The 60948-nt window shown below is 40.8% G+C and overlaps 1 protein-coding gene across 2 annotated transcripts; it reads right to left on the reverse strand.

The window, feature by feature from the left end:
* Positions 1-7383: 7383 nt before the first annotated feature.
* rock1 (Rho-associated, coiled-coil containing protein kinase 1) lies at positions 7384-59506 on the reverse strand. Of its 2 annotated transcripts, none has more exons than XM_079569123.1 (33): positions 58678-59506; positions 36738-36819; positions 33818-33918; positions 33595-33732; positions 33313-33488; positions 32238-32322; positions 32013-32157; positions 30302-30440; positions 30032-30123; positions 28620-28779; positions 27071-27143; positions 26904-26992; positions 25824-25872; positions 25604-25739; positions 24638-24729; positions 23439-23685; positions 22490-22596; positions 22240-22390; positions 20694-20854; positions 20362-20546; positions 19148-19217; positions 18969-19072; positions 17765-17930; positions 17593-17686; positions 17362-17450; positions 17090-17281; positions 15448-15613; positions 13204-13274; positions 13028-13116; positions 12868-12946; positions 12189-12453; positions 10452-10656; positions 7384-8326 (listed from the first exon to the last, which is right to left on the reverse strand). In XM_079569123.1, the coding sequence occupies exons 1-33, from the start codon at positions 58768-58770 to the stop codon at positions 8323-8325; spliced, it is 4095 nt and encodes a 1364-aa protein (XP_079425249.1). In that variant the 5' UTR covers positions 58771-59506; the 3' UTR covers positions 7384-8322. The 2 variants fall into 2 exon arrangements, with proteins under 2 accessions (XP_079425249.1, XP_079425248.1); XM_079569122.1 differs by lacking the exon at positions 7384-8326 and adding an exon at positions 10113-10237.
* Between the last annotated feature and the right edge of the window lie 1442 nt (positions 59507-60948).

Below are 60948 nucleotides of genomic sequence, written 5' to 3' on the forward strand. Positions count from 1 at the left end.
CAGCTGTTTACTTTCACATTGCACAGTTTCATAATATCAATATCGTAAAAAATATTGCCTGCAAAATGGCACTTGCATATCTCGGCCTAAAAATAAAAGGTATTTTAAAAGTTCACCACATTTCTCCAGGGAGAAATGACTGGCATAACAGCAGGTGTTTGTCCCGAACATTGTAGAAGATGAAACGTGAGCTTTGGATGTTTCTGGAGCAGGTTTGGTTTCTGTGGACGTCCATCGATGACAGCAGGTGATCCTCCTCAAGGCTTGGATTAGTCTAAAACAAATGTAGTGAATTCAAATCAATTTGTTGCACAGCCAAGTTTAAACGACACATCCAGAACACATTCAGGAGACATTTGCAAAGCTGATAATATATACATTTCCTTGTGAAGAAATACAGACAAAAGTCCTGTTTATGTTGTTATGTACCTGTTTATGGATGGACGCATGGTTTCATTAAGGACTTTCTGTAGATTTTTCATCTGATGACCTCATCTTTAAGACCAATTCTTATGCCTCTGACGGAACAGAGTTGCTTTATCTGTCATAGAAGTGTTCCTGAAAGCACAACAAACATTTTTGTAGCACCAAGATTAAAAAATGGATAGAAATGATTTAAGTGACTTGAATGAACTTGCTTTTGGATGGTGATCTTTAAATGAAGGGACCGTTGCTCCAAGAGCATACACCTCTGCAAATAATTAATAACTAATCAACTAATGCACATGTAACAACATGTTCTTACCCTTTTCATACATGACATAACACTTACCATAATGTGAGTGGTTGAAGCTCCAGGAGTCATGTTTCTTAATCACACTGTTATTCCCAGAGTTGATTGTAAGAATCCTTTCCACGTTCTAAATGAAAAAACAAAACATCTATAAAAGCACATTAAGACAAACTGAAGCGTTAGTGACATTATACTTACATAGTGACACAGGTTTGGGCCATAATCAACCAGGTGAAGGTGGACAGGTTCACTTGTGTCAGTGGAAGCACTCAAATAAAAGCTACTTTAGAAAAGACATCCACAGTGCACATTTTACTAACTCTAGATACCATAGAATCAGACCCAGATGTGAAGACCCAAATGTCTCTGTCCACCTCAGCCCTTTTCTCATCTGTCACCTGCAGTGTAGGTTTATATTGCATCCGGAACTTCCCCTGAAAAAAGATCATAATTTACATTTTCCAGGTGAAAAAAAAAAAATAGTTAGGCCTATGTAATACAGCATATATGCACTCACCTGTGGAAATGACAGATGAAAAGATCCATATCCACAACTTGAAACATTTCTACTAATCCAAAATGACCATAGTGACACTACAAAAAGAAACAACAATATTTAAAGTACACTGACACAGATTGAGCTTTACATAAAAATGTGTCTTTTTTGTTTCTTCTATACTGCTCTGCTCATGTCCCACTGATGACAAAGATCTTACGTAATACGTAATCTAAACTACAGCACATTACCATCACCTCTTCCTGTCACAGCCCTTACTCATAAAACAAACAAAAAGTATTTGACTTTAAAAATACTGACATATAGTTTTACAACTGCTTAAGTGCAAAGTAAGAAGTCTTGATGAGAATGCCCTATGACAGCCACGCACTGTAAATTAAAAGACGACAGTAAAAATGACCCGGTGAGGCGCGGTGGTCTCTCCTGCCATGGTCGGTCACTGGGACGGTCAGCGGAGGCTCACCACGCGCCCGCATCGTCCCTGTGTCATGATATCTTCACAGATTAGCTGCGGAGCAAACTGGGGCAAACAGACAAAGAGAACACAAATGAAAATGTTGAGTCATGTAATGTTACATTACAGTGAGCAACACAAACACGAGTCTTTTCTTGGATAATATCTAGTAGTATTTGCCGTTAGCATTGCCTAGCTCAGCTTAGCTTAGCTTTAGCAGCTAGCGTAGCGCCGAATGCATTTGTGCTGTTAATATAGCTGCTCTCCTGTCTTCCTGCACGATAAAAGCAGTAGTATTTGAGGGATAAAGTTTCACGAAGGGCTCTCTAGTCTACTGAAATACTGAAGACTGAATCAGACTAACACTAACATTGATGAAAACTAACTAGCTGAGGCGAACCAGGCGGACGAGGCGGACTCACGCGGAAGAGTAGCGTTCAATATCAAGTTTCACAACACTGTCCTGAAGGCTTATGATGAAAAGTGACCTAAAACAGATATTTTGATTAAAAATAATGTGTTTTACATGCCTTAAAACGAAGACTGTTGAGTTTTCCTGGAGGAAAAATTGCGCTCCAGCCAAGTTTTTCTAGTTTACCCCTGAAAGGAGGTTCTCTTGAACAAACCCCAGAATTCTACCCCTGCCTGGGATGCAGCATTTCAAAATGTGGCAAATAAATAGTGGAATAAACACCAAACATTTTACACCTTTACACTTTTCTGCCTAACACCCAGGTTTGTGGTAAAAGTGGCCGATATGAAGCTTCCAGGTCCAAAGCTCGGAGGCTAAAACTTAGTCCTTGTCCGACTCTGGGTCCTGGAGCACGTGGGGCTAGTTCAAGTAACTCGCAGGTGAAGTCCCTGGACGTTTTCTTAGGAGGAAAGACGCGGGCGCTTGAAGTGGTCGTCCTCGTCTTCGTCATCTTCATCCCTGCTGCGCTTGGATCTGCCGAGGGGCAGAAAGTCCAGAGCAGGGCCTGAAGACACATCCAGGACGGGAGAGGAGGGCGCAGGGGGAGAGAGCTGACCGAGGTCCTGACGGTGAAGCGCTTCCTCCAACATCCTCTGCAGGGCATTTAAACTCTGTCAAGATGGGGGCACCAAAGTGATCAGCAAAACAAATGATATATTGGTGATTTGTGGAGTGTTGTGTGGGGGTTAAGAGGTTAAACCATGGACTAAACATCGCCCATTCATTATTTTCAGTCAAAAAAGGTTATAATGTGTTTAATATGCTGTGATCATTTCAATAACAATAGTAAAAACACAGCTTTAACTCAATCTCCTGCTGAAGTAGCGAGTGATGACGTCATCCCTTAAACGCACGCTGACGTTTCCATGGTGACCATAGTGTTTTGATGCGGTCATGATAAATAGACCTTTGGTCCAGGATGTTCCCGGTGGTGCGATGGCCGAGCGGACCGCGCGGGTCCACGGTCACATAAGTCGCACCACTGGGAGTTGTCCCTGCCGCCTCCAGGACGACTGGCAGGCCGGACACGGTGTCGCGCCCACACGGGCCGGTGCTCCGTGGCAGAGGGACAGCTCTCTGGGTAAAGTTGGCGGTTGGGGAGGGAAAAAGTTTCTTTTTTGGAAAAAAAACACGCCGACTCTAAGGTCCCGGGTTCGAGCCCAGGCAGGGTCACAATAACACAAGATATTTCTGACATGTAGGGCCGAGGTCAGGGGTCAGTAGCCTTTTTAGAGCAGCGGCTGCTTCAAGAGCATTAAGTCATTATTTACTTTGGAAACTTTTTGCTACTTTCGTTATGGGTTTTTGGTTTATGGTTATTTTGGCCAAATTGACTTTTCTTCAAATTATTTGGTTGAAACAATCATTTTCCTAATCATCCTTTTGGTATTTGCTATTTTGGTTTTGTCCTATTTTGTTTGGTTATGTCGCGATATCAAAACAAAGCTAAAATACTCTGTTTGTGCAGATTCGCCTCTATAGCTACTGAAGTAAGAGGGGGCAAACTGCTTTGAAATGTCTGGTCTTCATTAATAATGATATCAAAATATCTACAATAGGCAGATCCTCCAGCCAGGTGATTCTGACCATCAGCCTGGCTCCACATCTGGAGAGGAGTCCCCGGGCGCTGCTCTGCGGCTGATGCTGCTCCTTACAGGTGGTTCCAGCGGCGTTGGTCGGGCGGGTCAAATGCAGAGGACAAACTTCATTGTGCAGTTTTGTATCATGACAAATAAAGCACCTGAACCTTAAGCTTTACAGGCCAGTAACTTCCTCAAAGAGCTTCAGTCGGATTGTTTCCTCCAACCTCCCAGAATATGTGGACAGTTTTAAATTCTGCTACTCTGTGTTGAGTTCTCTCCAAATAGAGTAAATACAGTTTCAAAGGTCGTGATTGGAGAGCCATAAACCTCCAGAGCAAATTTGAAAAGCCTCAGAGCTGAACGTGTGGCGTGTCCGCAGGCGTTCTTCTCCGGGACCCGCAGCCTGTCGCCCCAAGTCCCTGGACGTTTTCTTAGGAGGAAAAAAAAAAAAACAGACCTCTCTCTCTCTCTCTAGAATTTGTCAAATTATTTCTATTTGCTAAATGCCAGAAGAATGAGATAGAATAGAATCTACACGGGTTTATATTACATTTTACAAAACCATTGCCTTTAAACTGTATAACTTGGGTCAAACATTTCAGATATCCTTCTCCACCTTCTCACAATAGTTGGCGGATAATAAACTCTTTTGCATTTGTTCTTGGGTTGAAGTTCACGTTCATCTCTGGGACACAGAACGTTGCTCCTTCAAGTGTCTTGAAATTGCACCTGAGGATGAGCCAGACTTGTGCTTCCGAGGACATGACGTTGCGGGGCCGATTCAACCCACCCACTGGTCCAGTCGTACGGTCACTTAGCAACAGGCCATAGTCACAGCCTCCACACCAAACCACCCACTACGCGTTCAGCTGACTCATTAAAGTCAGCGATCATGGCCATTCTATGAACTTTTCATGCTCACTTATACTCACAGAGGTGTGTTTCCAACCAGAAAACTACGAAGCCTCTTAAGGGGAGACACTACAGGCAAAACTAATTTTTTTCAGTTTTCAGGTTTTGGGCCAAATTGGTCTCTGAACATACAAGCTTTCACCCGGAAACAGAAAATACGCCTAATCTTCACAATAACATGTTTAAATATTGCGCTGATTCAATGTTCCCCCATAGACTTATATGGGAGAACACAATTTCAAGGCTCTTTTTCCCAAAATACATTTTTCTGTCATTGTGGCGACACTATGTCCACGTCAGTCGGACCTAAAGACTTCAAATGTTCGAGTCTTGGACTGAACAATGTTTGGAAGATTTTTTCAGAGAGATTTTTTATTATCTAATCCCTTAAGCCCCATTTATTGAGTTTTGAATGTCAAAAAATAAGGCGAAAATTACATTTGTACAAATTTTTCCACAAACAAACAGCTTATTTAAAAACTAAACAAGAAATCCAAAATCCCCTCTGAAAAAGTCTTGGTAACTCATTCATCAATAAAATGAAACCATAACTTTGAATGTAGCTCTATCCATTATTCAGATTTAGTCGCCGAAAAGATGGGAAATTTGGGGCATTTTTAGGCATAAAACACCTTGTTCTTATATGAAAAGATAAAATAATAGAAAACTTGCCATGTATTTTTTTCTCACATTGATGCCAATAATCTACATTAAAAGTTTGAAATTGATATCTGTAAATATATTTTGTTTCCCTATTCACCTGCAGTGTCTCGCCTTAAGGGAGAAAAACAATGTTGTATGCTCAAAAAAAAGGAAAAAAAGAAAGGCCCAGCCCAGGCAAGCCCAGTGGTTACGCAACTGGGCTTTCCCAAATTGCTTAAAGGTATAATAATCTTAGTGTATGTAAACTCCTGACTTTGTCTAAAAAATTATCTCTCTCAATTCGGTTTCATGTCAGACAGTGAGAAATAAATGCAAAAGTGCCATTTTATAAAGTGTATGTAATCTGTTTCCCAATGTATGTCTATATCAGTGGATCTCAACCTGGGGGTCGCGAGACAAATCTGGGGGGTCGCCAGGTCATGTAGATAAAAAACATATATATATTGTTATTATTTTATTATACCATATGTGCTATTTCACCAGAGTTCCATTAGTTGTTCTGCATTTGATTCATTTTATTTTAGCCATTTGTTTTTTTCTTTGTTTTTTAACAATTATATAGGTTATGTTCCTGTTTTTCCCATGGTGTGACCCGGGCGGGGGTCACGATCCCAGTTAACTGTTGTAATGGGGTCGCGGCTCCAAAAGGTTGAGAACCACTGGTCTATATAATATACTTTCACCCCTTTTTGAATCTGTTTGGCTTGTTTTGTACGGTTCAAAGCTCAGTAAGCCACATTCGTATTGTAGTTCTATGTCATATGCCTGAAGGGAAAAAATATATCACAGAAAATGGAAAGCAGTGAGTAGAATGTTGATTTGTTCTTTTTTGCTGATGACCAATCATTCGAGTGTTACGGCACCCATGTGATCAATGAAGTCCAGAATACCTTTAATTTAAAGGCTCTATACCTGATTTCCACAACTGTCAGGGTTACTTTTCAGGGCCGCTCTCACAGGGATGCTAACAAAAACCTAGCCTGCAAGCTCACAATTGCTAAACAATGCGTTATAATTACAGGGACAGTCTTTTTTTTTCACAAACCACCATCATCCAGATTATGAAACATTATTTATCTATAAAACACCCATTAATAAAAAAATAAAACAACGCCTTCAATGATCACTTTTATCCATTAGCCTCTTAACCTCTTAACACCCGCCTGAACCGAGAGCATTTTCTCCAGTTTAGCTTTACCCAAATCCTGTAGGCCAGTGTAACACCTCATTTGAAAGCTAAGACCTACAAAACTAAGTTGATCTTTTTCCTCACGTCAGATTTTTTTTCATCACTTTTTTTTTTGTTGGGCAGTCATCTCATTTTTGACACTTTTTCGTCAAATTTTTCGATTTTTTTTTTTGGTCTATTTTTTGTAATTTTTTCGTCTATTTTTTGTAAATTTTTCGTCAAATTTTTCTCACTTTTTTGCCAATTTTTTGTCCATTTTTGTCATTTATTTTTTACATTTTTTCGTCCACTTTTTGTCACTTTTTTTCACATTTTCATCCTTGTTTTCGTCTCAGTTTTGTCGCTATTTTCACACCTTTTTTTCCCCCAGAAGCTTTTGGACTGGGGGTAAAAGCTGGAGAAAATGTGCTCGGTTCAGGTGGGGGTTAAGGGGTTAATTCACGCTAATACTCATCAAAACACAGCGCGAGCAAATCAAGATGTAACACAAGTGAATGATAACGATATGTTTATTGACATATCCATCAGTGCGGACTCCAATGCAATTAACCATGCAAATTATCCAAGACAAGAGTAGATCATAGTTCCAGTGCTTTTTTTTCTTTTTTTTCTTAAACTGAACAAACGTTTCAAATAAAAAGATTGCGGAGGTATTCCAGAATCCTTGTGTCTTATTATATATATATATTTACACTGTAGGGAGATTTAAGCATTTCCGGGACATGGAAAATATTAAGAAACGGCTTCTCAGATAAAAAAGCTGAAGGCGTTATTTTGACACACGTGGGCTCGCTTTGGAGAAACAACACCATCCCGAAATTTGTCATGTGACGCGTGTGTGTGTGTGATATGAATGACGTCCGTGAACTGTTCTTACTACTGCAACGTGTCGATAAGGAGGTAATCCAATATATATATTTATATACTCAAACCCGAGAGAAGGTACGTTGCGATAAAACCACAAAATTAGCGGCGATTTTCTGTTTTAAAAAAATAACTTGATGGAAGTGTTTTAAGATTTGTCTTGTTTTGTGGAGGGAGGGAAGAAGAAGAAAAGATGAGATATGGCAGTAAAATCAGTATCTGAACGTTAAGGCACTAGGTGGGCCAAAATGCTACACCTGTTAAGTCTTCTACAAATAATTTACATTTCAAACAGTGCAGTTTTACATATGTTAACTTAATGTTTTTTCCTTTTGAACCATTTATCTATGAATCAATGTAAGGCAATACATTACAAAAAAAAAAAAAAAAATACAAGAAAAAATATTACAATGTACCAAATAAACAGAAAAAAAAAAAAAAAAAAAAAAAAAGGTTTTAAGTTTTCGGACTCCTGTTTGCCATGACGACGGAAGCTTCCTTTATGGCTTGGAGCAATAAAAATAATTATAGTAAAAAGAATGCATAGGTTGTTGTTGTTTTTTTTTCTTTAAATGATGATCTTGCATACTCCTCCCACCGGAAATACTCGTGTCCCAAAACCTGATAAAGTGATGAGGAAAAAAAAAAAAAAAAAAAAAAAGGCAAAACGAAGATGAAGGCCATCAGTCATTTCTTGCGGTTAGGAAGCAAAACGGATATCATTTTTTTAGACGTGAAGTGTCCTCTGCCTCCGCTACGTCCATGTAAAAAGAGAAAAAGAAAAAAAAAAAAAGAAGTGCGGCATCTTCTAGTCGATATGCTGGTTCATGGCCCATTGCTGGAGAGGATATGTTCTCAATAGGTTTCTTTAAAAGTCTAATTTTGAGGAGGAGAGGGGAAACTAAAGTCCAAACAGAATCCGATGGTTCAGATGGTTAGCTGAAAGACAGGAGAGGAAACAGAAAGTAAATTCAAAGTCACGTGTGATGTTTTTTTTTTTCGTTTTAGTTAGTAACAGGCTAACTCCTAAATCAGCAAACATAAAAAGAAAGACTTTACAGACATTACAAGCTATTCCAACATGTCATCAAAAGTAGCCAAGTTTTCTAGATTTCTGCTGAGGTACCTGATTTTTCCTTATTTTCAAATATGGTGGCAAAAAAATACATCTCCTACAAGAAAATAGGTCTGGTGCCCCGGCTTTAAGGTTCAACAGCAGACATTATATCAGACCATATCTCAAACTTGGCTACTTGTGACTGCTAGCGCTTTATGCTAGCTCCCTCTGACTAGCCTCTACGGCACACGCTTGCATCATGGGGAGGGCGAAAGCTGTAGGTGCGGTCTGTGTATATGAAAGAGGACGTTAGTTACCAAGCCCAACAATAGAGGTAATGCATGTCATGTCACAAAAGGAGTGGAGAAAGGCTAGCGGCCTGTTAGCATCACATAAGTAAAGGCAAAGTTAGCCCATAGTAGCGGTGTTAATTTTGACATAACATTTTTTAAATTAGTTTCAGTCTTATTATTATGCCACAAAAGTAATTATTTTGTAAGTCACTTGACAAAAACGCCACCGGCCGCCATATTGGATAATGTTTCTGATGCAGATGATGTCAAACTGAACCGAAATAACAAAGCTACTAACTAAACATCTATTGTGCCTTTCTAGCTGTTTAACAGTCACAGAAAGGCAATAGGACCATGGGCTAATGTGGTGACATCTTAAAAGCCTAAAAATAGCTATATTGTTTAGCCTAAAATGCTAACAGATGGTTAGCAACTGTGATTAGCTTACACACTGCAAAAAGTAATCATGAAATAAGTAACATTTTCTTGAAATATGTATTTTCATTTGAGAGTCTAATTTCAAGAAATCTGGCAATGGGGCAGATTTATTTAGACTTACATTAAGATGAAAAGAATGACCGTACTCAAAACTAGATATAAAATCTTAATATAGGCTACTTGATATAAAATGGTTGTAAGGTGTCTTAATTTAAGTGTAAATATCTTGCCCCATGGACAGATTTCTTGAAATAAGACTCTCAAAACAATGACTAATATACTTATTTCAAGAAAATGTGCCTTATTTCAAGAGTACTTTTTGCAGTGCAGTATAATGTAATGTAATATAAAAAGATGCCGTGTGAATGTCTTAAACGTTCAGTGTGTGTGGAAGTGCTGCTGGCCAAAAGGCAATATGGTTTAATAGTTATTTCTAACTGTTGCAGATAAATATATTGATCAGTTCTGCCTAGTTAAACTTCACAGAAAGCTGTCGGTTATATCACAGCTGATCTCCCCGGTAACGTAGGATGGTGTTAATTAACCAATTTCGTTTTCGTTGATGAAAATTGCATATAAATTTAGTTGCCTAAATCTTAATCTTGCGTTTAGTCAAAATGATATGAGGCTCTTTCAAACTGTAATGGAAAGTTGAGATATTTTTAGCCTATACTTTTCTTACACTGCATAGAAAGCAGAGAAATGTTTGACCAATTTTCAAGTCAAACAAAGTTTATTTCTACAGCACTTAAGAAAAGACCGGCCACAATGTTGATTTTTTAGCCACTCGCGTGTGAAACAGTGACATTTGTGCACTACCTCTTTACAATAACGCCGAATGGAAAATAAAAGAACCCAAAGAGCCCCAGGTTCACCGACAAACGGTGTCTCGTGTCAGAAACACCCTTTTGAAAAGATAAAAAGCTAAAGGAGGGGGGGAGCTTTTTTAAAAATAAAAATATGAAGTAAAAAAATCCAACAACATCAAGGCTTTTTTGAAGAGGCTGCTGTCAACAAGTGCTGGACGTGGTGTTTGCTGCGTGGAGGTTGGACTGCGCTCGGCTATGGACAAAGAGGACAAACAGCAGGTCATGTGACTGACTCAACCACTTCCCATCCCATTCCACGGGACGCACAAGAACAAAAAACAACTGCAACACAGCCTGGAACAATGGTACACTCAACATGTTAAAGAAAATTCATCCTTTAGTTTTTTTGTTACATTAATTCAATCTAGTACAGTAATTATTTCTGCTATTATCGGTGTGTTCATTACCTCAGCTTCCCCGTGTTGCTTTTGGGGTTTTTGCGGAAAGACTGGTTCGGTCCGGAGCGGGTGGACATAGACCGTGGAGAGACTCTGGAGAACGTTGGCGGGGTTTTGGGGATCTTCTTTCCAAGATGGCCGATCCACTTCTTCTGCTCGTCCTGGGACAGGGCCAGCAGGAGCATGTCCCGCGCAGAGGTCACGTCGTAGTTTACTGTCGAGAGGGACAAGCATTGGTAAAAGGTCCCCAATGAAAATATGTCACAATGGGTCGGGTCTGCATTAGGCCAATTATAATCAGAGGACTGAAAGTACAGACTCTCGCCTCCTAACCAGGTCCCGACCTGGGTGCGGCCGGGGGGAGTTTAGTGTGTTGACTAGTGGTGTCCCGTATTGATTTGTGGTCTACCCACCATGATTTCTTGAGAATGAAAGACTAATACAAATACACCAAAAAGATTTAGCGTGGGGTAGTGCGTAATACCACACAGTAGGAAATGAGGCAATGCGGCTGTTTTATGAGAACGAGAAAACATAAAAGTTCCAAAACATTTGGAGTTTCTTTACAGCAGTTCTCATCTTTGCTCTGAAAATTACTGTGAGCCCTGTGTCAGTCCCAGACCCAGGCCAATGTATTATCTTTGGCCGGGCCTCGCTAGTTTCCACATTTGATATTCTAAGATTATGAGTTACTACAAATAAATGTCCACCCTAGTCCCTATAACCCGGCCGTCACTCAGTATAGCTGTAGACCCGCACTAAGTAGACCAGTGGTTCCCAACCGTTTTACTGTAAGTCCCCCTGCACATTCCATTCCAAAGCTATGGCCACTACAAATGTATAAAAGAATGAATGCTAAAAATAATGTCAAACAAACTGCAATTGGAGTGTTTTATGCACCCGTGCTCCTTTCTTACATTTGATGATTGTTACTCATGACCCTTTGACCAGACAAAGCTCTGAGCCTCTGCAATCCCAGAACCACTGTAATGACTGTATAGTCTAGTCCAAAGTTACCTACTCCTGCAGTGTGCAGAGGAGTGAGCCCGTTGTCCAGAGCACCAGCAGAATGAGCCACTACATTCACAATATGTTCATTGAACTCAGAGAATAGAATTCAAGAGACAGTGGAATATTCATGGATAAATATTAGGGGTTCAGCTCTCACGGTTCGGTTCACGGTGCAGGACCTGCGGTTTGGTGCATCATGGTGCAAGTACAATCTAAAAAATAATAAGGTTTTGAAATGAAATAGCCTAATGATCGTCATTAGGCAGTATTTATAATCTTAGAATACAATTGGCAATGCTTTCAAAGCTGCTTTAGAATAAAATGTACCTCTGGGCTCACAATACGTGAAAGTAAAATGGAAAACAAATGGTAAAACACCAAAGTAAAAAAAAAAGAAAAAAAGAAAGACAACGCAGTGCAGGCCATGCGCTCGGTAAGTGGTGGTTGGACAACATTCTGCATGTACTTTTTTTTGGAGCGTTTTATATTATGCCACAAATGCAAAAAAAAGAAAGAAGCATATACAGATCAAACAGAGAAATGATGACAAATGTTCATATTTAAAAGCAAATTGGATACAAGAGGCAACTTTTCAGGCAAATGACGGAACCAAAAAAACAATGTCATATTTCTCCCAATGAATGTTTAATTTAAGGCCTGTTTGAATCCAATTAAATACTTTAATACAAATGGCATTTAAGCGCACCCACACATCCTGTTTCTCCGAGATGTTACCTTTGCATGGAGTGATGACCTCCTCCTTCTTGTCGAGGTGGTCTTTGTGGCACTTGACATGGCAGCGGCGGCACTCGACCGCGGGCGGCGGCTTGAAGACGTGCCACAGCGGTTTGGCGCAGGCCTCGCAGTTGGAGGGGAAGTGGTAGAGCGTGGGGATGAACTCGTGGCCTTTGTGGGGGAGGCAGTTGGTCTTGTCCCCCGGAGAGACCGAGTCCCCGTCCGCCGGGTCTTTCCGGACCTCGCCCTCATTGGCATAAAGGATCTGCAGGGGCGGCAGAGCGGGACATGAGGGTTTCGATCTTGTCTGAAAGCTTATTCTTAATCTAATATCTTTTTAAAGAGAGGGTATTGGTTAGAAAATGCAATATTTCTCTTAAACAGCAAAAACAAAATATCCACTAGTTTCACTTCCTGGTTATCCAAGTGAAATAACCCAAAGCTCTTCCCACACCCTCGTCTTGCTCCCCATCTGAGAAGATTAAAGTACTCAAAGATGCGCTAGCGGCTGGAAATATAACTCCGGGTGTGTTTTTGATGAGAAAACAACAGTGTAGCCTGGTATAAAGCTCTAAAAAGTCAGTTTTTTGGTAAATTAAAGTGATTGTCTTTCCAGAGTTCACATACTGTACTTAAGACCGTCTTGGTTAAATAAAAAGTGGCGCAAAAAACTCCCAACCTGGAATATTCTGGGGATCTCGTCTGTTTCCGCGCGGTACACGTCTCCTTGTGTCACCGGCCTGACGTGGAACAGTTTACTGCGAAGAAAGATTCAAAAATCAAATGACAAAAAGACACCTGAAAATAGAATTGATTAAGAAAATAAAAACTATACTTACTCTATATCAAGTACCATGGAGGGATTGGACTGCTCCTTGTCCTGCTCATCGTTGTAAAACAGGATTTTCTTGCTGCTCACGACCACATACTGAACGTTCACAAAGAGAGAAGAAGCAGCGTTAATTTAAGTTTAAAGTGAGGAGCGGAAGTCCGGATTTACCCCCAAAGAACCCACCTGCTTCTTCCAGCCGTAGCGCTTGATATTCGCACGGTTAGGAATAGACAGCCAGCCCTCCAGCCGGGATTCTGAAAAGCAACAAGATGTTAAGAGACGTCTGAATTTCGGACGGAAGTTTGGAAGAACCGGGCCATGCAAATCCAAAAACTCAGCGAGAACGAAAGCAAGTCAAGTAATCACTGAAAGCAAAAGTATCAGGTAAAATTGTGAGGGACTTCTGCAGCTGAACAGACTGCTTACTGAGATATGGTTCAAAGTGTAGGGAAATGTTGTCCCTCTAGGTGGCAGTGTTGCTCCACAAATTGCTACTTTCCACCACTGCTCAAAATAAAGTACCTACAATTTAGAGCCAGAATCTGTACTTTCTACCGCACTACAACTGCAGGTAAAAGTATTTAGAGTTTTTGTAAATCTAAAAGCGGCAGCAAAGTAGTTCTGATCAGAAACTTAAGAAAAATATAGTCAGAAAACCCCAACCGCACACTCTAAATCTGAAATGACAAATTTGAATACAATAGCAATAACAATTTGCCCGCCATTTCCTATTGCAGCTCTTTGAAAAACAACTGAAGCTTTGAAAACAAAGAGTTAGGTCACTATTCCCATGCAGGTTACACATTCCCATAATGTTATTTCAAAAGACCGCAAAAATGACTGCAAAAGACTCCATAATTCTCCAGGTGCATGCATTTGAACTACACAGCTTGAGAGGGAGAGGAGGAAACAAAGGGGAAACATTTATTCGTGAGCACTACTTCTGTGTGGTCATGCTACTATAATGAGCGTATTCCAGGACGGTCTTTCAATTAAAAGGTTTTATTGAATTTAGCGAATAGAAAACCATAGCTTTTAGTATTTTGTCCCGATGAGTAGAGCCAATATCAAGTTAAGTACATGTATAAAGATAAAGTGCGTCTTTTTTCGCAGGCTTTTCTGCATTTGCTCTTCAAGGATTCTGGTATAACACTTTCGTCAGGACATCACGCTTGTGATTGAAACGTGTCTGCATTCTGTGATGTCCCTGCTTAATTAAAGCCTCGGATCGCCTCCTTCCTCTAAACACTCTAAAATGAAGAGTATGTAGGGAGCTTTGCGTTTATCACGTAGTGAGTACTATACTGATTTGGTGTATTTGTAAGATTAAGATGTACTATCTATTTACAAGATAAATAATTGAAAAAAATAATAATAAATCTATGCATTTGAAATGTCTACACCTTCCAGCAAATAGTGGAATAATAGGGGGGAAAAAAAGATATTCAAAAGCAATGAGAAAAAAATGTGTAAAACTGACTAAACCTGTAACTGAATGTGTTTTGGGTCATATTTTGTCAACTTAACTTGTCAGCATTGAAAAAAGAAAGAAAAGATTGCATCCATATGTATATACCTTGATACATAATTATATAAAGGTATATACAAATATATACCTATGTACCATTTTTAAAGGTAGATGTCTGCAAGATGCAAAATGAGAGAAAGTTTAAATCTGAGAGCCTGTATCCCTGCATATAATCCTGCGAGATTCTGACTTTTTGCTGATCAAATTATACTTACTTTACATCAAAAAGCCGGCCCAGAAGTATATCAGTCAATTATATACTTGTCAATTTGCAACTAACTTAACAATTGCTTTTTAAGGCCTAAATTTTAGCACAATTCTTTAACTGACTTCAACGCTTTTGAACACCCTGCTAAAGATATCTGCTCCATCAGACGGATCACATGAAACTATTTATCATCATATCGCTTCAACATATCGCTTCCTTAAAAACATACGTATTTTTAAAGTAGTTAAGGATACTACAAATAAAAGAAAGCTAAGGTTGGAAACAGAATGAATAAATAAACAGCAGGCACACGACATGGGCAGACCAGAGCAGGCATGAGGATGTTACCATGTTACTCACTGAGGGGAAAGTATAGGAGTTACAGAGAGAAGGAGAGCGGACAGGAGAACCCACTGGGCATGAGGAGATGACAGACGGACTGAACCAGAATGGAGCTGGGAGAGAGATGGTTAGTTCATGTGCAGGAGAAAAAAAAACAACGTGACACAGTAAAGAACTCATCTGTGACACATGAGTAATGACAACAGAGCCCGCTCGCAACCGACACTGGCGCTGGGAGGGTTCGGATCATGGCACAGGACCCACCACTCGATGCATCATAAATAAATACAATAGTTGTATTTAATTAGACGGAAAGGCGAGAACGTGAAATGGGAGTTGGAGTCTGTACCGGCGATGTTGCAGTCCGTCTCGTCCGTCTGCAGGCTCGTCACGCTGGAGTTGTCCATCCTCTGCTGCAGGTCGTTGAGTTTCTCTCGGAGCTGCTCGATGTCGCTCTCCTTGCTGTCCAACTGCATCTGCAGCTCGTTGCGATACGTGCACTCCTCGGACAGTTGCTGCGGGAGAAAAGACGGGGTTCATATTTTGTAACGTTTCTATCTACGGAGGTTCAGGAGGTAAAAATCACTTCCACAGCAAAAACCTCAAAATGTTGCTTAACCGTTTCCTGTTTCTGTTTTATTCCTATGGAGAGTTGGCCGTTTCTTGCTGAAATTATAATTTTTTCTATCAAAGAGTGTAGTATTCAACAGCTACTTCTTATCGGCCACGTACTATTTATAACATGTTAAAAACTTTACTCAGGATGTAAATACTTCACCAGAGGAGACTTCTGTGTTAATATCTGCAAGTCTTTTAGCATTGAAGCTACATGCTAACGTTCATTTGACGCTAATAAATTTAAAAAATAGCTTCACAATCTGAACTTTATCAATATGAAACACACTTGGCTTGACATTCATTTAAGTTTTCTTCTGTTTGGTTAATCTCATTTGGTTTTTAATTCAGGTGAAAATGTGGACAGGAAGTTGTCTTCAGGCTCCACTGGCCGACAGGAAGTTAGCCAAAAAACATTCCACCCACAGAACCTTGTAAAAGGGCGGCTAACGGTGGAAGCAAAAGTACTTTTTTCATTACTTGAGTAAAAGCACAGATACTCCCGTTCAAATATTACTCTACTACAGTCAATTAAAAGTACTTAAAAGCATTTTCAAAAACAAACACTTAAAGGGACTATAAGGAGTTTAAAAATGTTAAAATTAAGTATTTTCCTCCCCCTACATGTTCCAGCCATGTCCTAATGTGTAGAATGAGCTCAGACCTGTTCACCACAACTGCCTCTAAAATCCTGTACTGTCACTCAAAAATGTGTCACTTCGCCCGAATTGCCGTCATGCACGAGCTTAATATAGAAGGAGCAGTTACACATATGGCCTGAGGTGGCAGTAGTGAGTATAAAATGGCGAACTTGCTTCCAGCCCCTTTAAGTATTCAACGTAGAAAGTACAAATCACATTAAATGTTGGGAAGAACAACTTCACAGCTCCAGAAACATTAAGTTCACGCCTGAATTCTCTTCTCGTGCAGCAACACGACCGGGACAAACCTTCTTCCTGGTTGTGAGTCAGCGACATTAACGGTACATGTGCACAGCGCCGCCTACTGTTCTGGAGTGAGCATTACACAGATTTTAAATGGGACAATACACACAGCCTTCAAGCCTTTATAGAAATGTAGTGGAGTAGAAACTATATGTATCAATCTTTTAAGCCCAGTAGAAATGAGTTCTCAGCAAAAGTACGATACAGATCCTCAAAATCCATCCTACACAATGAATCTGAATCCTGTGTGACCATATTTGTAAATTGCAAATATTTGACACCTCCTTCTTTAAATCCTTAATATCCGAATTTTTCAAAAGCGTCTAGGCTGTGGTTTCCAGTCTTTCTCGCCTCAAGTATCCCCTCCAACTTGAGTGTCACAACTAAAACAACCGCCGTGCCCAATAACTAGCCTTCTGCAGTCACACTCACGGCCTGCATCTCGCTGAGCTCCTTCTGGTACTTGATGGCCATGTGGTTGAACTTGTCCTTCTCCTGGTTGAGCTCCAGCTGCAGCTTGCGGTTCTCCTTCTCCTTCTTCCTCAGGTCGGCCGTGCTGCCCTTCTTCTTCTGGTCCAGCTTCATGTCCTTCCTGTTCATGATCTCCGCCAGCTTGTTCACCGCCTGCAGGTAGAAATGCGTAAACTTCACTAATGGATTCCCTAAGTGTGGAATAAAACTGATTATTCCCTTGTTAGTTTTACCTGTGTCTTGAGCGTGCGCTCCGTGTTGAGAACTTTGTCGTACGCGGCTTTGATTGAATTTTCGATTTCTTCCTTTTGCGCTATGTATTCTGAGGAGATAAAGATATATACACAATTGTGGAATGATGAGCAAAAAGTAGATCCTCTATAGTTGTCAGGGTAGGCTCTTTTCATGCAGAACACTATAAGCAAGTAAATAATTTCTTAAAGATCCTTTTAAATTTGCCTTACCCTCCTGCTGAGTCTGCAGCTTGTCACTTAGCTCCGTCCTCTCTTTACTCAGATTCTCCACGTCTTTGGTCAGAGTTTTATTCGACTCCTCGAGCTGCACAAACCGATTTAACATTTTAGCTCCGACCCTTTTGACAGCTGCCGAACTTAGTCCTGTGACTCTTTCCCGTACCCTGCTGATGGTGGTGTCCTTCTCGTTCATCTCCTGCCTGTGCCGAGCCAGCGCCTTCTTGTTCTCCTGGCTGAGCTCGAAGTACTGCTCCTCCTGCAGCGCCCGGGCCAACTGCTCCGACTCCGCCTTCGTCACCGTGAGGTCCAGCTGAGCCGACAGCGAGTCCCTGCGAGCGGCACAAAAGAACATGACGTTACCTTCAAAGGCAGCAGTTCAACTGGTAACGACTGATCAGTATTTGTAAAAGCACGAGTACTTCACAAATACTGAACTGCAGAGGTCGACCGATATGGTTTCTAAAGCCAATTTTTTGGTCGATTTTTCCAAATAAGTGATCTATAATCCTGTAAAAACATAAATGTTTGGCCTTTCCATTTATTTCTTCAGGTGATGCATAGTTTCTGTCTAAGCCTTGATCAGTTGCTGTTAGCATTAGCATACGGTTGCTAGCTGCGGAATTTTGTACGGCGATCAAAAATACAATGTGTGAGGTTCAAACTAACTGAGCGATTGACTTCTCCAGGTTCTGTGCTTCAACATGACACGCAAGCACGTCCATATTCACAAAATTTTAGTGAAACTAATTTCAATTGCGTATTTAACAAACATGTAGCGAAACAATTGTCATTGCGATGTTTCTCTGTTCCCCTGAGGCAGAGGGAGTTGTGGGCCTCGTTTTATAACGCTGACTTCGCTCTTTCCAGGGCAAAAACGTGAACTTTCCGTCCTGGAGATACCAGTGCTAGATCGACCGATAGCCGATATTGCAAAATCCCCAAATATCGGTCTGCTATATGGCCCCTATGGTGTGTAATTATTTTGTAAAAAAAAGTTACATTTTGGTTTATTTTGTCATATTCAAAGTTTGTTTTCCTGAAAGAATTGGAAATTGTTTTTGGTAAATACTTGTGATGTCACCAATATAATACATCAAACTTCATACAAAAGAAGTTTGGACCTTTTCATAGAACAAAATATAGGATTTTTTTTTTTTTTTTCATTTAATAGGCACAAGCTCCTTTATATTAGAGTAGAAGGGATTTTCAAAGGCATTTCTGGAGCCTGGCTTGGGAAAAGCAGTGAAACATCCAACTTTAACGTCCCCGTCCAGTCGATAACATTAAGAACCCCTACAACAGCAAAAAAACAACAAAAAAACAACAACTCCTGGACGAGTGAGAGTTCACACAAACAAACTCCGTACCTTTCACTGCACAAGTCCTGCACCTTCTTCTGCGAGTCCTGAACTTGCCGATTCTTTTCATCAATCTCTTCTTTCAGCTCCTTGACCTGAGTTTTGTAAAGCGTCTGGAAGAGAAACGTCACACACTCCTATTAAAAATCGCCTTCATGAAAACCGGAATTAAAATTAGATTTACTCACAGAGAAATACTGCTCGGCCTCCAGCTGGTCCTGAAGTTCCCTCATCTGTCCTTCGTTGCCCCTGTACTGCCTAAAAACACATTTATACGGTTCAATAGAAGTTACCGGTTGTGTGAGAAAAACAAGAAATGGCTGTTTTTGAAAGAAATAACCAAACAGAAAATTCTTTGTGCTGATAAAGACATTGAAGTTTAAGCTAATTTCTGTTTCATGTGGCTAGGTCAGGTATTAACAGAGATATTGACCATAAACAAGGTCAAAACATCTGCATGGGGACGTACGCACTGATATTTACGTTTTAAAACTTTAAAATGATGTCTCTGTAAACAAAAAACAGTAATTTGGAGGGACTGGGCTGGTCAGGATGCCAAATATACCAGTAGCTCCCTCTGCAGGCAGCAGCGGGGAATGAAACAGGAAAAAAAAACACTTATACAAGCTTTCACTTTTGGTTAACCACTTGCTGGCTTATCAGTGGTGCTGGGATGAACACACTTTGAGCGCAGATCTGCTCAGAACCGCTCCAGTTACGGATTACGGGCTTTAAAAGTGTGGAGGACAGGATTGTGTTTCCTCTATGATGCACTATGATCTAGGAAATACAGATCGGAGCACTTCCGCTGTAGAAGATGAAAGCACCAAAGTGAACAGAATTAATCAAAACTGTGTGACTAAAGTGAAATACAACTCCAGCTTTGTTTATGACACAGAAACAATATTATAACATGGTTTAAAAAGTCAAAAAGGCATGTCTTCTTTAAACTATAGGCGCTTTAGATCGTTACAGCTCCAAGCGATTACCTATTCAGTACTTTCACAACAAAAAGAATCGAGGCGGAATCAGACGATGCTAGATGGAGCCAGCGGATTACAGCAGAGGTGTAAGGGCCTGGATGGATTTAAGCTAAGCGCTAATCCGTCCATGTAAACAGTGCGTTTCCGAGCGGCTTTGGCACGGTCTCCCCCCTAAGCTCCAATAATAGCACTTATTTGAAAATAACTGCCCATTCTACAACAATTTAGGCCCAGACTCATAAAGAGCATTAAAGTCAAGTCGTGGACAAAATAGGAACCCTTTGGCGTTGGCAGGCTTCCACAGACTTTTCTTTCTCTTTTGGATTTGAGACAAGTACAGGATATTCTTAATACAATTAGAGTAAGACGTCTAAATGTGTATAAAAGAATGTGTATATAAAACATGCGTGAAGTCGTACTTTGTGAGCTGCGCCAGCTGAAACTCCAGTGATCTCCTGGTCTCCAGCGCCGTGTTGATGTCCTGCTTTATCTGCTTCTCGGTGCACCTCAGGCGGTCCACCTCCTGCGTGCGGCTCTTCAGCTCCGTCTGCGCCTGGATCCTTTTGCTCAGCTCCTGCTCCAGCTGGATGCGCACGCTCTTCACCTGCACAAGCACCAGGAAAGAGTTGATCTCTCTATCTCTTTGATCTCTATCTCTAGCATCGCAAAAGGTGAGTTTGGTCTTTCTTTTTAGCTCGGCGTTATAAATGTGTAATGTTTTGGGAAGTCTATATCGTCTGAATGAACCCACCTCATCCTCGAACCGTTCTTTCTGCTTCATGAGTTGCTCCATCTTCTGCACCGACTGCTTCAGGTCGAACTCCAGCATGGAGCACTGCTTCTCCACCTCCACCACCCGGCTCTCCGCTCGCATCCGCGCCCCGTTCTCCTCCGACATCTTATGCTGCACAGCTGGAAGACAAATACACACAACCTTTCAAACCTACACATTCATATCTTCATGACTTTACACAGAGGAATGAAGGAGAGTTTGGATGCTTTAAACTAAACTGAATACGGCATCATTTATTTGTTTAGCTGCATGTTAATGAAGACTCATGGGGCTCATTCATGTCAACATTGCAGCCTAGTCTAATTTCCATCCGTTGTCCCATTATTCACACTCAACCTGGCCTGTTGTACATGTTTTTGGTGGAAGAGGAAACCTATGCAGGGACAGGGAAAACATGTACTCCCGAACCTTCTAGCTGTGAACAGCTACACCAGTATGCCACCCCATTTTAGTATTTTTGACAAACTTGTAGAGTAAAAAAGTTGAGCAATGTCATTTTGATTTTAATGCCTGCTGGAATCAGATGTAATGCCACATCAGGGTTTATACAGGCAGAAGCAAGTCAAATGTAGTGCTTTTTAATGCCCAAATATGGTATTTTAATGTCACAGGGGCAGAAAAAAAAATATTTTACTTCTTACGATTCCTAAACATTTTATCAAACAGAAATTTTGAGCAAAAGATGTGGTAAACTTCAGCCAAAAATACTTATATTTAATGCCAGTTTGAATCAAATTTAATACTTTTTAATGACATTTAAGGCCTTGACTTGGGCAAAATTGTCTGAATGACTTTTAAAAGGGGAGGTATTATGCAAAATCCGGTTCGCCCTGTCGGTGCTTATTTTCCCGATAATGACCAGCGTTCTATACGTTATCCCGCTTATTATACGGCCATTTGCCAACTGAACACACACAACATAAACTTCGTACACTTTTATGAAGGTCGAAAGGTTTATTTAATGACATCCGCAACAAATAGTTCCCAAAAGGTTGCGCGTTGCTCAGCAACTGTTTTGCTAGGCTAGAAGCAGCAAGGCTAGTAGCTAGCCTAGCTACTTAGTTGAAGGCGCAGTTGGAGGAATGGTGGTGAATCTATGGGTAAATTGAAAGTCTGACTCACGCTAACTTCACGAGCAATTCCCCCAACTTCTCTCTCAGTGACGGGACAGATAGTGTCGCTACTACGTACGCACGGAGTGATATGAAAGCACGAACTCCGTTGCCATTGGCAGCGTCATTATTTTTTTCAGAGGTCCTTTATCAGAAAATAATGACCGGTAGACCGTTGGAAATCCCATTCAAATCAACGGAGCTTCTACTTACGTTGTGAAGAGTCGTATAATAATGCTTTTTAATGCCCCGTGGAAACTATATCTAATGACATTTAAAGCCTTTTTTGATTTAACAACTTTGAATGCCCTGCAAAAACCCTGTAATGCGTTTTTACTTTGTATCTAGCTTACAAGAACAAAATAAATAAAATAGGTGCAGGCCTAACGTACCGTTCATGGCGGCGGACTTGGCCTCCTCGATGGACTCGTAGTTGTGCGTGAGCTGCGCCCGCGTCACCCGGTGCTCCGTCTGCTCCTGCTCCAGCCGCTGCTGCAGGGTCTTCAGCTTGTAGTTCAGGTCGATTTCCAAGTTGTTCTTCTCCTACAAGACATTACAGAAAATTGTTTCGTTTACAATGACCCCCCTCAGTGGCGTCATTGGTCATCACGTACACGCTGGATGAACCAACGCTGTACTTACTTTTTCTAGATTGTTGCTCCGCTCCTGTGCGTGTTTGCGCTCAGATTCCACTTTCGACAAACTGTGCTTCAAGTTTTTGTTGTCCTCCAGCACTCCAGACATCCTCGCTGAAAACAAACAGAGTCAGAGTTCAGAGAGTAAACGCATTTTAGATAATAACGTTGAGCCTCCATTATTGTGCTTAAAGGTGCATTATGCAACTTTTAACGTGGGAAAAAGTTGACATGTGTGTGTATTTGACTTTGTAGTGACCCAGCAGCTGAATGAGTGGTCAGCATGGAGCCTTTATGTTCGATCACGGTGGTCTCTACAACGCTCCAGGATCACTTGTTTTATAGGTTTCCTGGTGGGAGGCTCCGTCAGCAGTGAAAACCTTCCAAACAATTGTTCCGTCAGCGACAACAGAGACCAGTGCGATGGAAAGAAAAGGCGCCGTGCTGACCACTCGTACGGCTGCTGAGTCACTACAAGGTCAAATACACACAAATATGTACCTTTTTTTTCTCACATTAAAAGTTGTATAATACACCTTTAAGATTCAGTAACAAATTGACATTTATAACCGGAAAAACGGTCTTTAAATCTACCCTAACCTTTTGGGTGCTAACTTTTCTATTCTATTCTATTCTATTCTATTCTATTCTATTCTATTCTATTCCTTGAAAAATAACTGGATACTTGGCTTTGGGACATTTCTTTGATATTTTGCCAGTGAAAACAAATCACAAGCTTTTCATTAGACGTTGAACTCAATTTGACCAATGATGTCTCAACACCCAACATTACGTGATATAAGAACATTGGCTGCAATTATTAAATTAAAGAAATGTCCACAGTCAGAAATAAAAATCATGAGGTGTTTTTGTGAGACTAATCTTGAAGTTTAAACGTCAAACATGTTTTTATCTCTCAGTATATTGAATCTCGATATCTCGGTCCGTGCAGTCACCTTGCAGGTCGTGGATCTCCTCGGAGCCCTGGCTGTAGTTCCTCCTCTCGGACTCCAGTGAGCTCTGCAGGACCATGATCTCCTTCTCCAGCTGGGCCTTCTCCGCGTCGGCCGCCCGCGCTCGCTCTTGCAGCTCGCGGTTCAGGCTCTCCAGCTGGCTCATGGACTTGGCCATCTCCGACTGGTTCTTCCTGAGGCGCGCCGCCGTGTCCGACTCGGCCCGCAGCAGGTCGTTGGCCTCCTCCAGCTGTCGGGGCCATACGAAATATTAGGGAGGTTTACGGCAGCCTGATATTAGACTGATCACATCTTGGAGAAACGAATGATTCACTTGGCGTTCGTTTCCTATGAAAGGGGGCTCATAGGTGCACGTGAACGCTCGCTCAAGTCGAAAAAGATTTAAGAGGCTACTTTCCCACACGCATAAAATCGACTAATTTGTTTATTTATCTTTTTTAGATGAGCTCTTTGTCTAAATAATGCGTCTTTTCTCATTATACCACCTGTACGTTGCGTTTTACTCACACAGATCTTTTTTCTTTTTCTTTTTTCAACTATTTATTTTCATCATTCTTTTTTCTTCTTAACAATAAACAGAAAAACAGAAACAGAAAACAACGGCAAAATAAATAAATAAATAGCTAGATAAATAATGTAAAATAAAATAATAATAAGATAATAAAATTCTTCATTTATGTCAGCAGTGTGAATTTTGCAACGTCACACAGATCTTTAACATATTTAAGAAAAACTACAAGGTCTGAGCTTTCAAATAAAGCACTGCACCGGCCTATAGGCTATAAACTGAAAAGCAACAAAAAAGCCATGAAAACATGACGAAAAAGCGACAAACACATGAAAAAGCGACAAAAAAAGTGATAAAAAACTATAACATGACAGAAAAGCATCAAAAGCAAAAACAAAAAAAAACAATAACCAGCCCATAAGCTCCAGTCAAGAAGCTTTTAGCCGTCACTAACCTAGGATCAACAAAATGCGATAAAAATTGCTAGGATATTCTAACAATTCAAGTCAGAATAATATTTTTTTCACTTTCTGAACACCACATGAACGCAGCACGGGATAAGTGATTCGTTGACTGTCAAAACACGTTGAGGCTTAAACAATGCGACTGAAATATATTGATAATAAATCTAGATCCCCCTTAACTGAACCATCCATGAGTTCGTAGCCCATACCTGGTTTTGTAGCTGAAGGATCTTGTCATTTGAAGCCTGGGAGTTCTGGCTGATCTTCCTCATGTCTTCTAGCTGCTCTTTTAACGTTGACACTAAGGCAGACACAGAGAAAACTCATTTACAAAAAGCAAAAATATGTAAGTTCAGAATGGTGTTACTTTAAAAACAATTTGACTCAAGGAATAAATAGCAATGATAAAAAGTAAAAGAGAAAAATGAATACTACTCGAAAATACTACTTGAGTAGCCTGGCATCCAGACTAATCTCCGATGTTTATTAATTAATAAACAGGAGACTAGTCTGGCGACCCTGTCGTAGAAAAGCTACTGCTTGAGGCGGGACTAATGTGGGACAACCGAAGCGCATAGCAGCCAATGAGAACATAGCGGATGTGACGACAGAAAAAGCGACAAGGAAGTTGTCGTCATTCGGACGTTAACAATGGCGCTCCTGCCACACGGAGTTCAGTAAATGACTTCTGTCGAATATGTCAGAAAAACTTAAGAATACAAGCATACCGGAGCATTACGTGAAGTGGTTGCTTGTGTTGAAAAATTACAAAACAACGTGACGCCCGTTCAGGGAGCTGCTCTGATTGGTCGGTAGGCTCCATATCGCTGCGTCACTTCTTTTGAAAGCGCGCAATGGAGTGTTGCCAGACCCTCCTCTGTAAAGAAGCGGAGTCTGGTTGGCGAGACTACTACTTGAGTGCAGTAGGTGTATGATATTACTGGTTTCATGGCAGTTAAGTCGATTATTAAATAGATGTAAAAGGTACCATAGCGAGCAAAAGTTGTTATTATTATTTTGAAATATTTCCCCTGTTCTTTGACCTCCTTGATCGCAAAATGACGTCAGTGCTGTTATTTAACTTATAATAATATACCTCAGTCCCAAAAAATGTCTAAGATCTTCTTTGTCCATAGAGAAACAGTCGCGCCGGTTTCCCCTTTGCAGACGCTTACCCTCGTTTTCCAGGTTGCGCCTCTTCTCCGCCTCCTGGTCGGCCTTTCTCTGGGACTCTGTGAGCCTGTGCTGCATCATCATCTTCTCCTTCTCCAAAACAGACATGCTGGCCTCTGTGCTTTTCCTCTGGTTGGCCTAAATCAGGAGGACAGGAGCCAGGTGATCAACTGCTTCTTATTTAAGGGAGCCGCAGAAATAGTCCATGTTTCGTGACTGTACCTCATCATCCAGTTCTTTCATGATCTTCTCCATCTTGGTACTCGAGGTCCTGCGAGGGGACAAAAGGAAAAAGGCGTTTAAATTTTCTCCTTCCCACCCCCTTCTGTTTGTGGTACAGTACCTTAAAGCTGGGGTACCAGACTTTTTGTTGCTGAAAAGTAAATTTGTTTTTACCACCTCAGGGTGAGTTATAAACACAGCAAAAAACAGATATTGTTAAATTGTATTCACTTAATTTTTTATTGAGTGATAGAAGATAGAAAGACCACTTTAAATGAGGGGTATTTTTAAGGGGTGGTCACCACTTTTCCACTTTTCCACTGCTCAAAGCTGTACATGGGCGAGAAACGTGCATATAAACAATTTGCTAGAACAATTTGGACATGCAGGAGGGATTGTGAGTGCTAGAAATTAGTTTGGGCCAAATGAAAAAATGTCAAAGTTTGTGTGGGAAAAATCAGGTACCCCAGCTTTAATTAAGAGTCATTTATCTGCACTCAAAATATCAGCCAGCAGAGGGTGCATTTCAAACAATGAAGAAGTTTGAATAGAGCTATAAACAATAGCTGCTGGCTATTGGGATGACTTGAGTTAGAGTGGAGTAAGGTTTAAAGGCACACTGCGTAACATTATAGATATTCTAGCAATACATAAACTTCTCCTAATGAGCCGCTCGACACAGAAACTTATATTTTTGCACTGCGTAATAAAAGACTGGATTGGGAAGAGGACCTAACCCATGTAAATCTCACATTTGGCCTTTATACAACATCTCCATGGAGACGAGCTGGGACGAGAGGTGAGCCGCTTATAGCAAACACACACGTTATAATAATAAAACATATCTGATCAAACAAATGCTTGTATCTTGTTCAAATGTTACGCAGTGTTGACTTATTTCAGGAGTGGATGCATTTCTTGTTTGGTCACAGTGTGATGTGCAAATTATATAGATTAGGAAAAAGCTAGGCTCGTGCCCATATGATTTAACCAAAAGAATTCAGCCTTTGAGACCTGGCTAAATTTGCATGTTGTCCTTAGTTTGAATACCGCGTCCCGTATCACGGTCTGGCCTCATACCTGCACCTCTGCTCCAACTCATCCTTCAGCTGCATCTCGCAGTGCAGCTGCTCCTCCAGCTGGTAGATTTTTTTCTGCAGGTTTTCGAGCTGAAACATGAACAGGCCCGTCAGTGCTTCACTTTCTAAAAGACAGAGTGAGGCCAGTGAAATTATAATGATACGCACATGGCTCTTGTCTTCCTTTGTGGTGCTGCTGCGCTTGTCGCTGGTCTTCGTGCTGGAAGGGCTGCGGAGGAGGCTGGGAAGACATTCAATGAGTCATTTTAAACATTTCTACTTTTATATTAACATTTCAAAACATTTTTTTTTCTTTCATGCGTAGAAAAATGTAACGCTAGCTCCCTGCAACTGTTTAAACTAGGGCAGGGGTAGGCAACGTCAGGCCCGGGGGCCAAATCCGGCCCTCCAGCACAGAACCTCTGGCCCTCAAGATGATTTTGAGAAACATTATGACACAAATCAGACAGTACTTCAACATTTTTAGGGTTAAATGGGAGAAATACTGTCAATACACCCAATTAGGTCATATTATGTACAACTCTGGCATTTGTAGAAAGTGCACTGGAAAAATAATAATAATTTTAAGGAAGAAATGACAGAAACCTACTTGAATTAAGAGATTCAATCTAAGCTTTGAGTAGATTTGGTCTGGTCTTAGATCAGATAAAACATCTTATCACCAATGGAACAAGTCATTATCCTCTTAAGTCAGATTATATTGTATAATTTCAAGTGAAAAAAAAATCTTTTTAAAAGTAAAGTTCATTTGTCTGATTTCAAAGTGGGTTTTATGCCTGTTCCATTAGCAATAGCATTTGTATCTTTAGCTTGCATTAGTCCAAACAGACTCGAATTCAACATAAAGAACCTTTATTCAAGCAATTTTAAGTCATTTTTCTCATTTAAGATGGTATTTTTTCCAGTGTATTGCTTTACTTTGGTCTAAAATCGGCGGCTTCGGCCCTCGGTGTTTTTACAATGAAAAAAATTGGCCCTCCGTTAAGAAAGCTTGCCTACCCCTGATCTAGGGCTTCATTCATTATTTTTTTATTTTTAAATGAGTATTTCTGATAAGTATGCATTTCAAAACATGCTCGTAGAAGTCTAAACTACAGGTGTAGCCAGTTTAAGACAAAGTAAGACCACATCGAGACTGAGTATGTTGTGGTCTGCTGAAAAATGTTATATGTCCTAAATAATTACAGTCTTTGCAAATAGCTGACCAGTAAAACTTTGATTTCCATTCCAACTCATACTAAACCCAGGAAGTGCAGATCTGAGCACTTTAACAGTAAAAAGAAGAAACAACTAGAGTGAGGAGGATTATTCAAAACTGTGCGAATAAAGCGAAATACCAATCCAAGTTTGTTTTCGACGAGGGAACGTTATTAAATTGTTTACAGCTAAAGGAAAATGGACTTTGCATAATGTCTTCGACTTTCACAATGACAAAACTTCTTATACTAAAATGTTTGATATGTTTGGACTTGGAAAAACAATACACACAATACAAACTAATCGTTTTCAAACAGGTAGGTGACGTTGAAAATATATCAACATATGAATGCAATTTCCAGTTTAAAAAGCATTGTTTAATTGGCCAAATATGTAAGTACTATTATTAAAGTATAAAGTCACTCCTTCAAATCTGGTAACACCTTTGGAGCGCGTGAAGAAAAACGTAACCGAATGCCTCAAATGGCGATCAACTTACTGCTGGCTGCTGTAATAGGTGAAGCCTACGAATGGGAGCTGGTTGCCCACGAAGGCCTTGGGGATGGGGAAGGTCTCCTCCTCCCCTCGATCCTCCTCGATGTCGTCAAAGTTACTGGTGTCGGTGTCACAGCTCAGTTCGGGCACCACCGGAGCAGCCGCTGCAGGTTAACAGCAACAAAGTTAAATTTAGCAAAGCGGTTGCTCGACTTAAACAAGACGTAATAAGTACGTGTGCGTGTTCTTACTTTGACAACGATCAAAGCTGCGACAGGTGAACCCCCTTTCCCCACAACTATTTGCCAAACTGTTTAATGTAGATTAGTCTTCGCGCTCACAATCCAAGCCTGCAATTGTTTTCGTGCTTTAGGCGGCATCTTTAAAACCTGATCTCTATTCATTTATTTAAATCCTCATTGTTATTATTATCTAAAGTAGCCATTTTTGATTTAATGTGTCCTTTTCTCACCAATTAAAGGACCGGATTACATCTGGCCTTCGGTGTGTATGGGAGTCTCCATTTCTTCTACATTTCTACAGAAAACTGATTGGATCCCAGTCTTGGCTAGGGCTGGGTACCGTTAAAAGACACCAGTATGGTATAAAAAAAAAGGAATACAAACATTATTTTTCTTTAGATGCCAAGCACTGAAGCCTGGTAGGTCACAAGACGGCACTAAAGAAAGCTTCCCAACTCAAATAAATGATAAAATTAGTAGTTTGGGTCAAAGAAAAGCTCTTTTATGGAATGCCTGACTATCCTAATGTTTTATTCTACAAGTACAGTTAAAGTATTGGCATCGAATAACATTGAAAGGCACCAGTCCTAGTCCATTTATAGATGTGTTTTATCTTCAGTTGAGTTGTGAACATATCTGAACTTAATCTGCAAACATAAAAGAGCAAAATGCACAAAAAGTCGAATACCCCCGGGTTCAGACAAACAAAATGCAGATTTTTCTTCTTTCTTGATGTAAAAGAAAGCCCCCTCCGTTAGCACAGCGGGTGTTTTGAAGAATACTGTACGCGAGGCAGACACAGAAGTGCTGACTTTAGCCGGCTGCAGAATTAAATATAAACCCAACAAAGAACAGGGTGCACTTAACCGGATTTAGATCTCCTTTCTAATCTCCCGCAGCAGAGTCAATCCTATTTCAAATGAACAGTTTTCACATTTTTTTTTAAACAAATAGGATCCAAAGCATTGCTAGAATACAGAATATCAACAAGCATTTCCTCCAGGAGCAGGTCGAATGGAAACGGAAATGGATTAAAACAATACAAGTCCACTGTCAAATGAGGACAAACATGCAAACACTGCTCGAAACTTGTTTATATATGACTCTCCTCGCCGTTTAAAGGTTAAAACTAAAAGTAGAAAGGGATCTGAATTTGCATTACACAAATACTTACTCTCTCTTATGACTTCCCACGTCCACTGGTCATTCTTAAAGAACGGATGCCTCTTGATTTCATCTACACCATTGCGACCCAACCGCACCTCCCTGTAGGTTTGAGAGAAAGCAAAATGGATGTTTGAATAACAGTTCATCCATCCTCTATTTTTGTGCGTTTATCTGTGGGGGGGGAAACGGCTGGACATTTCTGTGGAGATTCCTTCCATGCCGCAAGAACAAGCACGTCTCAGAAAAGGAGAGGGTCGTTAAGATAAGGCCATCGAACCTGTCAGTGAGGAAGGCGCAGATGAGATTCTTGGCATCGTTGGAGATGTCGCTGTCGTCGGGAAACGTCAGGGCGTTCTTGTGGTTCATGATTTTGCTGTAAGTGCCGACCAGGGAGTCTGCGTAGAACGGAGTGTCGCCTGCACAGGAAAGAAGGATACATTACGATCACAGTCAAGCAAATTTAATGTATCTTTTCTTTTCCTTTTTGGCCGTTTATGGAGCATATTTACAAAAAAATAAGGCTGAAAATAATAATTGCTTTAATATAAAATTAGTAGTGATTATTAGAATGTAAACAGTGTGCGATGGTGAATAAATAAAATGAACTTGCAGACAAAATAGCTTTTCATCAAAAAATCTTCTTACAGCACTTGGTCAGTTCAGATAACAGTTACTGAACAGCTAAATTAGTCAACGATTATTTCAGTGATAAATCAGTTGTGTTTAAGGCAAGCTACAAAATAAATCACCAATTTCAGGGTTTCTACAGGTGGCAGCAAGTCAAATTTAATGTTTTTTAATGCCATTTTAATGCCTAAATACTAAATTGCAACAAATGTGACAAATGCCGTATATTTCTTTTTGTGAGATTTGTGAACATTCAATCTAGGGGGACTTTTTGATATTCAAAACTTCTGAAAATTTCAGTCAGAAGTTACAACTGCAGCTACATTTGATTTAGACCATAGTTTTTTGTGTTTTCGAGAAATGTATGCAGTAAAAATAGTTGAGTTATGTCATTGAGAAGGTTCTGCCTCTAAAGAAAAAATATAATTTCTAATAAATTTAATGCTAGTTTAATGCTTTTTAATGACCCTGAATTTATAGATCCTGGAACATTGGGTGACGCCACCTTCATATTGCAAGAATCCACAGCTACCATGGAGATCCGCCATCTTTGCAGCTGTTAGCATACACTTCCATTAACTAACATTAGCTAAAAACAGTAAAAAAAAGTGGGTGAAAAAATAGCCGCAGAACGACTCCGTTAGTTGCCGAGTTACTGCTGGTAAATACATCTAACACACTGTGGTGTCCAAGTGTTTTAATGTGAACAATAACTCCAGTATTTTAACTTTCACTTCCCCATTAGTTTACAATGGCTGCTAATCCCATAATGCTTAGCGATATGACATCACACTCCCGAACTCTATATACCGCAAACTAAGGTCATTCATCTGATTGAGATTTATACTTTTTTGGCAAGTCCTATTTTAGTCCTGAATTTCCTACTTCACTTTTAATTTTCGTCTTGCTTTGTCCTGATTTACTTTTATTTTGACACCGTTTTAGGAAAAAGGGAATTGCTGACAGATTTAAAGGCACACTGCGTAACATTTTGGATTACACCGTTGCCATCAGCTCTAAACAGACGATGCTACTTCTGCAGTGGGTAATCAAAGAATGGATCTGGATGAGGACCTAAACTGTTTAAAACTCAAAACTCTGCCGACTTTAGTCACATCTCCATGGAGACGAGCTGGAGACGCACCCACTCCCGGTTAAGTTACAGTCATGTCTTACGAGAGCTGAGACGCTCACAGCAAAGGCACATGTTTGTACATTTATCAGGCATTTTTCAATTATGAATGCTTGTATTTCAATTTCATTTATTGAGTAAAATTCTACGCGGTGTGGCTTTAAAATTGAACATTGCATTTTTTTCTGATATTGTGCCCCAGTCATGTTTCTCCTCGTTTTGAACTCACCAACTAGCATTTCGTAGAGGAAGACGCCCACGGACCACCAGTCGCACTCTCGGCCGTAATACCCGTCTCCTCCCTGGGATTTCAGTACCTCGGGCGAGATGTAATCTGGAGTCCCCACCGCCGTGTCGCATCGTACCATGCCGTCCTGCATCAAAGCGTCGCACATTAGTGGCAGTTGTTCAGAACGATAAGCCGGCATTGTTGTCCTGCAGCAGCTGCTTGTACCTTGTTCATTTTCATACAGGTCCCGAAGTCTGCGAGTTTTAAGTGGCCTGTTTTGTCTAGCAACATGTTATCTGGCTTCACATCTCTGCAGAGGAGGAAAGAAAAGATGAAAACAAAGAGAACAATAGTACTGTCAGACTGTAAAATACCAATGCCTGGATGCCCGAGAGCTGAGCTAATTGTCTGTAAAAAGTAACTGTACAAATTGTGCGCTATAAAAATCAATCAACTTTTATAATACTCCGAATGACCTGTTTCTTACTTGGCTGATTCCAAACTTTGGCAAGTGTCAATCAATCAATTTTGAAATGATTATTATATATTAGTCTTTTTTAAATTGTAATTAATAAGAGCATAAAGTCACGGCAAGATGGGAATATTACTATTTGGAAATACAGAGAACGTGGGAATACTGCAAAAATAAATAATAAATAATTTAGTCCAAAAAGTTATATAGTCATGAGTTACCACATAGCTAATAGGCTGTGACATGATGCTAACTTCCTAGGGTAACAACTGTTTCCTGTCTGTGTTTTATTCCTATGGAGAGTTAGCCTCGTCTCACTGAAATAAATATATATGGAACAGTACATGACAGAAAGCAAGCAGCTGTTGGATAATCACTTACAAACATGTTAAAAACTGTACTCAGGATGTAAATACTTCACTGGAGGAGCTGTATTAGCCTTAAAGCTAAAGGCTAGCGTCAATTTGAAGCTAATAAAAGGTAAAATAGCTCCACCTGAATTCATTTTTATGAAACACACTCGGCTAGAGGTTTATTTACGCCTTCTTCTGCTCTTTAAAATCGTATTTTATTTTGAATTACCGTTAAAATGTGGACAGGAAGTAGTCTTTAACTTACACTGACCAACAGAATTCAAGCAAAAAAAAATCTTTAAGCTTTTAACCCAAATATTACGTGCTATTTCTTCAGGAACTATAAATGACCACCTACTTTTGAGCTTCAAACAAGTTCACTATAGCAGGGTATGATGGTTTCTATGGCTAAATCAGTGTGATATTTTGAAAGGCTTCTATGAGGCTAAATCAGGCCGCCCCTCGAGCCCCTCACCTGTGAATGAACCCCATGGAGTGGATCCCGTCCAAAGCCAGCACCACCTCCGCTGTGTAAAACCGCGCCCACTTCTCCGGGACGTCGTAGTTACTCATTAAATTCACTAGATCTCCGCCCGGCATGTACTCCATCACCATGTAGAGGTAGCGGTCGTCTTGGAAAGCGAAAAAGAGCTGCCGGCACAGAAATAGAACAAAATGTTTAGTCTAGTGCATATATTGACGTGGCTTGTACATATTTAGTGCTAAGTAATATTGCCTGTAATACTATTGTCTGTACCTGCACAACCCAGGAGCTATTTGCAAACGCCATGATGTCCCTCTCCTCCCAGAAGAAAGCCGAGTCCGATCTCTTGATCATCTCAAACTTGCTAAGCAGCTTCATGGCATAAACTTTGCTTGTGGCTCTGTGTCTCACCTAGAAAACAACAACAAAAAACTCCTTAATATTTGTGCTAGCAGCAAGACTGAACCTGCTGCATTTTCAGATGTTAAATCCTTACCAGCTGGACTTCCCCAAACGCTCCTCTGCCGATAACTTTGACAACTTCATAGTCCTCCGCTTTCATGCGCAGGTCACGTATTTTACTTATCGTTTCTTTATCTGTACAAAAAAAAAAAAAAGATGACATCTAGTCAGTGTATCAGCGGCCAAATAATCTGATCACTTCCACTGCTGAACCAAAAAAGTCAAGGTGTCTGACTGTTGAAAACTTTTACCACAATGGAACACTACTGAAAAGTTACAGAAAGATGTAATGAAACTGAAGTACATTTTTGCTTGATTTTTGGGCCGCACTTAACTTTAGCACAGTGAGAGTAATTAGATGGAAACAGCCTGATATTTAATAACTTGGTAATTATAGTAATTACATGGAAAAAGGACGTAGACAACAACTATTCGTATTATTATTAACAAGAGCCCAAACCCAATATAAAGACTGTTAATTACGTAGAAACAGGACTAATGGAGCTGAGATACGCTTTTGTTATGAAACAATAAGTATCACGATGCCGACACGATAGTAAGTATTGTGATGTTCTACAACTTTGAAAGAACATCATTTTTTGTTAAAAATGGGAGCAGAAGTTAAAAACAAAATCTGACATTTATTGAAGCGTTAAGATTAAAAAGTACATGACAAAATTTCAGTTTATCATAAAGTGCTGAGTAATTGTTCCTTAAAGATAAAAATGCAGGCTCTAAACACATATCAGCCAATAAACTGAGGCCTATTGCTAATAGCTTAAAGAGCGGTCTGTGCTGCATGGCCTTTTTACTTTTAAAACTATTAAAAGCATTGATACTTTGTGCGGCATGACGATTTGGTATTGCAACACAAATACAGCAATATATTGCAAAACGATGTACTGTCCTAAGCCCAGTCTTTTCTTGGAATTAATATGGAAATGGATGTAAAAAGCATAATCTCTCTCCTCGTTACTTACCTATACTTTACCATGCAATCACTGTGCTGTCATGTAAAGAGCAGCGCTTTGCTTTCATTCTTACAGGCCCTATAGTAACTGATCTTTAGTCTACTGGTGGAATAAAACGTCCAACAGTATATCATAAAAGCAGACATTTGTATATACTGTATATGAAGCCTTATTCTGTGTCCCTGATAGTTATGTGCTTATAAACCTCTCACTCTTTCATTGTCCTTTATTCAATGTGTTACTTTTGAAATTATGTTACATTCATTTATTTAACTTTGGCTTCATTAATAATGTGTTAGACGAAGAAAAACCATTAGGAATAAAAGTTTTCACCAATAGCTGTGTTTTTCTATTATGATTTCATCTATGTTAAGTGTCAAACTGTGTGGTAGCATTTTGAATTGAAAATAAGAGCAGCATTTTCCCTCCCACATGCGCTCTTATATGTGCGAAAAGAAGCAAATGGTGTTTCTGTTCCCACCGTGGGCGTGCGTGTGTTTTGATGTTCCCTTTTATGACCCTATGATAATGAACTGAGGTAATGCGGTAGTGCGATAGACCATAAAACCTGAGCTATCACTTTAAACTGGGAGAACCGCCTCCCTGTTGACACGGCTTCCCCCCGGGGGACACTTTAGACACTGTTCAATGAAATTAGCCACTCAAGGGATTATTTTCAATGTAAAGGAGTCACAATTGTTGCAAATAGGTGCATGTTTTAACGCAGAATTTAAAGTGACTGGATACAAAGAGCTGATGTAATCCAAATACAGTGCGTGGATTACAGGAGGATCTTCCTGTCATGGAGGCCTCATGAGACCCATCCATTAGTCCATATCTGTCAATGCATTTCAGCCACTCGTGATGCGATACACAAGGGAAGTGTAGCAAAAGTAATTGAGGAGATGCGTAATGGCAGTTTAAGCCACAGGGGTTACGTGGCTTAGGTCAGGATATCATTACACTATATTCACTGGTCTGTTTCTTACAGGTTAGTTTACAGCAGCTTTGTTAGAAAATATTCTAGCACTAAATTTGAACATAGACTACATTTTCACTTCTTTTTTTTTCAAAATACAACTCACAAATCAATATCAAAAAACTGACAGTGAGTGCGCTATTACGGTAGCAGTCACATTCACTGATTCATTTTGGTTGTATCTTATATGGACGCAACAAAGTATGAAGCAATAATACAAGACTGGGGACGCGCTAGAATTGTGTTTATGATTAAAAAAAAGAAGCAAAAAGGATACATTTGTCATGCCAAGTTGTTCTGCTTTTCCTATTTGAACCAGTGGGGTCAAAATTTGCCTATGAGGGGTCACCATAGTCTCCTTTACTAACAGGAAACACTAATAATTTCCATAAAGTTGATCTCACACTGGTCTGAAGGAACAGCTTAATCAACTCTGATGCGCCGTGAAACGTATACCATACATGTCGTAGTTGGGAAAGATCGCAAGCAACTCGGGTACATATAAAAGATGCTTGATATTCATGAACTGAAGTTTGGACGCTGCGAAAAAAGTGGTCCTAAATCACTCAAAACATTATTCAGCGCCGTAGTTCTTAAACATTTCACACAAATTGCCACCCAATATTACCCCTGATCACTAGGAGGTCTAAATCAGAGCTATCCCAGGCATATGTCAGAATTAAACCACCAAACTGGTCTAGACCTGCAGAGGAGCCCGTGCGTCTAACAAGGCAATAACATCTTAAAATATGATGCTCCCCCGTTCTGCAGGTCCAGCTAAAGGGCGAAGCCGTCACGATGGGCATCATATGGGTCACCAGCCATTTATGAAAGCCTCTTTGTTGGGGACACTGGGCAGCAGACAACCATTGTGTCCAAGCGCGCATTCGGAGCGGTGACCCAAAAACGGACTCCTCTTCTTCTGCGCCCGGGCTCGCTCGCTGCCGTGCAGAGAGTGCTAGCACAAATGCTCGGTGCGGACTGCGGCAGTGGGTCGCACTTACATCTATTCAAGAAATTGTCAATGCTCTTGTTTTTCCTCAGGGCAGGGAAGTCGAGGTCGTACACCAGAGCGTCGAGGCCGTCCTGCAAGAGAACAGGGAGGAAGGTTAACCAGCGGTCTCTAGTTGGGTAGAACAGAAATGGCAACAGATAATATATTTCATGGTAAAAAAAAAAAAGAAAGAAAAAAAGCTAATATTAAACTTCTCAACACAATGCAACATGCAACAATTTCAGTTTTGGGAGCTCTGTAATTGACTGTATTAACTATTTTGGGTAGAGGACATTATGAAGTTTATGATTTGAAAGGCTTCCGCAAAGAATCCATGAATGTTGTTTGTACTAATAATGTAATAAAAGAATAAGTTAATCACTTCATGTACGCTAGCCAGCACATGTGACAACCATCTATCCACAAGATTCACGTGTCCACAAATGACATAACTCGCTACATCAGAGTGTTTGGAATCAAATGTTAACAATTTAGACCAAACATTTGCTGCAAACAATAGGCTCTGTGCACAGACACAACATGATGCTAACTTCCTACGCTAACGTCCATGTCCTGTCCTGTTTCTTTTATTCCTATGGACAGTAGCAGTGTCTCATTGAAGTAAATACATATTTAAACGGTGCATGGCAGAAAACAAGCAGCTGCTGAATAATCACAACGTAAACTTCTCACAAGAAATAGAGTTCGGGAAAGTCTACAGTTACCATGGAGATCGGCCATCTTTGCAGCTGTTAGCATACAATTCCATTGACTAACATTAGTTAAAAACAGAGAAAATAGCCGTGGAACAGCTCCGTTAGCTGCTGAGTTACTGCTGGTAAATACATCTAACACACTGTGGTGTCCAATTGTTTTAATGTGAACAATAACTCTAGTATTTTAACTTTTAAAATCTCCATTAGTTTACAATTGCTGCTAATCCCATAATGCTTAGCGATATGGCGTCACATTCCCGAACTCTATACTTCACCAGAGAAGAATTCTGTGTTCATTTCTGTAGTTGTTTTAGCCCTGAAGCTAAAGGCTAACGCTGATTTGACGCCGACACAATGTACACAAATAATGCCACAATCTAAACTAATATTTATGAAACACACAAGCCTTGACATTTAAGTTTTCTGTTGTTTTTTTAATCTTATTTTAGTTTCAATTTGCGTTGAAATGTTGACACAGGAAGTAGTCTTTACCCGACACTAGCCAACAGGAAGTTAGCCAAAAACATTCTGTGAACAGAGCCTAAACAATTAAATTAAAAGCTGTGGAAAAATAACGCTGTCTCACATTTTAGCAATTTATCATAGAATCTGCCAGGTATTCAAAATCAGTTTTGACAACACTATCCCGAGCACTATTAGCATTTTATAATGCCAAAAAAACGCCCTAAACCTCTTGTTTTATTGATCCGACTTGACTTGTAAGCAAGCCCGGGCAGAAATAGCAACTTCAAAAAGTGATTTTTATTGCCTAAACGCATCTGCCAAAAACTTAATTTCCCAAGAAGCTAACATGTCTGATTCTAACGCCCCCGGGCTGATGTTATTGATAGTCAAACTCAGAAAGGGCTGCCCTGGATGTGCGTGGACATGTGCGTGCAGAGTCAAACTGACACCCAGCAGCTAGAGTCAGATGCTACAGAAAAAAATCACACTTGGAATAAAGTCAAGCCTTAAATATTTGATGCTACATGCTAAGTAATACATAGAGCTCTTTAGCAGTTAGCATGTAGCATCAAGCCAAAAACGGCAAACAATAAAGAGCGTAAAAATTGTTTAGAAAGGCCTAATCTAATCACAGCGGGTTAAAATGAACAGTTCAAACACAGATTATATTAGAGTGTGTACAAGACAACTGATAAACTGCCGACCAAGCAAATATTTTTCTACTACTTACTGCTGCTAGCTAGCGTAGCAGTGTCGACATACACAATCTGTTCCTCACATTTACTACAGCTGTAAAGGGATTGAGTAATGTTGAATATTCTTATTATGTCATCATGTAGGGCTCCAGTCCAGCGGTTCCCAACCCAGGGACCTGCAGCTTTGTCTCGTGTGAGGATCGAGTTACAAGGAGTATTTGAACAAATTAAATGTTGACTGAGAAAGGATGAGATGTGCACAAAACAACTGTAGTTTCTGTTAATGTGTTGCATTTAAGAGAGTTGGAAATAGATTAGGACTAAAGGTCTATAATAATTAGTCATACAGCTTCTATACTATTTACATTATTTGTAATATACTGATTATTGAAAAATGCATTTCGTCATTTTAAATCATCATCTATGCCATGTGCTAATTGTGGCATTGATAATTAGTGCTTGCTATTATTTTAACACAAAGTGATGATGTCAAAACTCAATAAACAATCTATAGATGATCATAAACATGCTATCGTCAAAGCAAGAGGGTCCCAGGTTCTATTCCCAGGCCAGATGGGGTCCTTATGTGCTCTCCTCATGTCTATGTAGGCTTCCTCCGGGTGCTACCACTAAAAACATGTACAATAGGCCCCATCCTGACTCCTCTAAAAAGCCCATGTGTTGATTGTATCAACTAGATATGATTTTTCAAATATGCATATGGATAGTATTGTTTATATCAGTGTTTTTCAACCACTGTGCCGTGGCACACTAGTGTGCCGTGAGATATTGTCTGGTGTGCCTTGGGAAATTATCCAGTCTCACCTAGTTGTTGTTTTTTTTTAAACAAATGCATTATTATCCACAAACAATATACCGTTTTCGAGTGTCGATGCCGTCTAGTAACCATATTATACTCTTCCATATCAGGTAGTTAATTTCTTTGAGACAAGAGAATTAGTGATGTATTGAGGCGTTGTGGCTAGTGAGACTATACGGCGTTCCTAGCCAAGACACTTTGATGAGAATATTTTCTGCTGGTGTGCCTTGTGATTATTTAAATGAAAAAAATGTGCCTTGGCTCAACAAAGGTTGAAAAACACTGGTTTATATGAACTGCATAAAGATGAACTGTATCAATGGAATGAAATGAAAGGCAACAGCTATTGTTCTGACAAGGCAAGAGGAGGTAGGCATTTATAAATTACCTTCCACCCACTCCCTTTGGAAATACTGTTATGCTGCTACAAATGTAAATAATGATCTGGGACTTTTCTTTTAGTTAAATATAATGTTGTTCAAAAACGTGTAAATAGCTCATAAAAAGGCAATTCATATCTGAGAATCATAGAACTCAGCTAAATTAGTTGCAGTCCAAATGTTCATTATTATAATTGTTTTCCGTAAGTGATTTACTACCACTGTACAAAAATAAATAAATAAATGATTCAAGTGCTGGATTTATCCCTGGACCGGATATTGTCTGAAGCGCGGCAGGATCATGGGTGCCACTGGCTGGATTGAGTGTAATCTACCATAATCCAGAGTGGCTAAACAAGCCTGGCACACAAACACGGCATGACCGCGCGCTCCCGTCCCCTCCGCTGTGTCATAAGTCGCTTCGCCCGCATTTCAATTCCTTAAAGGGAAAATGTCAACACAAGCTGGCCATTATCATGCAAATGAACAATGTCATCCGTATTATATGTGCTGTAAAAGGCAAAGTGAAGAATCCGGTCTTTCCAGTTATCGTGAATGATCTGGTGCTCGAGCGTGACGGATTTCTTTTCTGCATCTCGCAGCAAAACAATGATGACACACGGTGAATCAGCAGCTCAGCCGGGGCAGCAATCCTCTTAAGTAACGTGTGCGCCACTGCATGGGTCAACAACGCTGCCGCCACCCCCCACACTCTCCCCTATGGCACCAGCCAGTACATGCACGGGACAGGAGAGGTGGACACGCCATAGGAGAGACATCTGCTCTGTCAATAAAAGGGGTAAAAAAACAACAACAACGAATACTACGGCTAAGGCTACGTCTATAGGTATCTTTTGTTGTTGAAACAAAACATGTGGAAAAGCAAAAAGTAAACAGAAGGGACAAAATGATCTGCTCCTCTGAACAAATTATAATAAAATGTCCGTGCATAAAACATATTTAACATTGACTAGAAGTATTATAGAATACCTTGGCCACATTGATCAAACTCCATCATATAGATGCAGACAGCACCGTGTCATACTAGGGGGCGTGGCCTATTTTTGCACTGTTTAGATGTTTACCTGGGGGCTATAAGCATATTCAGCACATACAAATAAAGTCAAAAGTTGCATCATTATGAATGTTTTTACAGATCAGACTTATTTATTCATTGGTTTATTGGTCGGGACAGTGCATGTTAATGCACATACATGGGTCTCATGCATGTAAACACACCAGACCGGACTGTAGCCATGGGCTAATTTCCATCCGTCGTCCCACAGCCGCACTCTCAAACACTCTCTCATTCATCCTGGCCTATTGTACATGTTTTTAGTGGGAGGGGAAACCGGAGTACCCGGAGGAAACCTAGTACACAGACACGGGGCGAACAAGCAAACTCCACACAGAAAGGCCCTGTCCATTTGGGAATCGAACCCGGGACAGTCCCGGACCCTGGGAGGTGTTAGCTTGTATCATCTTGGTTAGCATGCTCTGTTGTTTATGTACTTTATGGGCTGTTGAACCACTCTGCTCCTCTCCATGTCTCTGAACCTTTATTTGATAGAAAATGTCAGCGTTTGTTAAAAGTAGTGGTGGAGTAAAGAGGGTGTCCTTTTTTCTGAGGCCATTTGTGGGTGTTCCCTAAGACTATAAAAGTAAGAAAAAAATAAAAATATTACAAAATATCGAACAAAGCAAAAAAAGTATATCTGTCAAAGCAAAATAACCATTTTCTGTCAAAATGAACACAGGAGCCATCACCTGTTTTTGTCAGTATGCCCCAGGGCAGTTATGGTTTTAAAGGTTGTACGCTGTTACTGTGCTCAGTACAAGTTCTGTAAAAAATAAACTTTTTTGTTTTCAATGAATAAACTGATGGAAAGGTATTTATCAGTATTCATTCATCTTAATCATCTTCATTTTCATGGTTATTTCACAGGGAAAAAAGTGACGCACACAGCAGCATCATCTTACTGTATGTGACGCTAATATTTCTCTGTGTTGTTTTGTTAAGTGAGCAGCAGACGCTCTTTAACCTGTCTGCTATTGATTCAGTGTAAACAAGTGCAGACTGTATTGCTTCAAACTCAAGTGTGTATCCAAAACTCAGTAACTCCTAATGTGCCGCCTGCTTAACCATCGAGTTGTTCATGATCATTTGCGAGGCCCGATAACTGTTGTAGATTGGGGGAATTTTTATACTGATCAAAATCACAGGGGTGGTTGCAAATAGTGTATTCTATGTCAATTTTTGCATAGTTTTTATTATTTGTGTCTTACATGTTTGTCCTCTCCAAATAAAGCATATCAACAGCCCATTGGAGGAAGAACATCCATAACCATGTCTATTGTTTACTGTAAAATGTAAAATAGAAAAATAATCATCTACGTTATCTTAGCAGCTTAGTAGTGAGTTGATGTAAACACTGGCAGGTTGGTAGTCGTCTTCATGGAAAGGAAAGCTATAATGTAGGAATATATCTTTAATTGGGCTGACCAAAAGAAGTGAGGGAATGCTAAATGTACATCACATTCATTACTTAAAATATTTTCAGGAGGAGCTATTTAAATTTAAGGGGAAACCCAAGCCAACCCGCGAATTTGAAAAGCAAATCATCCTAAAAGGTCATCATTAGAGCACGTTCCCAAATGAAAGAAAAACTGGAGAGCATCCACAGCATCCACAGGAGAGACACGGGGTCCCTGCTGGCCGCACAGTGTCCCGCTCGTACGACCCTAATCACAAGGCTGGACCTCAGCAATGCACGTTTGCATAACTTCCTGCCACAGAGAACTCTGGACGGCCGCAGTAGCATTCCTCAACAGGACTGTACACGTCAGAGAGCTATTTTAGGTATGTGGCCAAACAAGTTCTCAACAAAAAGTGAAGGGAGGGAGAGAAAAAAAGAAAAACCCCGTCCCAGCTACAAGTACGAGGCTTACGGCTTAAAGCAGACACTTGAAAAAAAAGAAAGAAAAAAAAGAATCTGCTGCGCTAGGCCAAGAGAGTCGACGCAAGAACAAATGAAGGAAAAAACAGAAACATAGGAAGTGGGACATGTTTTAAGCGCCCTACACGGGGCACTCACGCCTAAAGAAAATAAACCGGGCGTACAAACATGCGAAATATGCCTTACACAGCAACTCACCTATTTCCTATGTTGCCTTTTCACAAACAAAAGAGGTGAAATTCCTCTGCAAGAATGCCGTTTTATTTTCCTCTTTCTGATGGGTGAGTTACAGAGGTCCCGGTTCGAAGGGTGGAAGTTTATTTTCAAAAGACAAATCAAGCCCAGATTGATGGCGAGTAGGGCGACATGACAAGAAAAAATTATATATATATATGCAATATTTTGATAAATATTTTCTACACAGCAAATACCATTTAACTTATCCAAATGTATCAGAACAAGACTTTAAAAATATAAAACAAATCAGCACCAAAACAAGGCTAAAACAAAACTAAAGAGTCAAAAAAAGGCTTTGTGATATCTATATTGTGATAAAAATGGAGATGTATTGTCCAGCTGTAATGGATCAGCCCAGCCTCGTAAGTGGGGTAAGTTAAAGCTCCTCTAAGCGATCCCGTTTTGCTGTTCCGGCACCGTTGCGTTCCCATCAAGCCCCACTAGATGCGCCGCTAGATGCACCACCATGTGTGCCACGCTCGCTAACAGCAGAAAGAGACCGGCGCCACACCTCCCTCACCTCACAGCACACCCCCAACACAAGCCTCACCCGCCCCATGCCCCCCGCACCATGTAAACACAAACATGTGAACAAGAGATCAAATGTTTGAAGCAGATGACGCAGCAACAGTTAGCGGCTAACAGTTTAGCATCATGACTGAAGTTTCTGACCGACCTGCTCTGATGCAGCTTGTGAAATGTCCATTTGTTTATTAATCCGATATCTACAGGAGCTGTCGGGTCGGGTCAGTTTCCTCCTTATGACGACAAAGCAAAGCAGCACCGGAGGAGAGGCTGATGCGTTCAAGGGTTGCGGGAAAAAAAGGTTTCACACTGTAAACTTTGTTATAAATGGAAATATTATGTTCCCCCAAAAAAGAGACTTTCATGTAAGTTGCAGTTTAGCAAATAATAAGTCTCAAAATGTTTACTGTCACAAATCTTATTTATGCTGATAAATGTGTGTTTCACAGAGTAATGAGATTTCCTCATCTCATTGAACACAATCAGAGCAGCTTGTAAAGTGTGGAGGGGAGTGAGGGGCGTGGGTGACACAGGAAAGCCAGGTGGGGTCACTCCTGCAGCTGTTCAAGGCAACAAATCATCTGTCATCGTCAAGATCACTGGTCACCTGCCTACCTACTGTCCGTGGAACAGTAGATACAGCATATGGTAAACAATAAATGTACATAACTTGAATCCATGTTATAAAAAAAAAAAATGATTATATGTATTTCAAGCAGGGCTGCACGATTTTGTAGAAATACCTGCAATATTTCTGAAAAGAATTGCGATTTGCGTTTTATTTTCACATAAACTATAGTTTGATGTGCACAATATAAACAAGAGCAGGCGTCTTTAAATTTGAAAGATTTTAAGGGATTTAAAAAATGTTAAATGATGTATTTTCCTCCCCGTACATGTTCCAGCAATGTCCTAAAGTGTAGAATGAGCCCAGACCTGTTAATTCCGTCCCGAAGTGCCGTCAAGCACAACCTTAATATAGAAACTACAGTTGCATCTAGTCCCTTTAAATGTGAACTACTAAACTAATACAAGAATTGGCGGTATGTGCGTACAGGTCGACAGTGCAGGGTTAGCAGGTAAGACGTAGGACTCCATGGACACAGGACATTTAGTAGTCTGCAAATGATCTTCCACGGCCGAAAATAACTGCATTCAATTTGATTCTGATTAATTATGCAGCAGTAATTTTGACGAAGCAGAACAATAGCACATGCTTTAAATATGGAGTCCTGGGGAAAAAGCTGAGTGTTCTTCCATTTCTGCTGATGCCGCTGCAGCCGGAGGCATCACATCTCTAGGATTACTAATAATATGAAAAACCACCTTACGCTCTTGCGAGTCCAATGTGGCAATTATGTGCATTGAAAATGCACTGGGCTGGTGGCTGATATTAAATACACCAATTACTCCTTGCTTTAAGGCAGAGAAATGTGTCCACACCAAACGCACAAAAGCTCTTTTCCAGACACTTAAGTGTGAGTTACACTTTCCAGCCACATCATCCCCGGTGCATGCCAGTGCGCGGCATGTGGACGGGCCCTACTCACTTCCTCTTGTGCCACCTCTTTAAAAGACAATATGCTTTCCACATGGGAGAAGTAACTGTAGGGAGTTCAGCGCTAGTCAGACCGCTGAGCAAATAAAGGCAGTGCCCGTGTAAACTGCTGGGATCAGCCAAATCAATAGTAATAACCATAATAAAACTGTATATGGACTCAAGTGGTGCTTCTACATAATGGTGAGTCAATAAATGCAAGACAAACGCCTTGTACTTTGGCTTAGTACATTTTCTGCAATACTGAAATACACAAAAAAGCAAACTAAGGCTTAATATTGCCTTCAAGTGCTGTACTGACCATCACAGAATATTGATCTCTGAAATATCCTTTATTGCCCACACTCTTACCTTGTCTTCAATATCGATTGCTCATTCAACACAATACATTTTTTCTCATAATTACAAGCAGAGGTGGTGAGTGAAAGCACAAATACTGGTCAAATATTACTCAAATACAAGTAAAGGTTGCTCTGTCACATTCTTAAGTGAAAGTATGTTGAGTATTTGCTATAGAATACTTAAGAATACAAAGTAAAGAAAAAATCAGTAGCAAAAAAAAAACTGCAGCTTCAAACACACAATTGTCGTCCAATTTCCCTGTGTACGGCAACACAAAGGGGACAAACTTTGTGTTGCCGTACATTTCTTCCTCGTTGTGGGTCAGTGGTATCTGACAGTACATCTGCACACCTACAGGAGAGTGCCTTATTATTAAAAAGAACTAAACACATGGCCAAATTTACTGTATAGTTTGGAGCCTTTATATAAATCTAGTGGAGTAGAAAGTATTTATATGTTTCTTTCAAATGTAGAGAAGTAAAAGTAATCAACAGAAATAAAGTTCAGATTCTCAAAGACTCTGAGTGCAGTACTTAAGTAAATGTACTTAAAAACTGACCACCTCTGATTGCAAGACATTACGACTATCAAGTCAAATTGGAGACTAAGTAAGCGGAGAATAAACAATGAAACATTGGACAAAGGATTTCCTGTGTGACCTCACCGAGAAGTAAAAATGTTTGGTAGGAATACAATGGATGTAAACAATAAAAAGTAACTACGGTAAGTCTTAGCAAAAAAACTAAAAATAATTGCTTAGGATAAATTGATGGATAACAACCATGGACTGTGAAAAACATGGACGTAGCATCGTCGCTATTAGCTGCTGATGCCTAATAGGAAATGGCGGCAGGCTCCGGAAGTTTCTATTAAATCTGTTTTGCTTCCTATGTAGAGTTGCCATTCTTATCACGTGTTTGTCTCAACATGAGCAATATTGGCTTATTTTCCTCCTTTTGGAGCAGGCCCCCCCAAAAAACGCTAAACGGCTAGCATGAACAAGCTGCCATTAGCCACTGCTGAACGCTAAGGGGGAACTTAGCCATCCTCAGTTATTCTACAGTCTATGATAACAACCCAATTACCAGAAAGAAAACCCATTTCTTTGACAAGAAATAGGGCTGCAAAATTAGCAAATATGTCGAAATTGCAATTTGAATGGCTGCCATTAGTAAATGTTCTTAATATTCTCTGCAAACAACAAAAACTGTTGTCTCCAAAGGATCAGATGATTATTCAGTCTTCTCTCAAACACTGACGCTCCAGGACATGATATGTAGATTGAACTGAATGTTGGCTATTTCTTTTTTTTTTTTTTCCAATCATAAATCGCAATACTCATGAAAAAATAATTGCAGCTATAGTGTTTTCCAAAAATCGCACAGCCCTACGAGAAAATGCCACTTACCTAGAAGCACTGCATGTCTAAGTCGAGTGGATAAAAGGCAGTGACAGAGAGGCCAGGGGTGGCAGGGACGGGGCATTCCTGCTCCTCAAGAGGTCCAGAATCACTGTCACAATCGCTCCCCCATCAAAAAAATATCCAAGCGTTCTCCCGACAGCGCGTGATCACGTGTCTCGGTCCGAGCGAGCCCGGTGTTGTCGAGCAGAACTTTGCCTGACCGGGGGATTTCTGACCTCACTCCAGCGAATTAACTTCTTATTAAAGATAGTGCATTTTGGAGCCGCTCCGGTAGACGATGCCCCCCCCCCCCCACAGAGTTGTGTGTGCGGGCCCGCAAAGAGCAGGATTTAGGTGCTCAGGGGAGGAGAGGGAGGGAAAAATGTGAGTTTCATGAAGTTCAATGGGTGAACAAGGCAAGATGAGGCGGGGAAATGTGCAAGTCTTTTGGAGTTGCATTCAAAATTATGCGCCAAGAGGAAGAGATGAGGATTGAGGCCATTTCAAGACATTTCAGATCAAAATGGAAACAATGACAACATATTTATGAACCAGTCGGTCTGTGTAGGACAACAGTATCTCCAGATGATATTTGTACAGCATGAATCTGTATGTCATAGCATAGTTTAACCAGGTCTTAAAACGATGCAACACTGGTAAGACCCCTAAAATGACAGCCCTACTGAAAAAGCTGGGGCTAACATTCATTTTTCAGCGTCCACGTGGGGTCCGTGTCTGCTCTGTTCTCAGCCGGAGCAGGCGTTATCAGCTTAGGCCAACACCTCACAGGTGAGGCTCTCCTTAGAGCCAAAGGTCGCTCCAAAGGGGCCTCTTCCCTGTTGCACTGCTGCAGACTGACTCACTGTGAGCCAGAGGTGGGTAGTAATCGACTCAAGTACATTTACTTCAGAACATTTGGAAAGAAATTGTACTTCTAGGAGAAGCTCTATCACAAAGTGCATTTTACTTGTACTGTGCCATCATGTGACTAAAACATTTGGCTACTCTTTGCGTAAAAGACAAAGCAAAAAATGTGCAATTTATCTTTCAAATAAATGCTACTTGATCAACTTGTTATGGTGTACAAGAAATATTAGGTTTTGTACATAAACTGTATTGTATGTTGGATTACGTCACTACTACTTTTACCTTCCAATTAATAATTAAATGCATTTACTTGTTCTTGAGTAAATAGTGACTTACCCACCTCTTGCACAGCGAACAAGAGCCTTCTCTCTGCAGCTGTAGGCAATTCACTATTCAAGGATGATCTATTCTGCACTTTTCTTTTTTTTCAATGAGCGACGAGTGATGTCATCCAAAATACCGGTCGATGACAGACGGGTTGTTCCCATTCATTTCGATTCAAGAGTGAAAGTCACAATGATCTACTGGTGCCTCCAGGAAAAGTATCAACTACAAGGTAATCACATTTAAATCGGGCGAATAGTGTGTTGGTAATTACACGAAAACTGAACATAGGTCTGCCTATTTTATGAGGAACACATAGAAAACAGATAAGCCATATTCTTTCAAAATACATTGGTGTCACGTAAACAAAGTCTGTGCTCTGTCAGCTGCTTCTGCTTGGTCTCCAAAGGCCAAATGATCTCAGAGAGGCAGCGCCAATTATTGGAGTTTTTAGTGCAGAGCAGGTTCCTCCGATACCAACACCGGTGATTCTAGGCCAATACCACCGATTTTTCAGGCATCCTATCTGCAAGCACCTGAACACAAATCAGACATCATATTAAATGTTTTCTAACCCGAGTTTGGACACGTGCTACGAAGTTTGTTTTGCTAACGGTGCGGCTGGTTAGCGCATGAAGAAGAACGCACAGAGCTGCCGTCATTGAACCCCTGTCCTGCTGGGCCGGGTGGTTCCCGTGACTGAAGAGGGACTGGGGGGGGGGGGGGGGGGGGGGTTCAGGAACTGTCCCCATGATGAACTGTTTGGTGCAAAAATGCCTATTATGTTCATATCAACTCAAAATACTGGCTCACACCATCTTAAATAACTGGCTGAGGAGGTTCTGCAGACACTAAAACCTCTGATAATCACATGTGTTAAGATTTTTGCTTCCTTCATTTGATCTTTAGAGTGGAAGCAGACCAAGTGGTATCGGACTGGTGCTCAATATCAGTGACTATTCTGAGCCCAAGCATCTATTGTGATCGGATTGGGGAAAATGGCACCGGTACAGCTCTGCAGAGCCTCCGCAGTCGGTGTTTATGCTGCTAGCGTAGCCATTAGCTCCACCTCCAGTCAAAATCAGCTGCAGTTTTCATTCAAATGATATTGCAATGACACAAATTCACACCTCCTTCCAAAAACACACGGTTACAATGATCGGCGGTGTGAAACGTCCAAACCCCGCTAACGCCGCCACATGTCACTCCTGATTCAAAGCAAGTCATCAATCGTAAACAACAGGAGAGATAGGCAATGTCACCAAGCGCTTACGTTACAATCCCTGGCATTCTGCTTTCCCTCAATTGGTGCTTAGAAGGCGGCGGCAGCACAATGACTGGGGAGGGGGCAGCCCATCCAGATAAGGCACCCTTCTTTACAACAGGATTTATTTAGGGCTCAAGATAAGAAATACAGGGCGGGCAGGGGATGCAGTGCGCTGTTGGCGAGCTAATGCATAACTAAGGGTGGGTAAATGTTCGATACTTTTTCATGCCAATACCTGGCTTTCGATATCTGTCTATCCATCGGCTAATCCTGAAACAGCACAACGCAAAACAAAGAAGGTGCATGTCAGCAACGGTTGTGTTTTGAGTTGATATTATGACACCCACAGCTGCGGGGATGGGCCAGTAGATTACACGTGCTGAAGGGAACATAAAAATTTGACTTCATGGATCTATAGTACAGTAAGAGCACTCACTCTCTTGTCACTCTTGATTTTTGGTACAAATGCCAAAATGTACCATAGATACAGACAGCATCTTTGCAAACGCCCATATATGGTCATGTTCGAAGCAGCCAGAACTGAACTTTCTCTCATTTCTCCACCATTACTTTAAAGCAGAAGTAAGTACCTCATGAAAATGGTTTATTAAGCTAAACTTACTTACTTAGTTCTTTAGGAAATGCTGTATTTTAAACATATTTTTTCTTTTAAATAAAAATACAGTGGCATGAAGCGGAGCAAAGTGGTCCATAAATACTTAAAGGGGGGATATCATGCAAAATGGACTTTTTCAAGCTTTACATCATGTTATTATGTCATTCCCTCATTAAAAACATGCCTGAAGTGTTGCCTTGGCACATTCACGTATATTTGAGTAATCTGTAAAAACTCTGATGGCGGCCATTTTAGGGATAGGTTTGCCTGAGTCCTCCTAGGAACGCCCCCACCTCCTAGAGACGCCTCCGAGCTTTCGTCACCAGCCGAGTAACCAACCACTGCTCCTCAGCAGAACCCCCTCCCCACTGATGCCACAGACAGCGTGTGGAGGGGGCGTGTCTGAAAGGCTCAGAGGTTCTTAAAGAGACAGAGGCCTATTTCAAGACATTCACTACAGCCATTTTGAGAGAGCAATTTTATACAAGGCAGTTATTCTAATTTACTGCATTTACAGACTAACAGAAGGTTTGGTCATCATTGTAGTGTGATGTAGACTGGTGCTATGTGATTGAAAAAAGCAGAATACCCCCTCTTTAAATAAAAATACAGTGACATGAATAGGAGCAAAGTGGTCCATAAATACTTCAAAAACGGACGAGCCGGAAAGCTATGCTACTAGCTTCATGCTTCGTTTAGGAATTCGCAAAGCAATGCTAACGAGTGCCGTTTCTTGCTTCTACTGAACAATTTGCCCTAGAAAAAACATCCATACGGACCCGACTGGCTCGACTTCATTGGTGTGTGATAAATATGAGGACAGAAGAGAGACTGGCTGTGCGTGTCAAAGGCAGTCAAAAAGGGTAGGAGGCACTCCGGAGTAGCAAAAATTAATTAAAAATCCTTTATTGGTGCATGGACAAAATAGATTAAAAAACGCCAACGCGTTTCGACAGCTATGTCTTCATCAGGGCGATCTTATAAATATGTTTAAAGTCTGCCAGAAAACGGCTAAAAAGAGTGAAAACTTGTGATTCCCATGAGGTTTTCTTCCCCCTCAACTGAGCCACGCCCCCTTGTATGAAGCGTTGCTGTCTGTATCTATACACTGCAGCCTCGTGTTTTGGTTAAAAGACAGTCAAGTTTGTGCGATGATCCCGTGCGCTCTGGAGGCAAAAAAATGTCCCGTCTCTCTTGTTGTCCTGTGCTTTTCTCCTCTTTACTCACAATCACTGAACCCGAGTTTTCTTGTATAGTCCAGGTTCAGTCCTGGCTTAGTTCTGAACAAGACCCAGTTCAGACATGCCCATTGCCATCTCTAAAAAAATGTTATTGAGCTAAATGCCAACATCAGACTGTTAACTGTACCCAACCCCATGCATAACCCACTACATCAATAGTCCCACAATAAAGCGATTCAGAGTATGTAAAAGCAACCAAATACAATCGACGAGTTGAATGAGCCGACTTATTCTGAAGGTCAATTTGCACCAACCACTTTCGCGATCCCTCATCTCAAAATGGCCCAATATGTCGCTTTAAGATCTCTGATAACAACAGTAAATCCACAAATTTGAACTATTCATGCACCCGTGGGAACCCCTCTGTGCCAGTACTTTGCCAAAAACACAACAGCCCCACACATCAGTAAAGAAAAAAAGAAAAGAAAAACCCGGGTTCAAGAGTCGCAGGTAAGGGGGGAGGCCCGGGGCGGTAAAAAAAGGCGCGCATTGTGCATTCTGATGGAAGCGATTACTCATAGGCAAACATGTCGGCCGCTTTCGCCAGTTAAATGTCCCGATTCAGAGCCCTGGAGAAACACGAGTCCTCAGTCCACATAATTTTGGTTTATGGGGAGAGAGAGCGAGTCCACACCCAGCTACCTCAGCAGTGCCGTGCCTGGTCCTGTTCCTCTCGAGTATGCTCCACTTCTCTTTGGTCAGAAAGGCAGGGAGCAGGGGAGGGAGATTTTGACAGCCTCGGTGATACACGAGTAAAAGGGATCGCTGTGTCCTTGGGCGAGACGCTGCTATAGTAAAAAAACACAAGACCTCAACTCACCCAAAATCTCTATTACAATAAACTGAGATTAGGTGCCATATTTGTAAAAGCAATATACATTTGTTTTAAATATTATGTGTTTTGCAGATATTTGGCGATAATGTCAAACACATCTGTATCACGATCTTGGTTAGAAAACGCAACGCAGCTCTAAAACAGCGGAAACAAAATATCTAGTAGTTTCCCTTCCTGATCCTCCATGTGACCAAACAAGCTCCTCCCATCCCCCTGCCCTTGCTAGCCGCGTAGCTGTTTCGACAAAGATTAAGAAAAGAAAAGTTTGTGTTGCTTGTGTGGCTATAATAAAGCTGTGGTGAATGCTTTCACTTTGCAAGTAAAGTATTAATTCCAGTATTTTCCCCACTTGAAAATAATGACTTACGACCTCAGAGCTTTCCAGCTGAATAAACTTGTATGTAAACAAAACAGCTAACGCTACAACAGTTAGCCAGCAAGATGCTAAAGCTATATGAATGTTTTATTACACCAGATATAATTCAAAACACAATAAATAACGTTACATTGAAGGCTTTCACGTTCACATCCCTCGGGTGGTGGTTTTGTTACAGTTTCGTTACTAGCTACACTTCCCCATCGGTCTCCATCTTTTATCTGAACTCGGACCACTCTGATCATCTCCGAGTTTGTTGTAATCACCAGTTCGAAAGGCGTTCCAAGGCAATTCCCCAAGCAGGGGGTCACGAATGTATCCACTACCAGTCTCTTGGAACGCAGCATAAGAGAATAGCCACTGGAGAAAACCCAAAAATGACTCAAAGATGTGCTAGCAGCTCGAAACAACAATCTAGGTGTGTTTTTAATGTGAGAACAACTTTGGAACATGGTACGAGGCTCTGCAAAGTCGATTTCACATAATACCCCTCTCTTTAAAAGGAATAGGCCACCGTTTTTACATACTGAGATATGTTCTTACCTTAGCTTTGACGAGTTCTTTAGGACCTGTCTGATCTTCCCCCGTGCCTTCAGTCACGTAAACACAGCGCAGACGGCGTTAGCATTTAGCCTCTCCCTCTCTCCTCTATAGCTCCAAAACAGGTCAAGATAGAAGCTACCAAGCTCTTCCACGTTTTCCCTATTTAAATATGGTTACGTAAAGTGTTCCACTACAAAGTATAATTACACAAAATTAAACAATGTGGATTTTCTGAGCGGATAAAAGGGGACTATATTGTAAGGCGTAATAACACCAGGAGTAATTTGGCATCCGCACAGTAAAGTGAAGATTACTGCGAGGATTTCAAACTCGTCAAAGCTAAGGTAAGAACACATCTCAGTATGTAAAAACGGTGGCCTATTCCTTTAAGAAAAGAAAAGTTTGTGCTGCTTGTGTGGCTATAGTACAGCTATGGTGAATGCTTTCACTTTGCAACTAAAGTATTAATGCTGCGTTCCAGTATTTTCCCCACTTGAAAGTAATGACTTACGACCTCAGAGCTTTCCAGCTGAATAAACTTGTATGTAAACAAAACAGCTAACGCTACAACAGCTAGCCAATCAGATGCTAAAGCTATATGAGTGTTTTGCTACACCAGATATAGTTCAAAACACAATAAATAACGCTACATTGAAGGCATTAACGTTCACATCCCTCGGGCAGTGGTTTTGTTAGTTTTGTTACTAGCTACACTTCCCCATTGGTGGCCACCATTGCGGTCTCCATCTTGTATCTGAACTCGGACCACTCTGATCATCTCACATAATACCCCTCTCTTTAAAACTGAAAAATCCAACTGAAAATTGTTTTAATAAGAAAAGTAAACCAAACCTAACCCTAAGTGCTGTAAAAATCAGAGCAAAAAACATGGCTGAAGGAGCATCCCAGAAAGTGACATTTTGTAGAGCAGCACTGACTAAAAAGCGACACATACAGAGTCCAGGCGAGTCGAACACAAGAGGTTATTTGATTTGCGTGGAATTTTATTAAGAAGTGGGTGGGGTTCAATGTGGCAGTGAGAGTAGCGGTGGGCAGCAAAAGGCCTCCATTCATTGATCAGGAGCGATGGCGGAGGGAGGCGAACAACACCCCAGTGTGTCCCTGCAGCGCCCTGCCGCTAAAAATGCAGCGTGTGAGCACTTTTGGGTGCGCGTAATTTCTTCTTTCTGCAGTAGCATGGGAGAATGAGTTTCCGTGTTATTTTTTGGATTTTTTTTCTTTTTTTCCCCTAAAGAGCCCACTACAGAAGAAGGCTATAAACAAACGCACCAAAGTTAGAGAGTGTGGGTGGAGTTAAGAACCAGACTCTCTTCCCAAAACATACAGCGTCACAAGAAAGATGAGAGAAGTCCCTTTTGCACGGGGGAAAAAATAACACCAAAACAGCACCCTGGCAAGTTACAAAAGTACCATTCAAAATACAAATGCAGGGTCTTATAGGCTCTGTGCACTGAATGTTTTTGGCTAACTTCCTGTTGGCCAAGTGTAGGGTAAAGACTATTTCCTGTCCACATTTCAACATAAATAAAAAATAAAGATTTTCAAAAAATAGAATAAAACTTATAAACGTCAAGCCAAGTTGGTTTCATAAGAATTTTCTCAGATGCTACGGTGCCATTTTAGCATTTTTTTAAGTATCATTAGCCATTAGCTTCAAGGCTAAAACACCGTTATGAACACAGAAGTCTCCTCTGGGAAATATCCCGAGTAGGGCTGAAACAACTAAACGATTAATCGACAACTAATCGATTACTAAAATAGTTGTCAACTATTCCAGTAATCGATTAATCGTTTTCTAGTAAACACAGACTAAAATTGAGCAAAAAAGACATGACAATTATGTATTTTGGATGAAAATCTACTTTCCTACCTGTTTTTTAAAGTTAGGGTCTGCAGTGTTTTGTACATCATAAATTTCAAAAATATCTGTCTTTGTCTCGTCCAATCAAAGCAGAATTAGCACAAAGAGCCTCCTACAAACGTTTACTTTAAGTTTACTCCATCCACGTGTCCTCAAGCGGCGCCACTTTAGCTTTATGTGATGAAAAAATTGAAAATAATACTATTTCCATGCACCTTTCACAGCCAAGCGATTACCAAAATAATCGTTAGTTGCAGCCCTAATCCCGAGTAAAACGTTTCACATGCAAGATACTTCCAACAACAGTTTTCTTCCGCACAGCCACCGTTTATATATTTCAGCGCAACAAATGCTAACTCTCCATGGGAATAAAACACAGACAGGAAACAGTCATCATCCTCCACTGAAATCCAGGAAGTTGCTAAATTGCCAACCGACTTATTAGCTGTAGAAACGGTTTGGATACTTTAGTCTTTACAAACCATTTCATTTACACCATTTCTGCACAATTATTAAGAATGGGACGGTTTGCAAAGTTCACAGTCAATTTTTTTTCACAATTTGAAGTTTAGAACTGTAACACCAAACCGGCAAATCCTCTACGACTGAACACCTTTTTCATTTAACTTGTCAAACTGGTGTAACTATCAAACCTCTGTCATGCCATTTTTCAAATAGTTTGATTTGACATGTTCATCATCATCATCAAACAAACCCTAATACCTGACACAATGAAAACATTCACTTCGTTGCTGTTGAAGACGTCTTAATGATTTATCTGCACGAGTGTTGACATTGCCAATTCAACACAAATTCCTCCGTGTGGGACAGATAAAAGGTATCTTCTGTTTTGCACTATTCCATCAGAGTCAAATCAATAGTCTTTTGTCGTGACGGATTTTTTGTCAGGTGAGGACGGCCGAGGAACCACGCAACAATCACACAGTATTCAAAACAAAACAAGACGTCAGATTTTCTTCGCTAAAAATGTTCCTAAAAAGCTTCCATTCCCCGGTGAGCCAACGTTGTGAATTTGCATAAAAAGCCACAACATAGTGTCACTGTGTCACCAAAACCCACACCTGCATCTGTGTTCAGAATCGAAGTAGTCCAAACTGAAGCGAAGGGGATGACACTGACGAAGCGAATGCAAACAGGAAGTGGGAGCTGAGGAGCCGTCATCACCAAGTCTTGTGAATGGGAACTCCACAAATTAACCACAATTCACTACAATGCGCCAACAGTTTGAACGTTTCTCTGGTGCTGACAGACAAACTCTCCGTGCTAGCCATTATTGTGAACTGGTGTGGTTAATGGTCATTGGACTGACAATGAATGAATGATTGTACAGTCATTTGCCTCTAAAGGTGCGCTAAAAGTAGTGCATTATTTTAAATTTTGTTTCATGAAGAGGTGGTTTTTCAGATTTAAAATGAGTAGGTCGTCAACAGTCAATGTTTCCTGTTGATGATCTATTTCATTAGAAAAAGACAAAACAAAACAAATGCTGAGCCTGCCTGTTTTGAACTTGAAATATGATCACCAAAAATAAGAACACAAGCAACTCATGATGATTAAAACAACAATGTTATGACTTTCAAAACTTTCCGAATTGATGCGTGAGGACTGAGGAGTAGGACTGAATGATACAAATCGCAAATCAATTGAAATTGCCATATTAATAAGATGATGCTCAGGCCTAATTAATGGGTACAGAAGACAAACAGACAAAAGGAAAATTTGTTGATATAACCCGGAGCAAAAAGTGCAAAATAAAACTCCCAGGCAGTTACATGATATCTAATCACAAGTGCAAGATTCGTCAGAAAAATTGCACTTGAAGTATTTAGACAAAATCAGCTCTCGTGAGGAGTCGTCTTCTGATGAATGACTCGTCAGTAGGCTGCCCCAGTGCCGCACTAAATGCACAGTCACTGTGAAAAACACTGGGCTACTGTCACCAGAACTGAAATAAACAAACAGTTGACACAACAGAAGCCACTATCCTCGGCATCCTGTAGTTGTGAGTCACTTCCTTGGATTGCCGATTGCGACGCTAACCCCGAGAGGAGCACGTGGAGGAGCTCACCTGAGTTTTCCCACACATAAAAAGTCATTACGGAGCCGTCACCCGCGAACAGGAAGCAGCCGGGGCCAAATGTGGCCCGACAAGTGAACTCAGGCAGGTTCGAACAGGCTCATCCACGCACCTACTCTTCTAATGGAGCAGACAAAACAACACACCTCCACACGACGAGGAAGCTGGGACAATATGTACCACTGCAGGCTAAACACAGCATCAGTTAGGGAAGTAACAACATCAGATAGAAAACTGCATGGCCTTTAATAACTTTATACACTTAACCACAATACAAAGACTAAATGACACAAAGATGAACAAAACACCCATGCGTCTCAAAGTCATCGGCTAGATTATAATGTTTTTGTCATAAAACCATCACAGCTCATGGTAAAACAACAGATCAAATCAGCACCAGAGCAGGACAGGATTTCTTACAAAATATCACTGTAATGATAGGACATAAAGCTTGACTGTCTACACCACTACAAAGATATTTTTCTAATTGTAAAATATTATAAGGCTACCATATCTTATCTTATCTTATCTTATCAGGAGTATACCGTAACCTCATTCTCACTCATTTCTTGTTCATCACTAAAACTGACCATTTACAGGCTTCAACTGTGAATTATTAACTTTGTTGTAACGTCACACAACAACCAATATTGAATCGAACGCCTCACTACTTCCTTTCACAGCAGAAAAAGGTTAAAACCGAGTGACACACTTCGAGTTGAACCCCATGTTGCATTAAAAGTACACAAACTGCACACACACACAGTATATGGTGAAGAAGACCTACAGTATACAAATGTGACCGCACTGTTTTACATGCCAGGTGCTATAAAGGACGTCTACTTCCAAGCAACAGGACAACTTGAACGTGGCCATTGTGCTCAGTGCAGTGTTAATTTCGTCAACTAAAATATTTAGTCTTAATTTTAGTCAAAGTGTTGTTTTTGACGACTAAAATTGGACTAAAACTAAATTAAAAGTTTCTCATGAGACTAAAACTATGACTAAAGTGTCCAGATATTTTAGTCGACTAAAATCAGACTAAATAAAAATGAAAAGGAGAGACTAAAATCATCCAAACTTGTATTGAGCGTCTGAAAGAGCCTCAGATCATGTAAATTCTCTGCCAAAGGATCAGCTCTGAGCTTTGTTCATGTGGAGCAGCTCCATGAAGCAGAGGAACAAGATTAAATATGATTATAATGAATAATATCAATGCAAAGTCGACTAAATTCGTCTTAAATTTAGTCGACTAAATTTACTTGAAAATTTGAGTCGACTAAATTTACTTGAAAATTTTAGTCGACTAAAATTACTTGAAAATTTGAGTAGACTAAAACTAGACTAAATCAAAATATGTTGTCAAAATTAACCCTGGCTCAGTGCAGTGACTGGAAGGTTCATTCATAACAATCATTTGCAATGAGGAACAACATCATACTTAGAAGAGAGGATGTGGATAAGTCAATGTCACGTCTGGACTCGGATAATATTTAAGGTTACTGTTAAAACACAAGTTAGTTTGTTGACCTGGGCTTAAGCATAAAAATAAGGATCCCATATGTTTCAAGCACATCTTTTCAAAGTTTACACCAGCTTTGGCGCCTGTAAACCCACAAACCTCAAATCACGTTATGAATGTGTCACCTTTGATTCTAAAAGATGCTGAGATTCTGTAAAAACTCCCACTAAACACTACAAACATGCCACACTAGTCATGGCTCCGAGCAGGAGTCTCTGACCCCGAATGGCTGGTGCTGTGAAGTTAGCAACTTTAGCCTGTTAGCAATCTCCCAAAACTTACCAGAAGACAATCCGTATTGATCTCCGACTTCGGGTCCTTCAACATGGCATCGATTTTGTCAAACCGAGCCTCCAGGGGTTCCGCAGTGGACATTTTCACAGCCGAAGTCCGTCCCCGATGCTCGACACGAAACAAAACAGCGAGGCTAGCTTACTTTTAGCAGCCTGCGGAAGCTAACCGAGTGTTTCTCTCTCCGCCTCCCAACTTTGCGCTTCAAAGAAAAGACATTATTCTCCCCGAGCTCGCGCCGACGATGAAACGCTTCAGATCGCGCTGGATGTTCAAAAGCCACATGATCGGCGTCAAAGGATGTTTTTTCCGAGTGTGCGCGAGAACTTCAGTGGCAAAAGATAAATGCGGCGACAGATTAGTCCGCAGGATGCCAGAGGATAAGGGCTTAAAATGTAGCAGCATCCACACAAAAGGCAATTAAAAAATCTGCAAGTAATGTCCACTCGGGAGGTAAGTTCGCGTTACTAATACAATCCAGGCCCGGCGCCCGCTGATACGCCAGGCTTTTTGCAGGGAAACGCGAGCGTCGGTGACAGCTCAAAAGTAGAGGTGGTTGGAAAAAACTTCTGCTTCTGACAAAAAATGTCTCTGTCTGAAACGCGGCGTCGCTACACCGTCAAATCGTAGTCCTTCCGCCGCGTCCGGAGCGTTGTCATCGCGTCGAGAGCGTTTCCCCGTTCAAGATCCTCAACCTCTCAGGCCCGAAACTGATGAATAAGATCCCGAAGAGGATCGGTTTCCGAAAAAGACGCGAGCGGACGATGCCCGATTTTCTTTTCCCGCAGCAGCCTGACCAACATGTCCGCCTTCCTGTTCGAACCTCGCTTCAAAAATGCCCCGCAGTGCGCATGCGCGGGTCCCAGGGCGCATTCAAAGCGAGCCAAGCTGCGGGCCGGAGGCGCCGCGCGCTCAGGACCGCGGGTTTTGTTTGCGGCAATCGTGCGACATGAAACAGAAAACTGGAAAGAGATAAATAATTAACTATGAAAACTATAAAACTATGAGGGCAAGACGTTTTAGCAGCACAAAAAAAGGATTAACAGCTGATATGAGAGAATTAATGTTTTTGTTTCTGTTGGGGGTCACTACAAGGTCAAATACACACAATAATCTACTTTTTTTTTCCACATAAAAAGTTGCATAATGCACCTTTAAGATAATAATTTTTTGTTCCACAACAGGAACAGTATCAGATCTATTCAAACTTCTAGGCTATTCATTATCAACACATTCGTGTAGCCTATTAAATATTTTTTGCAGGAAATTGTATTTAAATAAAATAAAACATAAAGAATATTAATAATATTAATAATAATGATAAAACAAGTAGCTGAATCACATTTGAAATAATAATAAAAAATAAAATAAATCATGTGATTGAAGTAGCCTAAACATTAAATCTGTCTTTAAAGTGTGATTAATTACCGTTTAAATAAAATATTTACTTTTACTTTAATTAGTTTGTTGCGTCTTCCGAACAGCAGATGGCACCGTTCCGACAATTGAGGGTCCTAGATCTGCGGCGGCCCTGAATCTGCAGTTTCGGTTTGCAGGTCCAAGCTATTGAGAACTGTTCGCAAACTGTTGCGAGCAACATGTTGCTGTCGCTGCTGCAGAAGCGCCACCGCCGAGCCGCACTGCCTCACTGTCCATGAGCCGCACTCTCTATGAGCCGCACTCTCTATGAGCCGCACTCTCTATGAGCCGCACTCACAATGAGCCGCACTGCCAATGAGCCGCACTCTCTATGAGCCGCACTCTCTATGAGCCGCACTCTCTATGAGCCGCTCTCACAATGAGCCGCACTCTCTATGAGCCGCACTCTCTATGAGCCGCTCTCACAATGAGCCGCTCTCACAATGAGCCGCACTCACAATGAGCCGCACTCTCTATGAGCCGCACTCACAATGAGCCGCACTGCCAATGAGCCGCACTCTCTATGAGCCGCACTCTCTATGAGTCGCACTCACAATGAGCCGCACTCTCTATGAGCCGCACTCTCTATGAGCCGCTCTCACAATGAGCCGCACTGCCAATGAGCCGCACTCTCTATGAGCCGCACTCTCTATGAGCCGCTCTCACAATGAGCCGCACTGCCAATGAGCCGCACTCTCTATGAGCCGCACTCTCTATGAGTCGCACTCACAATGAGCCGCACTCTCTATGAGCCGCACTCACAATGAGCCGCACTCACAATGAGCCGCACTCTCTATGAGCCGCACTCACTATGAGCCGCACTCTTTATGAGCCACACTGTCC

The sequence above is a fragment of the Gobius niger genome (genome assembly GCF_951799975.1).
Source record: "Gobius niger genome assembly, chromosome: 13".
NCBI classification, from domain to species: domain Eukaryota; kingdom Metazoa; phylum Chordata; class Actinopteri; order Gobiiformes; family Gobiidae; genus Gobius; species Gobius niger.

Coding starts and splice junctions, on each gene's coding strand:
- rock1 (XM_079569122.1), bottom strand. CDS start 58,770: ATGTCCACTGCGGAACCCCTGGAGGCTCGGTTTGACAAAATCGATGCC. Junction 32,158..32,237: donor CCTGTATGAAAATGAACAAG/GTACAAGCAGCT, acceptor GCTTTGATGCAG/GACGGCATGGTACGATGCGA. Junction 30,124..30,301: donor TGCGCCTTCCTCACTGACAG/GTTCGATGGCCT, acceptor TCAAACCTACAG/GGAGGTGCGGTTGGGTCGCA.